Source organism: Salmo salar, unplaced genomic scaffold (genome assembly GCF_905237065.1).
Source record: "Salmo salar unplaced genomic scaffold, Ssal_v3.1, whole genome shotgun sequence".
Lineage (NCBI taxonomy): Eukaryota > Metazoa > Chordata > Actinopteri > Salmoniformes > Salmonidae > Salmo > Salmo salar.
The window spans coordinates 1-71,750 of NW_025549842.1; the positions used below are offsets into that span (position 1 = coordinate 1).

Consider the following 71,750-nt stretch of genomic DNA (forward strand, 5'->3'; position numbering starts at 1 on the left):
AAAAGTGCTGGGAGTAAACAGCACTAACCTTTTGATGATCTTCATCAGAGCCAACCCTGGACATGATGTTAGCAATGTGTGTTTTTGTTCAATCAAGTTCTATTTATATGCAAATACCAGCTTTTTACATCTACTGAGAATATTGCAAAAATGTGCTTTCACCGAAAAGCTATTTTTAAAAATCGGAAGACCTCGATTGACAAAGGAGTTCTGTAGCATCTATATTCTTAAAATAATTGTTGATTGATGTTTTTTGTGGACGTTTATCGTGAGTCATTTAGTGAAAGTCTCCGGAAGTGTTGCGGCGGGAATGCAGTTCTGAACGTCACATGCTAATGTAAAAGCTGGTTTTTTGATATAAATATGAACTTGATTGAACAAAACGATGCATGTATTGTATAACATAATGTCGGAGCGTGTCATCTGATGAAGACATCAAAGGTTAGTGCTGCATTTAGCTGTGGTTTTGTTTATGTGACATTATATGCTAGCTTGAAAAATGGGTGTCTGATTATTTCTTGGCTTGGTACTCCTGCTGACATAATCCAATGTTTTGCTTTCGTTTCTAAAGCCTTGTTGAAATCGGATAGTTCGTGGGATAAAGAGAGTCTTGTCTTTAAAATGGTGTAAAAATAGTCGTATGTTTGAAAAAAAATGGAAGTTTGGGTTTTTTGAGGAATTTGAATGTGTGTCACGCCTATCATTGATATTCAGGTAGTTCCGCTAGCGGAACGTCTGACGTAAAGAGGTTAAGGAAGAATCCGGACCCTGTTGGTACCGGTTCTTCTCCTAACTCTGTGTGTGATCAGCAGTGCTCATATGTGTCATACCTTCTTGCAGTGGATAACGTGGACCCAAGTGACTCTCTCTCAGCTTTTCTGTGTGTGGCAAAAGGCAATGGTTTAATAGGAACCTGGTATGACCTTCCCAACAGGGCTAAGCTTCCCCGTCTTTTCTCCTCCCGGGACTGGATCCTCACGCACTCTGGTTGGATTGAGTGAATCACCTTCTCCTCTGTAATTCACCTGTTGGACACAAATTCTTGGAGACATATCCCAGGGTTTGGTTGTCAATCATATTCTCATGTGTTCTGTAATAGTATTACTTCAACGTCTATGTCTACCTGTTCTGGCAGTATCCTCTAACTCTGCATTCATAGGCTCTACCTGATTAGCTAAATGTCATCCATCCTTGTAAGAGATAGATCCTAGTAAAACCAACTCTAGGGATAATATCTTGACCTAATATTCTAGCTACCATAATCATGTCCACCAAGTGAAAGTTGGGAATGCTTCTACACCATTTTGCTATACTTATCTATTCATTGTTAAACACCCCTTCTTCCCCTCAATTTGGAATAGTTCACTAAGTCCATTTCCAAATATTGGAATGGATATTCTACAAAAAATGTTTTTGCTTAAGTAATTATCCTAACATGTTCTATCGTCTGCTCTACCATACTCCCCCTATTTATACATGGCTCAAAGCCATGTATCAATATTGCTGCATATCTAAACAAATTATCCTTATGTCAGCCCTTCTCTTGTAGGATTGCCCCCTTTTATTTTCCACATGTCCAATTCTCCCTGGGGCCTTCATCCCTCGGCTATTCTGTAACAATTCTCTGTCAAGTGTTTTATCTTCTTTAAGATGTATCTGTGCTGTTTTGTATGGTTTTAAATGTCTATGTGCTGTCTGTGTAAATAGTAACTTTTCTCTCCTTTCTTATTTCACCGGTTCGAGTCAATGCTACTATTTCGGCCTACTGTGCAGAATAGTGTCTGGGCAATGGTTCAGTGTCTAACACCTGAAACCAACTAAGCTTTCATTGTCCTTTTAGTTAGGGTAACAATTACTTTCAACAAAATGATCATATCTCCTCCTAGCGAATTTACCAAACATAAACTTAAAATCAAAACTAAAATACATGCCTGCCAACGGAGCCGATAGTCTCTCCATGAATTAATATCCTAGAGCTAAGTGAACCAAATTCTCTTCCTATCTACTCCTGCTGGCCCCCCCTCCTTTCTTCCTGCTCCCCAACACTCAAGGTTTCAGCAGTGCAGGGAGGATCTCTCCGTCTGCCCTTCTATCTGTCTCCAGCTTTTTCTCATAACAGAAAGTATCAAATCTGGGTTGTTTCCAAATATTGACTAAATGTCTCATTGTCTCCTTGGTTGCACTCCTGAACTTTAGAAAAATCTACCTGTCTAGATATTGCATATCTACTTAAATGTATCACAATACCCTCAATGATCCTAGATCACCTACAGATGTCATATATCCCTGTCCTGTTGACCTAAGTCTACCATTATTAAACTTATTCACAACAAAATATAATACTATTATATCAATTCCACAGCCTTGTTTTGTTAAATCTCTTACACTGCTTTCAACCACAGCTGACTTCCTAAGGAAAAATAAACGTATCTAGATCATGTAAATAATACCCCTGCTACTGGTCAAAATATTTTCAAATAACATAATCAGATCAAAATGACTAATCTGATTTACTCCACCAAGAAACATTATTGTACCCTTATTGTTCTACGGAAATAGACTTAAGGAAGCCTACCCTTAGTCTAAGGCTTTGCCCTTTTAGTCTTCTCATTGGTTCAAATTATCAATTGTGTCTAAGAACTTTAACTCCATCATAATTATCAGTTCTACAAATTCCCTTAAAATCAATATCACCAATGACCTTTAATTCACCATCCAAATGGCTTTTCAATGTGGCTGATCAGACCACACAGGAAAAGTCACCAGAGGGGTCAAAAGTCATACCACCCTTTCAGAACCGTGTTTCTTACTACATTAAACAAATTAAAGCTAAGAACTGTATCTACATTTTGTATCCCAGGTTCCCAGAACATTCCCTATCAAAATAATTTCATGTGTTTATTAAAACTCAGAAAACCAAACTTCCAAAATGCCATGTGTATACCCCTTTAAGATATCCTGTCCCTAGGTATTTTTCCCAAAAAGCTAAGCGCTCCTTTTTCCATAAAATAACCACGAACATTTGGTCATCATTCCTTATACTACACCGATTCAGAAACCCAAACATTAGCCACAAACAAAACCTAATAATAACTCCACTGTACTTCCTCAAATCATTAATAATTTGTTTTAAACTTCCTCAACGGTTCTGGGTACTTTAATTGAACATACACTACCCTTGGATAAAATATTTTACTTCCAATCTATGAAACCCCATATTTTAATGTACTATTTGACTAATTTGACCCAAGATTGCTTAAAACCTTAAAACCCCTTCAGTTTGTCTGCAAACAGGCCCATTCTGTTTGCTAGGAATACCCTGCCATTATACACAACTGTGTTTAATGTGCATCGTCCCTGTAAAATAAAATTAACTCCATGTATCGCTCATCTCCCGTAAATTCCTGCACCTCCTTTATGCGCTTCCCCTCCTGCTTCCACTCGGAACAGGTTGTGTATGTTTTTCGTTTTAGCGTTTCCAATATTCTACCGGGCTCCCCGTCGACTGGGAGTCCATTGGGTGCATTAATACTACCTTATTTTAGCCATCCCTTATATCATTTTTTGCCTCTCCTCTTCCATTCTTTCCCATCGCGACCACCATTCCTTTTCGAGAGTCGCTTTCAAAGTTTTCAACACCTGTTCTGGTTCAATATCCCCCATTCTCACGTTACCTTTTCCACAGAGGAATTATGTCTCCCTTCCTATGATCTATTTTACCCCGCTAATTTCTAGACCTGTTTTAACAATGTATTATGCCCACCCGGTAAAACCCAATATAACCTGGAACCTAGCCTAGAACCTAGCCCATACCCTTTTTTGTATAGGACCTCGTAAAAGGACCTCGTCCAGGGAATCAAAATACACTCACACGGTAAACCCCCAAATATAACCTGGAACCTAGCCTAAAACCTAGCCTATACCTCTTTGTATAGGAGCTCGTAAAGGACCTCGTCCTGGGAATCGAACTAATCCTGAACCTTCTCTATAAGATGATCAACCCTGTAAAGCATTACTGGATAACCGATATATTAAACACTCAAACCAGATATTCAGATCGCTGTCTAATATCCAATGTACTACATTCACACGATTGGGTTGGCCTCCCAAACTTCACATAGTCCCGTTGATAGTCAGATTTATCAACCACATTCAAACCGATACCTAGTATCTAGTACCCGAACCCTAGCCTGAAATATGATCAATATCTACAGGTCCTCGTAAGGGTCCTTGTAAGAGGTTAACCACACACACACATCATATTACCTAATACATATCATTCATCACAGTTCTTAATAGGTCACGTGCATTACTGTTTAACCGGTTGTCAACAATGCATTTATCACTTAATCAAACTCCAAATGTTTAATACATACTTCAACCAATTTGTATATGTTAAAATAAAAATTGGTCACTTACATCAAACAGGTGAAATTTGGAAATAGCCAATGTGCAGAACTTCAGTTATTCACAATAGGTGTCTGCTTACCTTTTTAGTTGACCGGTCAGGATTTGTGAAACACACCGTCCGACGACAGCGATGGCCAATTGGCCGGACAAGTTCCAGCGAAGTCCCTACAGCAGATCACGTCGGGGTCATCATGTTAGGTTGCGTCAATTCGAATCTGGTGTCAGGACAAAGAGAAACTCTGGACTCTAGTACTGTTTCACAGCTGTTTATTAAGCTAAGTAAATAGTGATAAATGCAATGTTCGAATATACGGGTTTACTGTAACACCTCGCAGGGCAGACAGAGAACTGAAATGACATCATAAGTTCTTCCTTAAATACTTCTTGACAGACATAGTTCCCTCTCCCTGAGGGCCTGTCATAGTAGAGGCTTGGGTGTGGTTTAGACTTACTCCAGCCTATTGTTGGCGTGCAGGCTGGTCCCAGCCTCTAGACGCATCTTTGTTGCCAAGCATAGTTGTCTTCTAGCTTATCTTCGTGTGTGTACCCGAGAGTCAAACACCCAAGGACAGTGCCTGTTCTTGTGCCACAGCCATTCTCCCCTCTATCAGTTCCTCACATGTCCATGAGCGGCCCCACAACCAGGCATTGTGTGTGTGTGTCACAAGTCTACTCAGCCTACACTACTAGCCAGCAACCCTCCAGTTAGTCATGTCTATTATATGTCGCTCAATCTATGTTAATACAATATAAACCTCTCATGTTTAGCATTAGTATTCATAAGTTATGCACCACAACTAATTTTATTATATAGGTTATGCAAACAAATAGTTGGTTAAACCCTAACAATATTTTGCATGCACTCCCCTTCTGAGCTTCCATCCCATTTCATTTGCAGATAAAATGCAATATCAATACAATGTACTTTTTAGATACACCACTCCATTGAAACTACAATGAAATGATAGCAGCAATTCTTAAACCAGGTACAGACAGGGATCGAACCCATGAACTTCAGTTTTTGAAAATGACGCTATAAAAGTTGGCAACAATGCCACTTCTGTTCTATAATTGTACGAACAGGGATTGAAGGGATGTTCTTCAGATAACAAGACCAAATTATTTAGCACATCTCTGTTTCCTGCTTAGAATTACAACATTCTGTAAAGTAGGAGTTGGGTCAGTGCAAAATATTAAATGGAGATGCTGGGGATTGAACCAAGGACCTCATACATGTGAAGCATGCACTCTACCACTGAGCTCCATCCCTGTTCTGGGAGAGAGAAAAAAAAAATCTTATTTTATTTTATTTCACCTTTATTTAACCGGGTAAGCAAGTGGAGAACAAGTTCACATTGAGAACTGCAACCTGGCCAAGATAAAGCAAAGCAGTGCAACACAAACAACAACACAGAGTTACAAATGGAATAAACAAGGATACAGTCAATAACACAATAGAAAAAAGAAAGTCAAAATACAATGTGTGCAAATGGCATGAGGAGGTAAGGCAATAAATAGGCCATAGTAGCGAAGTAATTACAATTTAGCAAATTAACATTGGATTGATAGATGAGCAGATGATGATGTGCAAGTAGAAATACTGGTGTGCAAACGAGCAGAAAGTAAATAAAAACAATATAGGGATGAGGTAGGTAGATTGGGTGGGCTATTTACAGATGTGCTATGTACAGCTGCAGCGATCGGTTAGCTGCTCAGATAGCTGATGTGTAAAGTTAGTGAGGGAAATATAAGTGTCCAGCTTCAGCGATTTTTGCAATTCGTTCCAGTCATTGGCAGCAGAGAACTGGAAGGAAAGGCGGCCAAAATAGGTGTTGGCTTTGGGGATGATCAGTGAGATATTCCTGCTGGAGCGAAGTGCTATTGGTGGGTGTTGTTATCGTGACCAGTGAGCTGAGATAAGGCGGAGCTTTACCTAGCATAGACTTATAGATGACCTGGAGCCAGTGGGTCTGGTGACGAATAGGTAGCGAGGGCCAGCCGACGAGTCCATACAGGTCGCAGTGGTCATATCAATACAATGTACCTTTTCTTTACACTGTTCTAATGAAAGTACATTTACATAATATCAGCTATCTTCCATAAACGTCGAACAAGGATGAACCCATGTGCTTCAGTTTACAGAAACAGATGATTTAGCATATCTATTTCCTTCTTAGAATGTCAACATTCTGGAAAGTGGGAGTTGTACAAAAGCTAATTTAACAAGTAAATACAGTCAACAGAGAAGTTGGGGATTAACGTTGGACCGCATACATGTAAAGTTCTGGCTGTACCATAGAGATACATCCCCTTACTATAATAACTGTGTTGCCATATTGACACAACTTGCTTTTTCTGCAAAGTCCTCCAATAAAAGTCGGTGTCGGTTTACGAGACCGACACCTTGCCACTTGGCCACCATGCCACTCTAAGGTGTAACTTATTTATCAACATTCTGGAAAGTAGTAGTTGTGTAAATGTGAATTTGGCACACAAATAAACTCAGTGGAGAATCTTGGGATTGAACCGAGGACCTCATACATATTTTGCATGCACTCCCCTCTGAGATTCAATCCCATTTCATTTGCAGATAAAATGCAATATCAATACAATGTACTTTTTATATACACCACTCCATTGAAACTACAAGGAAATGATAGCAGCAATTCTTAAACCAGGTACAGACTGGGATCGAACCCATAAACTTCAGTTTTTGAATATGACGCCATAAAAGTTGGCAACCATGCCACTTCTGTTCTATAAATGTACGAACAGGGGATTGAACGCATGTTCTTCAGATAACAAAACCAAATTATTTAGCACATCTCTGTTTCCTGCTTAGAATTACAACATTCTGTAAAGTAGGAGTTGGGTCAATGCACTAATTTTAAATGGAGAAGCTGGGGATTGAACCCAGGACCTCATACATGCGAAGCACGCACTCTACATCTACATTTACATTTCACATTTAAGTCATTTAGCAGACGCTCTTATCCAGAGCGACTTACAAATTGGTGCATTCACCTTATGATATCCAGTGGAACAACCACTTTACAATAGTGCATCTAAATCTTTTAAGGGGGGGGGGGGGTTAGAAGGATTACTTTATCCTATCCCAGGTATTCCTTAAAGAGGTGGGGTTTCAGGTGTCTCCGGGAGGTGGTGATTGACTCCGCTGTCCTGTCGTCGTGAGGGAGCTTGTTCCACCATTGGGGTGCCAGAGCAGCGAACAGTTTGGACTGGGCTGAGCGGGAACCGTGCTTCCTCAGAGGTAGGGGGGCCAGCAGGCCAGAGGTGGATGAACGCAGTGCCCTTGTTTGGGTGTAGGGCCTGATCAGAGCCTGAAGGTATGGAGGTGCCGTTCCCCTCACAGCTCCGTAGGCAAGCACCATGGTCTTGTAGCGGATGCGAGCTTCAACTGGAAGCCAGTGGAGAGAGCGGAGGAGCGGGGTGATGTGAGAGAACTTGGGAAGGTTGAACACCAGACGGGCTGCGGCGTTCTGGATGAGTTGTAGGGGTTTAATGGCACAGGCAGGGGAGCCCAGCCAACAGCGAGTTGCAGTAATCCAGACGGGAGATGACAAGTGCCTGGATTAGGACCTGCGCCGCTTCCTGTGTGAGGCAGGGTCGTACTCTGCGAATGTTGTGGAGCATGAACCTACAGGATCGGGTCACCTCCTTGATGTTAGTGGAGAACGACAGGGTGTTGTCCAGGATCACGCCAAGGTTCTTAGCACTCTGGGAGGAGGACACAAGGGAGTTGTCAACCGTGATGGCGAGATCATGGAACGGGCAGTCCTTCCCCGGGAGGAAGAGCAGCTCCGTCTTGCCGAGGTTCAGCTTGAGGTGGTGATCCGTCATCCACACTGATATGTCTGCCAGACATGCAGAGATGCGATTCGCCGCCTGGTTATCAGAAGGGGGAAAGGAGAAGATTAATTGTGTGTCGTCTGCATAGCAATGATAGGAGAGACCATGTGAGGATATGACAGAGCCAAGTGACTTGGTGTATAGCGAGAATAGGAGAGGGCCTAGAACAGAGCCCTGGGGACACCAGTGGTGAGACGCGTGGTGCGGAGACAGATTCTCGCCACGCCACCTGGTAGGAGCGACCTGTCAGGTAGGACGCAATCCAAGCGTGGGCCGCGCCGGAGATGCCCAACTCGGAGAGGGTGGAGAGGAGGATCTGATGGTTCACAGTATCAAAGGCAGCAGATAGGTCTAGAAGGATGAGAGCAGAGGAGAGAGAGTTAGCTTTAGCAGTGCGGAGAGCCTCCGTGACACAGAGAAGAGCAGTCTCAGTTGAATGCCCAGTCTTGAAACCTGACTGATTAGGATCAAGAAGGTCATTCTGAGAGAGATAGCAGGAGAGCTGGCCAAGGACGGCACGTTCAAGAGTTTTGGAGAGAAAAGAAAGAAGGGATACTGGTCTGTAGTTGTTGACATGGGAGGGATTGAGTGTAGGTTTTTTCAGAAGGGGTGCAACTCTCGCTCTCTTGAAGACGGAAGGGACGTAGCCAGCGGTCAAGGATGAGTTGATGAGCGAGGTGAGGTAGGGGAGAAGGTCTCCGGAAATGATCTGGGGAAGAGAGGAGGGATAGGGTCAAGTGGGCAGGTTGTTGGGCGGCCGGCCGTCACAAGACGCGAGATTTCATCTGGAGAGAGGGGGAGAAAGAGGTCAAAGCACAGGGTAGGGCAGTGTGAACAAGACCAGCGGTGTCGTTTGACTTAGCAAACGAGGATCGGATATCGTCAACCTTCTTTTCAAAATGGTTGACGAAGTCATCCGCAGAGAGGGAGGAGGGGGGAGGGGGAGAAGGATTCAGGAGGGAGGAGAAGGTAGCAAAGAGCTTCCCTAGGGTTAGAGGCAGATGCTTGGAGTTTAGAGTGGTAGAAAGTGGCTTTAGCAGCAGAGACAGAAGAGGAAAATGTAGAGAGGAGGGAGTGAAAGGATGCCAGGTCCGCAGGGAGGCGAGTTTTCCTCCATTTCCGCTCGGCTGCCCGGAGCCCTGTTCTGTGAGCTCGCAGTGAGTCGGTCGAGCCACGGAGCAGGAGGGGAGGACCGAGCCGGCCTGGAGGATAGGGGACAGAGGAAATCAAAGGATGCAGAAAGGGAGGAGAGGAGGGTTGAGGAGGCAGAATCAGGAGATAGGTTGGAGAAGGTTTGAGCAGAGGGAAGAGATGATAGGATGGAGGAGGAGAGCGTAGCGGGAGAGAGAGCGAAGGTTGGGACGGCGCAATACCATCCGAGTAGGGGGAGAGTGAGAAGTGTTGGATGAGAGCGAGAGGGAAAAGGATACAAGGTAGTGGTCGGAGACTTGGAGGGGAGTTGCAATGAGATTAGTGGAAGAACAGCATCTAGTAAAGATGAGGTCAAGCGTATTGCCTGCCTTGTGAGTAGGGGGGAAGGTGAGAGGGTGAGGTCGAAAGAGGAGAGGAGTGGAAAGAAGGAGGCAGAGAGGAATGAGTCGAAGGTAGACGTGGGGAGGTTAAAGTCACCCAGAACTGTGAGAGGTGAGCCATCCTCAGGAAAGGAACTTATCAAGGCGTCAAGCTCATTGATGAACTCTCCAAGGGAACCTGGAGGGCGATAAATGATAAGGATGTTAAGCTTGAAAGGGCTGGTAACTGTGAGAGCATGGAATTCAAATGAGGAGATAGACAGATGGGTCAGGGGAGAAAGAGAGAATGTCCACTTGGGAGAGATGAGGATTCCAGTGCCACCACCCCGCTGGCTCGATGCTCTAGGGGTATGCGAGAACACGTAGTCAGACGAGGAGAGAGCAGTAGGAGTAGCAGTGTTATCTGTGGTGATCCATGTTTCCGTCAGCGCCAGGAAGTCTAGGGACTGGAGGGTAGCATAGGCTGAGATGAACTCAGCCTTGTTGGCCGCGAGACCGGCAGTTCCAGAGGCTGCCGGAGACCAGGAACTCCACGTGGGTCGTGCGCGCTGGGACCACTCTACCACTGAGCTACATCCCCGTTCTGGAAAAGATAAAAATGTTTATTATTTCATTTTATTTCACCTTTATTTAACCAGGTAAGCTAGTGGAGAACAAGTTCTCATTGAGAACTGCAACCTGGCCAAGATAAAGCAAAGCAGTGCGACACAAACAACAACATAGAGTTACAAATGGAATAAACAAGAGTACAGTCAATAACACAATAGAAAAAAGAAAGTCTATATTCAGTGTGTGCAAATGGCATGAGGAGGTAAGGTAATAAATAGGCCATGGTAGTGAGGTAATTACAATTTAGCAAATTAACACTGGAGTGATAGATGAGCAGATGATGATGTGCAAGTACAAATACTGGTGTGCAAAAGACCAGAAAGTAAATAAAAACAATATGGGGATGAGGTAGGTAGATTGGGTGGGCTATTTACAGATGGCCTATGTACAGCTGCAGCGATCGGTTAGCTGCTCAGATAGCTGATGTTTAAAGTTAGTGAGGGAAATATAAGTGTCCAGGCCAAGCAACAATGAAATGATAGCAGCAATTCTTAAACCAGGTACAGACTGGGATCGTACCCATAAACTTCAGTTTTTGAAAATGACGCCATAAAAGATGGCAATCATGCCACTTCTATTCTATAATTGTAGGAACAGGGATTGAAGGAATGTTCTTCAGATTACAAAACAAAATTATTTAGCACATCTCTGTTTCCTGCTTAGAATTACAACATTCTGTAAAGTAGGAGTTGGGTCAATGCAATAATTGTAAAAGGAAAGCTGGGGATTGAACCCAGGACCTCATACATGCGAAGCATGCGCTCTACCACTGAGCTACATCCCCGTTCTGGGAGAAATAAAAATGTATCTTATTTCATTTTATTTCACCTTTATTTAACCAGGTAAGCTGGTGGAGAACAAGTTCTCATTGAGAACTGCAACCTGGCCAAGATAAAGCAAAGCAGTGCGACACAAACAACAACATAGAGTTACAAATGGAATAAACAAGAGTACAGTCAATAACACAATAGAAAAAAGAAAGTCTATATTCAGTGTGTGCAAATGGCATGAGGAGGTAAGGTAATAAATAGGCCATGGTAGTGAGGTAATTACAATTTAGCAAATTAACACTGGAGTGATAGATGAGCAGATGATGATGTGCAAGTACAAATACTGGTGTGCAAAAGACCAGAAAGTAAATAAAAACAATATGGGGATGAGGTAGGTAGATTGGGTGGGCTATTTACAGATGGCCTATGTACAGCTGCAGCGATCGGTTAGCTGCTCAGATAGCTGATGTTTAAAGTTAGTGAGGGAAATATAAGTGTCCAGGCCAAGCAACAATGAAATGATAGCAGCAATTCTTAAACCAGGTACAGACTGGGATCGTACCCATAAACTTCAGTTTTTGAAAATGACGCCATAAAAGATGGCAATCATGCCACTTCTATTCTATAATTGTAGGAACAGGGATTGAAGGAATGTTCTTCAGATTACAAAACAAAATTATTTAGCACATCTCTGTTTCCTGCTTAGAATTACAACATTCTGTAAAGTAGGAGTTGGGTCAATGCAATAATTGTAAAAGGAAAGCTGGGGATTGAACCCAGGACCTCATACATGCGAAGCATGCGCTCTACCACTGAGCTACATCCCCGTTCTGGGAGAAATAAAAATGTATCTTATTTCATTTTATTTCACCTTTATTTAACCAGGTAAGCTGGTGGAGAACAAGTTCTCATTGAGAACTGCAACCTGGCCAAGATAAAGCAAAGCAGTGCGACACAAACAACAACATAGAGTTACAAATGGAATAAACAAGCGTACAGTCAATAACACAATAGAAAAAAGAAAGTCTATATTCAGTGTGTGCAAATGGCATGAGGAGGTAAGGTAATAAATAGGCCATGGTAGTGAGGTAATTACAATTTAGCAAATTAACACTGGAGTGATAAATGAGCAGATGATGATGTGCAAGTACAAATACTGGTGTGCAAAAGAGCAGAAAGTAAATAAAAACAATATGGGGATGAGGTAGGTAGATTGGGTGGGCTATTTACAGATGGCCTATGTACAGCTGCAGCGATCGGTTAGCTGCTCAGATAGCTGATGTTTAAAGTTAGTGAGGGAAATATAACTGTCCAGGTTCAGCGATTTTTGCAATTCGTTCCAGTCATTGGCAGCAGAGAACTGGAAGGAAAGGCAGCCAAAGGGGTGTTGGCTTTTGGGGATGACCAGTGAGATATATCTGCTGGAGCGAAGTGCTACGGGTGGGTGTTTTTATCGTGACCAGTGAGTTGAGATAAGGCGGAGCTTTACCTAGCATAGACTTATAGATGACCTGGAGCCAGTGGGTCTGGTGACGAATAGGTAGCGAGGGCCAGCCGACTAGAGCATACAGGTCGCAGCGGTCATATCAATACAATTTACCTTTTCTTTACACTGTTCTAATGAAAGTACATTTCCATAATATCAGCTATCTTCCATAAACGTCAAACAAGGATTGAACCCATGTGCTTCAGTTTACAGAAACAGATGATTTAGCATATCTATTTCCTTCTTAGAATGTCAACATTCTGGAAAGTGGGAGTTGTGCAAAAGCTAATTTAACAACTAATTACACTCAACAGAGAAGTTGGGGATTAAGGTTGGACCGCATTCATGTAAAGTACTGGCTCTACCATAGAGATTCATCCACTTACTATAATAGCTGTGTTGCAATATTGATACAACTTGATTTTCTGCAAAGTCCTCCAATTAATGCACAGGTCCATGATATCAGATGTCTTTCATAAAGGGACAGAAGGGATTTGAACCCATGATCTTCGGTTTACAAGACCAACGCCTTACCACTTGGCCACCATGCCACTCTACGTTCTGCATTATATATCAACATTCAGGAAAGTAGTAGTTGTGTAAATGTGAATTTTGCACACAAATAAACTCAGTGGAGAATCTTGGGATTGAACCGAGGACCTCATACATATTTTGCATGCACTCCCCCTCTGAGCTTCCATCCCATTTCATTTGCAGATAAAATGCAATATCAATACAATGTACTTTTTATATACACCACTCCATTGAAACTACAAGGAAATGATAGCAGCAATTCTTAAACCAGGTACAGACTGGGATCGAACCCATAAACTTCAGTTTTTGAAAATGACGCCATAAAAGTTGGCAATCATGCCACTTCTGTTCTATAATTGTACGAACAGGGATTGAAGGAATGTTCTTCAGATTACAAACCCAAATTATTTCGCACATCTCTGTTTCCTGCTTAGAATTACAACATTCTGTAAAGTAGGAGTTGGGTCAATGCAATAATTTTAAATGGAGAAGCTGGGGATTGAACCCAGGACCTCATACATGCGAAGCATGCGCTCTACCACTGAGCTACATCCCCGTTCTGGGAGAGATTAGAAAATGTATCTTTTTTATTTTATTTCACCTTTATTTAACCAGGTAAGCTGGTGGAGAACAAGTTCTCATTGAGAACTGCAACCTGGCCAAGATAAAGCAAAGCAGTGCGACACAAACAACAACATAGAGTTACAAATGGAATAAACAAGCGTACAGTCAATAACACAATAGAAAAAAAGAAAGTCTATATTCAGTGTGTGCAAATGGCATGAGGAGGTAAGGTAATAAATAGGCCATGGTAGTGAGGTAATTACAATTTAGCAAATTAACACTGGAGTGATAGATGAGCAGATGATGATGTGCAAGTACAAATACTGGTGTGCAAAAGAGCAGAAAGTAAATAAAAACAATATGGGGATGAGGTAGGTAGATTGGGTGGGCTATTTACAGATGGCCTATGTACAGCTGCAGCGATCGGTTAGCTGCTCAGATAGCTGATGTTTAAAGTTAGTGAGGGAAATATAAGTGTCCAGGTTCAGCGATTTTTGCAATTCGTTCCAGTCATTGGCAGCAGAGAACTGGAAGGAAAGGCAGCCAAAGGAGGTGTTGGCTTTGGGGATGACCAGTGAGATATATCTGCTGGAGCGAGTGCTACGGGTGGGTGTTTTTATCGTGACCAGTGAGTTGAGATAAGGCGGAGCTTTACCTAGCATAGACTTATAGATGACCTGGAGCCAGTGGGTCTGGTGACGAATAGGTAGCGAGGGCCAGCCGACTAGAGCATACAGGTCGCAGCGGTCATATCAATACAATTTACCTTTTCTTTACACTGTTCTAATGAAAGTACATTTCCATAATATCAGCTATCTTCCATAAACGTCAAACAAGGATGAACCCATGTGCTTCAGTTTACAGAAACAGATGATTTAGCATATCTATTTCCTTCTTAGAATGTCAACATTCTGGAAAGTGGGAGTTGTGCAAAAGCTAATTTAACAACTAATTACACTCAACAGAGAAGTTGGGGATTAACGTTGGACCGCATTCATGTAAAGTACTGGCTCTACCATAGAGATTCATCCACTTACTATAATAGCTGTGTTGCAATATTGATACAACTTGATTTTCTGCAAAGTCCTCCAATTAATGCACAGGTCCATGATATCAGATGTCTTTCATAAAGGCACAGAAGGGATTTGAACCCATGATCTTCGGTTTACAAGACCAACGCCTTACCACTTGGCCACCATGCCACTCTACGTTCTGAATTATATATCAACATTCAGGAAAGTAGTAGTTGTGTAAATGTGAATTTGGCACGCAAATAAACTCAGTGGAGAATCTTGGGATTGAACCGAGGACCTCATCCATATTTTGCATGCACTCCCCCTCTGAGCTTCCATCCCATTTCATTTGCAGATAAAATGCAATATCAATACAATGTACTTTTTATATACACCACTCCATTGAAACTACAAGGAAATGATAGCAGCAATTCTTAAACCAGGTACAGACTGGGATCGAACCCATAAACTTCAGTTTTTGAAAATGACGCCATAAAAGATGGCAATCATGCCACTTCTGTTCTATAATTGTACGACGAGGGATTGAAGGAATGTTCTTCAGATTACAAAACCAAATTATTTAGCACGTCTCTGTTTCCTGCTTAGAATTACAACATTCTGTAAAGTAGGAGTTGGGTCAATGCAATAATTTTATATGGAGAAGCTGGGGATTGAACCCAGGACCTCATACATGCAAAGCATGCGCTCTACCACTGAGCTACATCGCCGTTCTGGGAGAGATAAAAAATGTTTCTTATTTTATTTTATTTCACCTTTATTTAACCAGGTAAGCAAGTGGAGAACAAGTTCTCATTGAGAACTGCGACCTGGCCAAGATAAAGCAAAGCAGTGCGACACAAACAACAACATAGAGTTACAAATGGAATAAACAAGAATACAGTCAATGACACAATAGAAAAAAGAAAGTCTATATACAATGTGTGCAAATGGCGTGAGGAGGTAAGGTAATAAATAGGCCATAGTAGCGAAGTAATTACAATTTAGCAAATTAACACTGGAGTGATAGATGAGCAGATGATGATGTGCAAGTAGAAATACTGGTGTGCAAAAGAGCAGAAAGTAAATAAAAACAATATGGGGATGAGGTAGGTAGATTGGGTGGGCTATTTACAGATGGTCTATATACAGCTGCAGCGATCGGTTAGCTGCTCAGATAGCTGATGTTTAAAGTTAGTAAGGGAAATATAAGTGTCCAGCTTCAGCGATTTTTGCAATTCGTTCCAGTCATTGGCGGCAGAGAACTGGAAGGAAAGGTGGCCAAAGGAGGTGTTGGCTTTGAGGATGACCAGTGAGATATACCTGCTGGAGCGCGTGCTACGGGTGGGTGTTGTTATCGTGACCAGTGAGCTGAGATAAGACGAAGCTTTACCTAGCATAGACTTATAGATGACCTGGAGCCAGTGGGTCTGGTGACGAATAGGTAGCGAGGGCCTGCCGACTAGACCATACAGGTCGCAGTAGTCATATCAATACAATTTACCTTTTCTTTACACTGTTCTAATGAAAGTACATTTACATAATATCAGCTATCTTCCATAAATGTCGAACAAGGATTGAACCCATGCGCTTCAGGTTACAGAAACAGATGATTTAGCATATCTATTTCCTTCTTAGAATGTCAACATTCTGGAAAGTGGGAGTTGTGCAAAAGCTAATTTAACAAGTAATTACACTCAACAGAGAAGTTGGGGATTAACGTTGGACCGCATTCATGTAAAGTACTGGCTCTACCATAGAGATTCATCCACTTACTATAATAGCTGTGTTGCAATATTGATACAACTTGATTTGCTGCAAAGTCCACCAATTAATGCACAGGTCCATGATATCAGATGTCTTTCATAAAGGCACAGAAGGGATTTGAACCCATGATCTTCGGTTTACAAGACCAACGCCTTACCACTCGGCCACCATGCCACTCTACATTCTGTATTATATATCAACATTCAGGAAAGTAGTAGTTGTGTAAATGTGAATTTGGCACGCAAATAAACTCAGTGGAGAATCTTGGGATTGAACCGAGGACCTCATCCATATTTTGCATGCACTCCCCCACTGAGCTTCCATCCCATTTCATTTGCAGATACAATGCAATATCAATACAATGTACTTTTTATATACACCACTCCATTGAAACTACAAGGAAATGATAGCAGCAATTCTTAAACCAGGTACAGACTGGGATCGAACCCATAAACTTCAGTTTTTGAAAATGACGCCATAAAAGATGGCAATCATGCCACTTCTGTTCTATAATTGTACGAACAGGGATTGAAGGAATGTTCTTCAGATTACAAAACCAAATTATTTAGCACATCTCTGTTTCCTGCTTAGAATTACAACATTCTGTAAAGTAGGAGTTGGGTCAATGCAATAATTTTAAATGGAGATGCTGGGGATTGAACCCAGGACCTCATACATGCGAAGCATGCGCTCTACCACTGAGCTACATCCCCGTTCTGGGAGAGATAAAAAATGTTTCTTATTTTATTTTATTTCACCTTTATTTAACCAGGTAAGCAAGTGGAGAACAAGTTCTCATTGAGAACTGCGACCTGGCCAAGATAAAGCAAAGCAGTGCGACACAAACAACAACATAGAGTTACAAATGGAATAAACAAGCATACAGTCAATAACACAATAGAAAAAAAGAAAGTCTATATTCAGTGTGTGCAAATGGCATGAGGAGGTAAGGTAATAAATAGGCCATGGTAGTGAGGTAATTACAATTTAGCAAATTAACACTGGAGTGATAGATGAGCAGATGATGATGTGCAAGTACAAATACTGGTGTGCAAAAGAGCAGAAAGTAAATAAAAACAATATGGGGATGAGGTAGGTAGATTGGGTGGGCTATTTACAGATGGCCTATGTACAGCTGCAGCGATCGGTTAGCTGCTCAGATAGCTGATGTTTAAAGTTAGTGAGGGAAATATAAGTGTCCAGGTTCAGCGATTTTTGCAATTCGTTCCAGTCATTGGCAGCAGAGAACTGGAAGGAAAGGCAGCCAAAGGAGGTGTTGGCTTTGGGGATGACCAGTGAGATATATCTGCTGGAGCGAGTGCTACGGGTGGGTGTTTTTATCGTGACCAGTGAGTTGAGATAAGGCGGAGCTTTACCTAGCATAGACTTATAGATGACCTGGAGCCAGTGGGTCTGGTGACGAATAGGTAGCGAGGGCCAGCCGACTAGAGCATACAGGTCGCAGCGGTCATATCAATACAATTGACCTTTTCTTTACACTGTTCTAATGAAAGTACATTTCCATAATATCAGCTTTCTTCCATAAACGTCAAACAAGGATGAACCCATGTGCTTCAGTTTACAGAAACAGATGATTTAGCATATCTATTTCCTTCTTAGAATGTCAACATTCTGGAAAGTGGGAGTTGTACAAAAGCTAATTTAACAACTAATTACACTCAACAGAGAAGTTGGGGATGAACGTTGGACCGCATTCATGTAAAGTACTGGCTCTACCATAGAGATACATCCACTTACTATAATAGCTGTGTTGCAATATTGATACAACTTGATTTTCTGCAAAGACCTCCAAGTAAAGCACAGGTCTATGATATCAGATGTCTTTCATAAAGGCACAGAAGGGATTTGAACCCATGATCTTCGGTTTACAAGACAAACGCCTTACCACTTGGCCACCATGGCACTCTACGTTCTGAATTATATATCAACATTCAGGAAAGTAGTAGTTGTGTAAATGTGAATTTGGCACACAAATAAACTCAGTGGAGAATCTTGGGATTGAACCGAGGACCTCATCCATATTTTGCATGCACTCCCCCTCTGAGCTTCCATCCCATTTCATTTGCAGATAAAATGCAATATCAATACAATGTACTTTTTATATACACCACTCCATTGAAACTACAAGGAAATGATAGCAGCAATTCTTAAACCAGGTACAGACTGGGATCGAACCCATAAACTTCAGTTTTTGAAAATGACGCCATAAAAGATGGCAATCATGCCACTTCTGTTCTATAATTGTACGAACAGGGATTGAAGGAATGTTCTTCAGATTACAAAACCAAATTATTTAGCACATCTCTGTTTCCTGCTTAGAATTACAACATTCTGTAAAGTAGGAGTTGGGTCAATGCAATAATTTTAAATGGAGAAGCTGGGGATTGAACCCAGGACCTCATACATGCAAAGCATGCGCTCTACCACTGAGCTACATCCCCGTTCTGGGAGAGAGGAAAAATGTTTTCTATTTTATTTTATTTCACCTTTATTTAACCAGGTAAGATGGTGGAAAAAAGTTCTCATTGAGAACTGCAACCTGGCCAAGATAAAGCAAAGCAGTGCGACACAAACAACAACATAGAGTTACAAATGGAATAAACAAGCGTACAGTCAATAACACAATAGAAAAAAGAAAGTCTATATTCAGTGTGTGCAAATGGCATGAGGAGGTAAGGTAATAAATAGGCCATGGTAGTGAGGTAATTACAATTTAGCAAATTAACACTGGAGTGATAGATGAGCAGATGATGATGTGCAAGTACAAATACTGGTGTGCAAAAGAGCAGAAAGTAAATAAAAACAATATGGGGATGAGGTAGGTAGATTGGGTGGGCTATTTACAGATGGCCTATGTACAGCTGCAGCGATCGGTTAGCTGCTCAGATAGCTGATGTTTAAAGTTAGTGAGGGAAATATAAGTGTCCAGGTTCAGCGATTTTTGCAATTCGTTCCAGTCATTGGCAGCAGAGAACTGGAAGGAAAGGCAGCCAAAGGAGGTGTTGGCTTTGGGGATGACCAGTGAGATATATCTGCTGGAGCGAGTGCTACGGGTGGGTGTTTTTATCGTGACCAGTGAGTTGAGATAAGGCGGAGCTTTACCTAGCATAGACTTATAGATGACCTGGAGCCAGTGGGTCTGGTGACGAATAGGTAGCGAGGGCCAGCCGACTAGAGCATACAGGTCGCAGTGGTCATATCAATACAATTTACCTTTTCTTTACACTGTTCTAATGAAAGTACATTTCCATAATATCAGCTATCTTCCATAAACGTCAAACAAGGATTGAACCCATGTGCTTCAGTTTACAGAAAAAGATGATTTAGCATATCTATTTCCTTCTTAGAATGTCAACATTCTGGAAAGTGGGAGTTGTGCAAAAGCTAATTTAACAACTAATTACACTCAACAGAGAAGTTGGGGATTAACGTTGGACCGCATTCATGTAAAGTACTGGCTCTACCATAGAGATTCATCCCCTTACTATAATAGCTGAGTTGCCGTAATGATACAACTTGATTTTCTGCAAAGTCCTCCAATTTATGCACAGGTCCATGATATCAGATGTCTTTCATAAAGGCACAGAAGGGATTTGAACCCATGATCTCCGGTTAACAAGACCAACACCTTACCACTTGGCCACCATGCCACTCTACGTTCTGTATTATATCTCAACATTCAGGAAAGTAGTAGTTGTGTAAATGTGAATTTGGCACACAATTAAACTCAGTGGAGAATCTTGGGATTGAACCGAGGACCTCATCCATATTTTGCATGCACTCCCCCTCTGAGCTTCCATCCCATTTCATTTGCAGATAAAATGCAATATCAATACAATGTACTTTTTATATACACCACTCCATTGAAACTACAAGGAAATGATAGCAGCAATTCTTAAACCAGGTACAGACTGGGATCGAACCCATAAACTTCAGTTTTTGAAAATGACGCCATAAAAGTTGGCAATCATGCCACTTCTGTTCTATAATTGTACGAACAGGGATTGAAGGAATGTTCTTCAGATTACAAACCCAAATTATTTCGCACATCTCTGTTTCCTGCTTAGAATTACAACATTCTGTAAAGTAGGAGTTGGGTCAATGCAATAATTTTAAATGGAGAAGCTGGGGATTGAACCCAGGACCTCATACATGCGAAGCATGCGCTCTACCACTGAGCTACATCCCCGTTCTGGGAGAGATTAGAAAATGTATCTTTTTTATTTTATTTCACCTTTATTTAACCAGGTAAGCTGGTGGAGAACAAGTTCTCATTGAGAACTGCAACCTGGCCAAGATAAAGCAAAGCAGTGCGACACAAACAACAACATAGAGTTACAAATGGAATAAACAAGCGTACAGTCAATAACACAATAGAAAAAAAGAAAGTCTATATTCAGTGTGTGCAAATGGCATGAGGAGGTAAGGTAATAAATAGGCCATGGTAGTGAGGTAATTACAATTTAGCAAATTAACACTGGAGTGATAGATGAGCAGATGATGATGTGCAAGTACAAATACTGGTGTGCAAAAGAGCAGAAAGTAAATAAAAACAATATGGGGATGAGGTAGGTAGATTGGGTGGGCTATTTACAGATGGCCTATGTACAGCTGCAGCGATCGGTTAGCTGCTCAGATAGCTGATGTTTAAAGTTAGTGAGGGAAATATAAGTGTCCAGGTTCAGCGATTTTTGCAATTCGTTCCAGTCATTGGCAGCAGAGAACTGGAAGGAAAGGCAGCCAAAGGAGGTGTTGGCTTTGGGGATGACCAGTGAGATATATCTGCTGGAGCGAGTGCTACGGGTGGGTGTTTTTATCGTGACCAGTGAGTTGAGATAAGGCGGAGCTTTACCTAGCATAGACTTATAGATGACCTGGAGCCAGTGGGTCTGGTGACGAATAGGTAGCGAGGGCCAGCCGACTAGAGCATACAGGTCGCAGCGGTCATATCAATACAATTTACCTTTTCTTTACACTGTTCTAATGAAAGTACATTTCCATAATATCAGCTATCTTCCATAAACGTCAAACAAGGATGAACCCATGTGCTTCAGTTTACAGAAACAGATGATTTAGCATATCTATTTCCTTCTTAGAATGTCAACATTCTGGAAAGTGGGAGTTGTGCAAAAGCTAATTTAACAACTAATTACACTCAACAGAGAAGTTGGGGATTAACGTTGGACCGCATTCATGTAAAGTACTGGCTCTACCATAGAGATTCATCCACTTACTATAATAGCTGTGTTGCAATATTGATACAACTTGATTTTCTGCAAAGTCCTCCAATTAATGCACAGGTCCATGATATCAGATGTCTTTCATAAAGGCACAGAAGGGATTTGAACCCATGATCTTCGGTTTACAAGACCAACGCCTTACCACTTGGCCACCATGCCACTCTACGTTCTGAATTATATATCAACATTCAGGAAAGTAGTAGTTGTGTAAATGTGAATTTGGCACGCAAATAAACTCAGTGGAGAATCTTGGGATTGAACCGAGGACCTCATCCATATTTTGCATGCACTCCCCTCTGAGCTTCCATCCCATTTCATTTGCAGATAAAATGCAATATCAATACAATGTACTTTTTATATACACCACTCCATTGAAACTACAAGGAAATGATAGCAGCAATTCTTAAACCAGGTACAGACTGGGATCGAACCCATAAACTTCAGTTTTTGAAAATGACGCCATAAAAGATGGCAATCATGCCACTTCTGTTCTATAATTGTACGACGAGGGATTGAAGGAATGTTCTTCAGATTACAAAACCAAATTATTTAGCACGTCTCTGTTTCCTGCTTAGAATTACAACATTCTGTAAAGTAGGAGTTGGGTCAATGCAATAATTTTATATGGAGAAGCTGGGGATTGAACCCAGGACCTCATACATGCAAAGCATGCGCTCTACCACTGAGCTACATCGCCGTTCTGGGAGAGATAAAAAATGTTTCTTATTTTATTTTATTTCACCTTTATTTAACCAGGTAAGCAAGTGGAGAACAAGTTCTCATTGAGAACTGTGACCTGGCCAAGATAAAGCAAAGCAGTGCGACACAAACAACAACATAGAGTTACAAATGGAATAAACAAGAATACAGTCAATGACACAATAGAAAAAAGAAAGTCTATATACAATGTGTGCAAATGGCGTGAGGAGGTAAGGTAATAAATAGGCCATAGTAGCGAAGTAATTACAATTTAGCAAATTAACACTGGAGTGATAGATGAGCAGATGATGATGTGCAAGTAGAAATACTGGTGTGCAAAAGAGCAGAAAGTAAATAAAAACAATATGGGGATGAGGTAGGTAGATTGGGTGGGCTATTTACAGATGGTCTATATACAGCTGCAGCGATCGGTTAGCTGCTCAGATAGCTGATGTTTAAAGTTAGTAAGGGAAATATAAGTGTCCAGCTTCAGCGATTTTTGCAATTCGTTCCAGTCATTGGCGGCAGAGAACTGGAAGGAAAGGTGGCCAAAGGAGGTGTTGGCTTTGAGGATGACCAGTGAGATATACCTGCTGGAGCGCGTGCTACGGGTGGGTGTTGTTATCGTGACCAGTGAGCTGAGATAAGACGAAGCTTTACCTAGCATAGACTTATAGATGACCTGGAGCCAGTGGGTCTGGTGACGAATAGGTAGCGAGGGCCTGCCGACTAGACCATACAGGTCGCAGTAGTCATATCAATACAATTTACCTTTTCTTTACACTGTTCTAATGAAAGTACATTTACATAATATCAGCTATCTTCCATAAATGTCGAACAAGGATTGAACCCATGCGCTTCAGGTTACAGAAACAGATGATTTAGCATATCTATTTCCTTCTTAGAATGTCAACATTCTGGAAAGTGGGAGTTGTGCAAAAGCTAATTTAACAAGTAATTACACTCAACAGAGAAGTTGGGGATTAACGTTGGACCGCATTCATGTAAAGTACTGGCTCTACCATAGAGATTCATCCACTTACTATAATAGCTGTGTTGCAATATTGATACAACTTGATTTGCTGCAAAGTCCACCAATTAATGCACAGGTCCATGATATCAGATGTCTTTCATAAAGGCACAGAAGGGATTTGAACCCATGATCTTCGGTTTACAAGACCAACGCCTTACCACTCGGCCACCATGCCACTCTACATTCTGAATTATATATCAACATTCAGGAAAGTAGTAGTTGTGTAAATGTGAATTTGGCACGCAAATAAACTCAGTGGAGAATCTTGGGATTGAACCGAGGACCTCATCCATATTTTGCATGCACTCCCCCACTGAGCTTCCATCCCATTTCATTTGCAGATACAATGCAATATCAATACAATGTACTTTTTATATACACCACTCCATTGAAACTACAAGGAAATGATAGCAGCAATTCTTAAACCAGGTACAGACTGGGATCGAACCCATAAACTTCAGTTTTTGAAAATGACGCCATAAAAGATGGCAATCATGCCACTTCTGTTCTATAATTGTACGAACAGGGATTGAAGGAATGTTCTTCAGATTACAAAACCAAATTATTTAGCACATCTCTGTTTCCTGCTTAGAATTACAACATTCTGTAAAGTAGGAGTTGGGTCAATGCAATAATTTTAAATGGAGATGCTGGGGATTGAACCCAGGACCTCATACATGCGAAGCATGCGCTCTACCACTGAGCTACATCCCCGTTCTGGGAGAGATAAAAAATGTTTCTTATTTTATTTTATTTCACCTTTATTTAACCAGGTAAGCAAGTGGAGAACAAGTTCTCATTGAGAACTGCGACCTGGCCAAGATAAAGCAAAGCAGTGCGACACAAACAACAACATAGAGTTACAAATGGAATAAACAAGCATACAGTCAATAACACAATAGAAAAAAAGAAAGTCTATATTCAGTGTGTGCAAATGGCATGAGGAGGTAAGGTAATAAATAGGCCATGGTAGTGAGGTAATTACAATTTAGCAAATTAACACTGGAGTGATAGATGAGCAGATGATGATGTGCAAGTACAAATACTGGTGTGCAAAAGAGCAGAAAGTAAATAAAAACAATATGGGGATGAGGTAGGTAGATTGGGTGGGCTATTTACAGATGGCCTATGTACAGCTGCAGCGATCGGTTAGCTGCTCAGATAGCTGATGTTTAAAGTTAGTGAGGGAAATATAAGTGTCCAGGTTCAGCGATTTTTGCAATTCGTTCCAGTCATTGGCAGCAGAGAACTGGAAGGAAAGGCAGCCAAAGGAGGTGTTGGCTTTGGGGATGACCAGTGAGATATATCTGCTGGAGCGAGTGCTACGGGTGGGTGTTTTTATCGTGACCAGTGAGTTGAGATAAGGCGGAGCTTTACCTAGCATAGACTTATAGATGACCTGGAGCCAGTGGGTCTGGTGACGAATAGGTAGCGAGGGCCAGCCGACTAGAGCATACAGGTCGCAGCGGTCATATCAATACAATTGACCTTTTCTTTACACTGTTCTAATGAAAGTACATTTCCATAATATCAGCTTTCTTCCATAAACGTCAAACAAGGATGAACCCATGTGCTTCAGTTTACAGAAACAGATGATTTAGCATATCTATTTCCTTCTTAGAATGTCAACATTCTGGAAAGTGGGAGTTGTACAAAAGCTAATTTAACAACTAATTACACTCAACAGAGAAGTTGGGGATGAACGTTGGACCGCATTCATGTAAAGTACTGGCTCTACCATAGAGATACATCCACTTACTATAATAGCTGTGTTGCAATATTGATACAACTTGATTTTCTGCAAAGACCTCCAAGTAAAGCACAGGTCTATGATATCAGATGTCTTTCATAAAGGCACAGAAGGGATTTGAACCCATGATCTTCGGTTTACAAGACAAACGCCTTACCACTTGGCCACCATGGCACTCTACGTTCTGAATTATATATCAACATTCAGGAAAGTAGTAGTTGTGTAAATGTGAATTTGGCACACAAATAAACTCAGTGGAGAATCTTGGGATTGAACCGAGGACCTCATCCATATTTTGCATGCACTCCCCCCTCTGAGCTTCCATCCCATTTCATTTGCAGATAAAATGCAATATCAATACAATGTACTTTTTATATACACCACTCCATTGAAACTACAAGGAAATGATAGCAGCAATTCTTAAACCAGGTACAGACTGGGATCGAACCCATAAACTTCAGTTTTTGAAAATGACGCCATAAAAGATGGCAATCATGCCACTTCTGTTCTATAATTGTACGAACAGGGATTGAAGGAATGTTCTTCAGATTACAAAACCAAATTATTTAGCACATCTCTGTTTCCTGCTTAGAATTACAACATTCTGTAAAGTAGGAGTTGGGTCAATGCAATAATTTTAAATGGAGAAGCTGGGGATTGAACCCAGGACCTCATACATGCAAAGCATGCGCTCTACCACTGAGCTACATCCCCGTTCTGGGAGAGAGGAAAAATGTTTTCTATTTTATTTTATTTCACCTTTATTTAACCAGGTAAGATGGTGGAAAAAAAGTTCTCATTGAGAACTGCAACCTGGCCAAGATAAAGCAAAGCAGTGCGACACAAACAACAACATAGAGTTACAAATGGAATAAACAAGCGTACAGTCAATAACACAATAGAAAAAAAGAAAGTCTATATTCAGTGTGTGCAAATGGCATGAGGAGGTAAGGTAATAAATAGGCCATGGTAGTGAGGTAATTACAATTTAGCAAATTAACACTGGAGTGATAGATGAGCAGATGATGATGTGCAAGTACAAATACTGGTGTGCAAAAGAGCAGAAAGTAAATAAAAACAATATGGGGATGAGGTAGGTAGATTGGGTGGGCTATTTACAGATGGCCTATGTACAGCTGCAGCGATCGGTTAGCTGCTCAGATAGCTGATGTTTAAAGTTAGTGAGGGAAATATAAGTGTCCAGGTTCAGCGATTTTTGCAATTCGTTCCAGTCATTGGCAGCAGAGAACTGGAAGGAAAGGCAGCCAAAGGAGGTGTTGGCTTTGGGGATGACCAGTGAGATATATCTGCTGGAGCGAAGTGCTACGGGTGGGTGTTTTTATCGTGACCAGTGAGTTGAGATAAGGCGGAGCTTTACCTAGCATAGACTTATAGATGACCTGGAGCCAGTGGGTCTGGTGACGAATAGGTAGCGAGGGCCAGCCGACTAGAGCATACAGGTCGCAGTGGTCATATCAATACAATTTACCTTTTCTTTACACTGTTCTAATGAAAGTACATTTCCATAATATCAGCTATCTTCCATAAACGTCAAACAAGGATTGAACCCATGTGCTTCAGTTTACAGAAAAAGATGATTTAGCATATCTATTTCCTTCTTAGAATGTCAACATTCTGGAAAGTGGGAGTTGTGCAAAAGCTAATTTAACAACTAATTACACTCAACAGAGAAGTTGGGGATTAACGTTGGACCGCATTCATGTAAAGTACTGGCTCTACCATAGAGATTCATCCCCTTACTATAATAGCTGAGTTGCCGTAATGATACAACTTGATTTTCTGCAAAGTCCTCCAATTTATGCACAGGTCCATGATATCAGATGTCTTTCATAAAGGCACAGAAGGGATTTGAACCCATGATCTCCGGTTAACAAGACCAACACCTTACCACTTGGCCACCATGCCACTCTACGTTCTGTATTATATCTCAACATTCAGGAAAGTAGTAGTTGTGTAAATGTGAATTTGGCACACAATTAAACTCAGTGGAGAATCTTGGGATTGAACCGAGGACCTCATCCATATTTTGCATGCACTCCCCCTCTGAGCTTCCATCCCATTTCATTTGCAGATAAAATGCAATATCAATACAATGTACTTTTTATATACACCACTCCATTGAAACTACAAGGAAATGATAGCAGCAATTCTTAAACCAGGTACAGACTGGGATCGAACCCATAAACTTCAGTTTTTGAAAATGACGCCATAAAAGATGGCAATCATGCCACTTCTGTTCTATAATTGTACGAACAGGGATTGAAGGAATGTTCTTCAGATTACAAAACCAAATTATTTAGCACGTCTCTGTTTCCTGCTTATAATTACAACATTCTGTAAAGTAGGAGTTGGTTGGGTCAATGCAGTAATTTTAAATGGAGATGCTGGGTATTGAACACAGGACCTCATACATGCGAAGCATGCGCTCTACCACTGAGCTACATCCCCGTTCTGGGAGAGAGAAAAAATGTTTCTTATTTTATTTTATTTCACCTTTATTTAACCAGGTAAGCTGGTGGAGAACAAGTTCTCATTGAGAACTGCAACCTGGCCAAGATAAAGCAAAGCAGTGCGACACAAACAACAACATAGAGTTACAAATGGAATAAACAAGCGTACAGTCAATAACACAATAGAAAAAAAGAAAGTCTATATTCAGTGTGTGCAAATGGCATGAGGAGGTAAGGTAATAAATAGGCCATGGTAGTGAGGTAATTACAATTTAGCAAATTAACACTGGAGTGACAGATGAGCAGATGATGATGTGCAAGTACAAATACTGGTGTGCAAAAGAGCAGAAAGTAAATAAAAACAATATGGGGATGAGGTAGGTAGATTCGGTGGGCTATTTACAGATGGCCTACGTACAGCTGCAGCGATCGGTTAGCTGCTCAGATAGCTGATGTTTAAAGTTAGTGAGGGAAATATAAATATAAGATATTCATGGCACGTATTCGAATTTCCAAAATAATGCATTTATGACAATAACTATTCTCTGTTTAAAGTACAGTACCTACTGCATGTGTCAAAGAGCACTGTTTCCTCCCGGTTTCAAACCGAAGACCTTTCGTGTGTAAAGCGAATGTGATTTTTTTTTTTTTTTTTTTTTTTTTTTTTATTATCAAAAATGTTTGTTTACAATATTTACAGTACAATCTACTGTTTACAGTACAATCCACAGAGAACAATACAGAAGACACTAGACTAACAGAGGCAGGTGAACAATTCACCCCCTATCAAATTATCAACAAAGAAAATATCAAAACAGTGCTTTCAAAAATTATAAGTGATACCTCCACTCTCCTCTCGTGAAATTAACCCACTCCCTTCAACAAAAGACTCATCAAAATGTTCCATCCCATAATTAAACAACATATCTATGTGTTTACTGAACAGTGCTATAAAGATACTCCACACCTGAACCCTCTTTCTGTCAAAAGAAACATAATTCCTCCTACAAAAATAGCATACCTCACAAAACTCAAAACCATATTCAACAAACACACATTAGCACCCTCACATTTACCAGACACTCCAAATAACAAAAGTTCCTCCCACGCATACTTTTTCACGAAATCTCCCCCCAGTTTCTACATAACATTTCCTTAACTTTACAAAAAAATATTTTAAATCCTCACATTCTATAAACAAATGCATAAGAGTTTCCGGGAAACGTCCACATACGTCGCATTCCCTTTCTATCTCACAATTAATTTTCTTTAGCACCACCTTTGTAAATATTCTATTATGTCTTAGTTTGAAATCATTATTTTCACACTCCTTACTATTATATTTTACATTTAAATTTCCCCATATCTTTTTTTCATCCAATTCCGGAAAAACTACTTTCCAAAATTTCTCAGCAGCCGGCCTTCTACACACTTTTCCTACCATTATTCTATACAATCTTTTCACTGGTATACTAGATAAATGTACTTTCTTCTTACTGCTACCAATGAACAAATTAGGAAATACAAATAAATCTTCTCTTTCAACTTCACTATTTATTAAATCAACCCATGCTCTTGGTATACTATTCTTTATCTTGTCATACATATTATTCACTGTTCCCCTTCCCACCTCTTCATCCCATTCATTGATTATGTCAAAAATAGCTTCCCCAGGTAAAAACCCTGGAATTACCTCATATGTATAATCTTTTATTTGCCGTAGACCTGCACTCATAAATACTTTATTATACAAAACTTTTTCTTTGTTCTTGATTTTCTCATTCAGAAATATAGGTTGATTCATAATCAGGTCAATATGTCCACATTCATAATATACATTAGGCAACAACTCTGCCCATGCATTTAGCACCTCTTTATAAAAATCTGGTACCTTTTCAAACATTGCCCTTTTAAGCCCCATCAATAAACCATTATCCTCACAACCACCACTCTCCTCTAAGTAGACTCTAAAGAAGTGTTTCCAGCCATAATCTTCACTGTCATACAAATATTTCTTTACTGTTTTTATCCTAATAGCTTTTCTTTTGACACCTAAATCTACAAGTTTTAAACCTCCATCCACATAGTCAGCAATCAATGTTTTCTGAGATATTCTCACTCCTTTACCATCCCATATAAAATTTGACACCACATTATTCAATTCATTTAGGACCCACTCCGGCATGTCCAGGACTCCCAAAACATACACAAATTTGGATAATACCAAAGCATTTGCAACAATTACTTTCCCTTGTAACTTTAGTTTTCTATTTTTCCAGAAATTCAACGTTAGCTTGACTTTATTAAGGATCCCAGTCCAAGTTATATCTTTTGCCTCTTTCTCCTTTACACCAATGTTTACTCCCAGCACTTTAATAAAATCCGTTGCGCTCTTGAATGGAATCTCACACCCGTTTACATTGATATCCCCAACAAACATTATTTCAGTCTTCTCTATATTAACTTTAGCACCCGATGCCTTGCCATATATATCTATGATCCCCATAATGCTTCCAATACTTTCTATATCCTTCACAGTACAAGTAGTGTCATCAGCGTACTGATGTACAACACTGACACCACCACCTGGGATTCCAACACCCCTTACTTCTTTATTACTATTTATCAATGTAGCTAACGGTTCTGTAGAAACACTGTACAGCAGAGCTGACAAAGGACAGCCCTGCCTTACTGACCTCTCCACAGGGAAAGTATCTGTTAACACTCCGTTACATTTAACACAACTTTTAGCCCCACTATACAACAGGTTGATCCAAGATACAAACTTTGGCCCAAACCCAAACCTCTCCAAAGTCTGTAATAAAAAGCTGTGCTCCACTCTATCGAAAGCTTTGTTAAAGTCCAAACTTAAAACTATACCACCTTCATTTTTCATTTGATTAACAACATCCCTAATTGTACAAATTACATCTGAAATATCTCTTCCAGGTATGCCGTAGGCTTGTGTTGATTCAATAATACTCCCAATCACCTTTTTCATCCTATTCGCTAACACTTTAGTCAGTATCTTATAATCCGAATTTAGAAGGCTAATAGGCCTATAATTTTCTAACTTTAATCTACTGCCCCTATTTTTGAATAAGATCGTTAACATTCCAGTTGACATAGACTCAGGGATTTCCTTATTCTCTTCCATATAATGAAACACCCTCACTAAAATGGGTGCCAAAATATCTACAAAGACTTTATAGAACTCATTTGTTAAACCATCCAAACCCGGACTTTTATTACCTTGCGTGCTAACAATTGCTTCCTTGATTTCCATAATCGAAATCTCTTCATCACACATCATTCTATCTGCCTGCGATACTTTGGCACTAATTGTATCCAACACTTTTACAACACACACTTTATCTACATCATTCTTTTTGTAAAGATTTCTGTAAAAGGTTTCAACTGTCTCTAAGATCCCAACAAAATCGTTTACCTTTACACCTCTTTCATCTTCCAACTCTACAATGTAACTCTTAGTTTGTTTTCTTTTTCCAGACCCCAAAAAAAGGATGTACATTTCTCTCCCTCCAAAGCGTACTGTGCCCTGCTCCTAACAATAGCACCCAAACATTTATTTTTTTCATAACGACCCAGCTCTGCATGGATTTTCAAATAATTCACAACATCATAGTCTGGATCCGTATCAGCCTTTTCAAGTTCATGCAACATCCTATTCCTAAGCATTATTTCTTTCTGCTTATCTAAACGGTTATGATTTTTTGCGTACCTAATACTCCTATTTTTTACTTTTACTTTCACTTCCTCCCACCATAAACACACATTCTCTTTTAACAGTACATTAGACATTTCATCATTAATACATTCAACAATTTCATTTCTATATCCTTCCTCCTTTAACAGACTGGCATTTAAACACCAGACACCTCCCCCTCTCCTCTCTACACCAAAACCCATTTGAAATGACATTACTGCATGATCACTATATGCTGTAAAGGTATATGACACCTTCTTAACATTCTGCACCAATTCTTGTTTTGCTAGACATAAATCAATTCTGCTTTGTTTTAATTCCTTTAGAACCACCTGCCTTCTAGAGAATACTCTTCTGTTTGGATTTTCAGCCCTCCATATATCTACTAGATTCTCCTCATTCATAAGTTTCCATAATGCATTTCTAGAAGAGTCATATCTGAATTTAGCACAACTAGAGGCATCCATTCTACTACACCTCACATTAAAATCTCCTATCAGTATACAGTTTTCTGAGCACAGTGTTTTTAATTTGTGAAACATTTCTCTCCTTTCAGATTCAATGTTTGAAGCATAAACATTAATTAAACGAAAAACTACATTTTGAACTTCAAATTCAATTACAATAAGTCTGCCATCATTGTCAGCATATATTTCTTTTACATTTTGCACCACATCATTTTTTATCAAAATAGCCACACCACATGTTTTATCCCCTCCATGACTACAAAAAATTAAATCTGACCATTTACTCTTAATCTCCTGCATTTTGGAGTCTGTCCAATTGGTCTCTTGAAAACACAACATGTCTGCCTTAACAGACACTAATACCTGCTCAAATTTGCTCATGTTTCTCAAACTGTTACCATTTAGGGATGCGACTGTAATCATTATGAATGTGTGCAGAAGTATAATCAGAGCCAAACAAGTCCTTAAAAATCCTACTTTTTCTTCTTCCAAAACCCATCATCTCCCTGGTTTTCGACAATGACCTCTTATTTTTTACAAACAACTGAAGATCCTCACTATCTATTTCATCATCCGTCTCTTTATTTGGATTTTTGGGGGGATCGGCGGGGAAGCCTTTTGAAAAGTGCGCTTTAACAGTGCCCGTGACTTCAGTGGACCCAGCCCACTCTTTGGTGTAATTTTTACACAGGCTTAAAGCTGGCTCAGGCACCTGAGAAGCACCTTGCACCATCTCTACCTGTGTATGTCTTTCACCCATCATGTGCTGCTGTTCCACCTTGTCAGCAGCAGAGACTAAAACGGCGTCTCGTGCTTTGCCAGGAGACATTACAGGCTCTTCAAGCTTATCTGCCACTGTCTCTGGAGTCACACTCTCCATGTCACTCTCATCCTCCCTCTCCATAGGCACACTCCCCTCTTCCTCAGACGTGAGGTCCATTGTTTGCAAAAGTAAGTGATTTTCTCCCTTATTACAGCTACATCTAACTTTAGGTCTGTCACACATTTTGCACACATTTCCTATGTTCCGACATTCTCTGGCATAATGCCCTTGTTCACTACATTTGTGGCATGTGAATTCGGACATTCCTTAAGTATGTGCCCCGGCTGAATACATAATCTACATACCTTCACTTGATTGTCGTGGATTACACGAAAATATTCAAATCCCTCGACAGTGTTAAATTTTGTAGAATATGGCAAGGATTGCACATTGTCTGTAAACTTTACCTTGCAAAATCTTGTCCCATCTACAATGTCCGTTCCTGGCCACATCCTCCTCTTGATTGGCGTGGTCGCCTTCACCTTCCAGCCTTTTAGTTTCTCTTCTATCTCCTCATCCGTAATGTATGCGGGCAAGTTCAAAAAGGACACCACCAGCTCATCGTTCCCTAGTTCTTTAGCCATGATTTGACAGTTCTTTATCTTTAGCCCGTCTATTAGTCTTTCTTTTCCATTTACATGAGACATTGTTACTTCATACTTATTCCCGTCTTTCATTCGACATCCCAGTATTGTTCCGCAAACTTCCTTTATTCCTCTCAGCAATTCCATCGTTGTTATTTTCCCTTCTCCACTTATTTCCACGTTCACCGTCAGTTCCTTCTCATATGTTCTTTTTTTCAGTTCTTCGTTTAACATTCTGATTTCACTGTTGTCCTTTCTCGTCGTCGTTTGTATTCTTGATGTCGAAGCCATGATGTCCGTCCGGTTATTTTAAGCAATATCCCCCAAACAGCTCACGCTGATGGGGGACAATAGCAAAAACGTTTCACAGAAACTTCACTACAGTCACTCACAAACTTTCAAACTTATAAGTCAACTAGACCTCCAAAAAAAACGATATTCTCTCTCAAGCACTCAGACGCCTGCTTCTCTTCCACTTCCTGAAACTCCAAAAAGGGGCGTGTGAAGCAAACGTGATAACCACTAGACCACAGAAACTACTGCTACAATTAGCTGCGAGGAGTAAATCGAATTTTACAGATATTCATGGCACGTATTCGAATTTCCAAAATACAGAATTCATGAAAATAACAATTCTTTGTTGAAAGTACAGTACCTACTGCACGTGTCAAAGAGCTCTGTTTCCGCCCGGTTTCAAACCGAGGACCTTTCGCGTGTTAAGCAAACGTGATAACCGCTACACTACAGAAACTGCTTCAACAATTATCTGCAAGGAGTAAACCGAATTTTACAGATATTCATGGCACGTGTTCAAATTTCCAAAATTAGGCATTTATGAAAATAACTATTCTCTGTTAATAGTACAGTACCTACTGCACATGTCAAAGAGCACTGTTTCCTCCCGGTTTCAAACTGAGGACCTTTCACGTGTAAAGCGAACGTGATAACCACTACACTACAGACACTGCTGCTACATTCAGCTGCAAGGAGTAAACCGAATTTTACAGATATTCATGGCACGTGTTGAAATTTCCAAATTTAGGCATTTATGAAAATAACTATTCTCTTTTAAAAGTACTGTACCTACTGCAGGTGTCAAAGAGCACTGTTTCCGCCCGGTTTCGAACCGAGGACCTTTCGCGTGTAAAGCGAACGTGATAACCACTACACTACAGAAACTTCTGCTTGATTTTCCTGCAAGAAGTAAACCGAATTTTACAGATATTCAGGGCACGTATTCGAATTTCCAAAATAAAGAATTCATGAAATTTTCTGTTACCACTACGGTAAATCACAATGTGTCAATGAGTGTTGTTTCCGCCCGGTTTCGAACCAGGGACCTTTCGCGTGTGAAGCAAACGTGATAACCACTACACTACAGAAACTGCTGCTACATTTAGCTGCGAGGAGTAAACCGAATTTTACAGATATTCATGGCACGTATTCGAATTTCCAAAATACAGAATTCATGAAAATAACAATTCTTTGTTGAAAGTACAGTACCTACTGCACGTGTCAAAGAGCTCTGTTTCCGCCCGGTTTCGAACCGAGGACCTTTCGCGTGTTAAGCGAACGTGATAACCACTACACTACAGAAACTTCTGCAACAATTATCTGCAAGGAGTAAACCGAATTTTACAGATATTCATGGCACGTATTCGAATTTCCAAAATAAAGAATTCATGAAATTTTCTGTTACCACTATGGTACTTCAGAATGTGTCAATGAGCATTGTTTCCAACCGGTTTCGAACCAGGGACCTTTCGCGTGTGAAGCGAACGTGATTTATTTTTATTTATTTTTTTATTTTATTTTTATTATCAAAAATGTTTGTTTACAATATTTACAGTACAATCTACTGTTTACAGTACAATCCACAGAGAACAATACAGAAGACACTAGACTAACAGAGGCAGGTGAACAATTCACCCCCTATCAAATTATCAACAAAGAAAATATCAAAACAGTGCTTTCAAAAATTATAAGTGATACCTCCACTCTCCTCTCGTGAAATTAACCCACTCCCTTCAACAAAAGACTCATCAAAATGTTCCATCCCATAATTAAACAACATATCTATGTGTTTACTGAACAGTGCTATAAAGATACTCCACACCTGAACCCTCTTTCTGTCAAAAGAAACATAATTCCTCCTACAAAAAATAGCATACCTCACAAAACTCAAAACCATATTCAACAAACACACATTAGCACCCTCACATTTACCAGACACTCCAAATAACAAAAGTTCCTCCCACGCATACTTTTTCACGAAATCTCCCCCCCAGTTTCTACATAACATTTCCTTAACTTTACAAAAAAATATTTTAAATCCTCACATTCTATAAACAAATGCATAAGAGTTTCCGGGAAACGTCCACATACGTCGCATTCCCTTTCTATCTCACAATTAATTTTCTTTAGCACCACCTTTGTAAATATTCTATTATGTCTTAGTTTGAAATCATTATTTTCACACTCCTTACTATTATATTTTACATTTAAATTTCCCCATATCTTTTTTTCATCCAATTCCGGAAAAACTACTTTCCAAAATTTCTCAGCAGCCGGCCTTCTACACACTTTTCCTACCATTATTCTATACAATCTTTTCACTGGTATACTAGATAAATGTACTTTCTTCTTACTGCTACCAATGAACAAATTAGGAAATACAAATAAATCTTCTCTTTCAACTTCACTATTTATTAAATCAACCCATGCTCTTGGTATACTATTCTTTATCTTGTCATACATATTATTCACTGTTCCCCTTCCCACCTCTTCATCCCATTCATTGATTATGTCAAAATAGCTTCCCCAGGTAAAAACCCTGGAATTACCTCATATGTATAATCTTTTATTTGCCGTAGACCTGCACTCATAAATACTTTATTATACAAAACTTTTTCTTTGTTCTTGATTTTCTCATTCAGAAATATAGGTTGATTCATAATCAGGTCAATATGTCCACATTCATAATATACATTAGGCAACAACTCTGCCCATGCATTTAGCACCTCTTTATAAAAATCTGGTACCTTTTCAAACATTGCCCTTTTAAGCCCCATCAATAAACCATTATCCTCACAACCACCACTCTCCTCTAAGTAGACTCTAAAGAAGTGTTTCCAGCCATAATCTTCACTGTCATACAAATATTTCTTTACTGTTTTTATCCTAATAGCTTTTCTTTTGACACCTAAATCTACAAGTTTTAAACCTCCATCCACATAGTCAGCAATCAATGTTTTCTGAGATATTCTCACTCCTTTACCATCCCATATAAAATTTGACACCACATTATTCAATTCATTTAGGACCCACTCCGGCATGTCCAGGACTCCCAAAACATACACAAATTTGGATAATACCAAAGCATTTGCAACAATTACTTTCCCTTGTAACTTTAGTTTTCTATTTTTCCAGAAATTCAACGTTAGCTTGACTTTATTAAGGATCCCAGTCCAAGTTATATCTTTTGCCTCTTTCTCCTTTACACCAATGTTTACTCCCAGCACTTTAATAAAATCCTTTGCGCTCTTGAATGGAATCTCACACCCGTTTACATTGATATCCCCAACAAACATTATTTCAGTCTTCTCTATATTAACTTTAGCACCCGATGCCTTGCCATATATATCTATGATCCCCATAATGCTTCCAATACTTTCTATATCCTTCACAGTACAAGTAGTGTCATCAGCGTACTGATGTACAACACTGACACCACCACCTGGGATTCCAACACCCCTTACTTCTTTATTACTATTTATCAATGTAGCTAACGGTTCTGTAGAAACACTGTACAGCAGAGCTGACAAAGGACAGCCCTGCCTTACTGACCTCTCCACAGGGAAAGTATCTGTTAACACTCCGTTACATTTAACACAACTTTTAGCCCCACTATACAACAGGTTGATCCAAGATACAAACTTTGGCCCAAACCCAAACCTCTCCAAAGTCTGTAATAAAAAGCTGTGCTCCACTCTATCGAAAGCTTTGTTAAAGTCCAAACTTAAAACTATACCACCTTCATTTTTCATTTGATTAACAACATCCCTAATTGTACAAATGACATCTGCAATATCTCTTCCAGGTATGCCGTAGGCTTGTGTTGATTCAATAATACTCCCAATCACCTTTTTCATCCTATTCGCTAACACTTTAGTCAGTATCTTATAATCCGAATTTAGAAGGCTAATAGGCCTATAATTTTCTAACTTTAATCTACTGCCCCTATTTTTGAATAAGATCGTTAACATTCCAGTTGACATAGACTCAGGGATTTCCTTATTCTCTTCCATATAATGAAACACCCTCACTAAAATGGGTGCCAAAATATCTACAAAGACTTTATAGAACTCATTTGTTAAACCATCCAAACCCGGACTTTTATTACCTTGCGTGCTAACAATTGCTTCCTTGATTTCCATAATCGAAATCTCTTCATCACACATCATTCTATCTGCCTGCGATACTTTGGCACTAATTGTATCCAACACTTTTACAACACACACTTTATCTACATCATTCTTTTTGTAAAGATTTCTGTAAAAGGTTTCAACTGTCTCTAAGATCCCAACAAAATCGTTTACCTTTACACCTCTTTCATCTTCCAACTCTACAATGTAACTCTTAGTTTGTTTTCTTTTTCCAGACCCCAAAAAAAGGATGTACATTTCTCTCCCTCCAAAGCGTACTGTGCCCTGCTCCTAACAATAGCACCCAAACATTTATTTTTTTCATAACGACCCAGCTCTGCATGGATTTTCAAATAATTCACAACATCATAGTCTGGATCCGTATCAGCCTTTTCAAGTTCATGCAACATCCTATTCCTAAGCATTATTTCTTTCTGCTTATCTAAACGGTTATGATTTTTTGCGTACCTAATACTCCTATTTTTTACTTTTACTTTCACTTCCTCCCACCATAAACACACATTCTCTTTTAACAGTACATTAGACATTTCATCATTAATACATTCAACAATTTCATTTCTATATCCTTCCTCCTTTAACAGACTGGCATTTAAACACCAGACACCTCCCCCTCTCCTCTCCACACCAAAACCCATTTGAAATGACATTACTGCATGATCACTATATGCTGTAAAGGTATATGACACCTTCTTAACATTCTGCACCAATTCTTGTTTTGCTAGACATAAATCAATTCTGCTTTGTTTTAATTCCTTTAGAACCACCTGCCTTCTAGAGAATACTCTTCTGTTTGGATTTTCAGCCCTCCATATATCTACTAGATTCTCCTCATTCATAAGTTTCCATAATGCATTTCTAGAAGAGTCATATCTGAATTTAGCACAACTAGAGGCATCCATTCTACTACACCTCACATTAAAATCTCCTATCAGTATACAGTTTTCTGAGCACAGTGTTTTTAATTTGTGAAACATTTCTCTCCTTTCAGATTCAATGTTTGAAGCATAAACATTAATTAAACGAAAAACTACATTTTGAACTTCAAATTCAATTACAATAAGTCTGCCATCATTGTCAGCATATATTTCTTTTACATTTTGCACCACATCATTTTTTATCAAAATAGCCACACCACATGTTTTATCCCCTCCATGACTACAAAAAATTTAATCTGACCATTTACTCTTAATCTCCTGCATTTTGGAGTCTGTCCAATTGGTCTCTTGAAAACACAACATGTCTGCCTTAACAGACACTAATACCTGCTCAAATTTGCTCATGTTTCTCAAACTGTTACCATTTAGGGATGCGACTGTAATCATTATGAATGTGTGCAGAAGTATAATCAGAGCCAAACAAGTCCTTAAAAATCCTACTTTTTCTTTTTTCCAAAACCCATCATCTCCCTGGTTTTCGACAATGACCTCTTATTTTTTACAAACAACTGAAGATCCTCACTATCTATTTCATCATCCGTCTCTTTATTTGGATTTTTGGGGGAGCGGCGGGGAAGCCTTTTGAAAAGTGCGCTTTAACAGTGCCCGTGACTTCAGTGGACCCAGCCCACTCTTTGGTGTAATTTTTACACAGGCTTAAAGCTGGCTCAGGCACCTGAGAAGCACCTTGCACCATCTCTACCTGTGTATGTCTTTCACCCATCATGTGCTGCTGTTCCACCTTGTCAGCAGCAGAGACTAAAACGGCGTCTCGTGCTTTGCCAGGAGACATTACAGGCTCTTCAAGCTTATCTGCCACTGTCTCTGGAGTCACACTCTCCATGTCACTCTCATCCTCCCTCTCCATAGGCACACTCCCCTCTTCCTCAGACGTGAGGTCCATTGTTTGCAAAAGTAAGTGATTTTCTCCCTTATTACAGCTACATCTAACTTTAGGTCTGTCACACATTTTGCACACATTTCCTATGTTCCGACATTCTCTGGCATAATGCCCTTGTTCACTACATTTGTGGCATGTGAATTCCGGACATTCCTTAAGTATGTGCCCCGGCTGAATACATAATCTACATACCTTCACTTGATTGTCGTGGATTACACGAAAATATTCAAATCCCTCGACAGTGTTAAATTTAGTAGAATATGGCAAGGATTGCACATTGTCTGTAAACTTTACCTTGCAAAATCTTGTCCCATCTACAATGTCCGTTCCTGGCCACATCCTCCTCTTGATTGGCGTGGTCGCCTTCACCTTCCAGCCTTTTAGTTTCTCTTCTATCTCCTCATCCGTAATGTATGCGGGCAAGTTCAAAAAGGACACCACCAGCTCATCGTTCCCTAGTTCTTTAGCCATGATTTGACAGTTCTTTATCTTTAGCCCGTCTATTAGTCTTTCTTTTCCATTTACATGAGACATTGTTACTTCATACTTATTCCCGTCTTTCATTCGACATCCCAGTATTGTTCCGCAAACTTCCTTTATTCCTCTCAGCAATTCCATCGTTGTTATTTTCCCTTCTCCACTTATTTCCACGTTCACCGTCAGTTCCTTCTCATATGTTCTTTTTTCAGTTCTTCGTTTAACATTCTGATTTCACTGTTGTCCTTTCTCGTCGTTGTTTGTATTCTTGATGTCGAAGCCATGTTGTCCGTCCGGTTATTTTAAGCAATATCCCCCAAACAGCTCACGCTGATGGGGGACAATAGCAAAAACGTTTCACAGAAACTTCACTACAGTCACTCACAAACTTTCAAACTTATAAGTCAACTAGACCTCCAAAAAAAAAGATATTCTCTCTCAAGCACTCAGACACCTGCTTCTCTTCCACTTCCTGAAACTCCAAAAAGGGGCGTGTGAAGCGAACGTGAAAACCGCTACACTACAGAAACTGCTTCAACAATTATCTGCAAGGAGTAAACCGAATTTTACAGATATTCATGGCACGTATTCGAATTTCCAAAATAAAGAATTCATGAAATTTTCTGTTACCACTATGGTACTTCAGAATGTGTCAATGAGCATTGTTTCCAACCGGTTTCGAACCAGGGACCTTTCGCGTGTGAAGCGAACGTGATTTATTTTTATTTATTTTTTTATTTTATTTTTATTATCAAAAATGTTTGTTTACAATATTTACAGTACAATCTACTGTTTACAGTACAATCCACAGAGAACAATACAGAAGACACTAGACTAACAGAGGCAGGTGAACAATTCACCCCCTATCAAATTATCAACAAAGAAAATATCAAAACAGTGCTTTCAAAAATTATAAGTGATACCTCCACTCTCCTCTCGTGAAATTAACCCACTCCCTTCAACAAAAGACTCATCAAAATGTTCCATCCCATAATTAAACAACATATCTATGTGTTTACTGAACAGTGCTATAAAGATACTCCACACCTGAACCCTCTTTCTGTCAAAAGAAACATAATTCCTCCTACAAAAATAGCATACCTCACAAAACTCAAAACCATATTCAACAAACACACATTAGCACCCTCACATTTACCAGACACTCCAAATAACAAAAGTTCCTCCCACGCATACTTTTTCACGAAATCTCCCCCCAGTTTCTACATAACATTTCCTTAACTTTACAAAAAAATATTTTAAATCCTCACATTCTATAAACAAATGCATAAGAGTTTCCGGGAAACGTCCACATACGTCGCATTCCCTTTCTATCTCACAATTAATTTTCTTTAGCACCACCTTTGTAAATATTCTATTATGTCTTAGTTTGAAATCATTATTTTCACACTCCTTACTATTATATTTTACATTTAAATTTCCCCATATCTTTTTTCATCCAATTCCGGAAAAACTACTTTCCAAAATTTCTCAGCAGCGCCTTCTACACACTTTTCCTACCATTATTCTATACAATCTTTTCACTGGTATACTAGATAAATGTACTTTCTTCTTACTGCTACCAATGAACAAATTAGGAAATACAAATAAATCTTCTCTTTCAACTTCACTATTTATTAAATCAACCCATGCTCTTGGTATACTATTCTTTATCTTGTCATACATATTATTCACTGTTCCCCTTCCCACCTCTTCATCCCATTCATTGATTATGTCAAAAATAGCTTCCCCAGGTAAAAATCCTGGAATTACCTCATATGTATAATCTTTTATTTGCCGTAGACCTGCACTCATAAATACTTTATTATACAAAACTTTTTCTTTGTTCTTGATTTTCTCATTCAGAAATATAGGTTGATTCATAATCAGGTCAATATGTCCACATTCATAATATACATTAGGCAACAACTCTGCCCATGCATTTAGCACCTCTTTATAAAAATCTGGTACCTTTTCAAACATTGCCCTTTTAAGCCCCATCAATAAACCATTATCCTCACAACCACCACTCTCCTCTAAGTAGACTCTAAAGAAGTGTTTCCAGCCATAATCTTCACTGTCATACAAATATTTCTTTACTGTTTTTATCCTAATAGCTTTTCTTTTGACACCTAAATCTACAAGTTTTAAACCTCCATCCACATAGTCAGCAATCAATGTTTTCTGAGATATTCTCACTCCTTTACCATCCCATATAAAATTTGACACCACATTATTCAATTCATTTAGGACCCACTCCGGCATGTCCAGGACTCCCAAAACATACACAAATTTGGATAATACCAAAGCATTTGCAACAATTACTTTCCCTTGTAACTTTAGTTTTCCAGAAATTCAACGTTAGCTTGACTTTATTAAGGATCCCAGTCCAAGTTATATCTTTTGCCTCTTTCTCCTTTACACCAATGTTTACTCCCAGCACTTTAATAAAATCCGTTGCGCTCTTGAATGGAATCTCACACCCGTTTACATTGATATCCCCAACAAACATTATTTCAGTCTTCTCTATATTAACTTTAGCACCCGATGCCTTGCCATATATATCTATGATCCCCATAATGCTTCCAATACTTTCTATATCCTTCACAGTACAAGTAGTGTCATCAGCGTACTGATGTACAACACTGACACCACCACCTGGGATTCCAACACCCCTTACTTCTTTATTACTATTTATCAATGTAGCTAACGGTTCTGTAGAAACACTGTACAGCAGAGCTGACAAAGGACAGCCCTGCCTTACTGACCTCTCCACAGGGAAAGTATCTGTTAACACTCCGTTACATTTAACACAACTTTTAGCCCCACTATACAACAGGTTGATCCAAGATACAAACTTTGGCCCAAACCCAAACCTCTCCAAAGTCTGTAATAAAAAGCTGTGCTCCACTCTATCGAAAGCTTTGTTAAAGTCCAAACTTAAAACTATACCACCTTCATTTTTCATTTGATTAACAACATCCCTAATTGTACAAATGACATCTGCAATATCTCTTCCAGGTATGCCGTAGGCTTGTGTTGATTCAATAATACTCCCAATCACCTTTTTCATCCTATTCGCTAACACTTTAGTCAGTATCTTATAATCCGAATTTAGAAGGCTAATAGGCCTATAATTTTCTAACTTTAATCTACTGCCCCTATTTTTGAATAAGATCGTTAACATTCCAGTTGACATAGACTCAGGGATTTCCTTATTCTCTTCCATATAATGAAACACCCTCACTAAAATGGGTGCCAAAATATCTACAAAGACTTTATAGAACTCATTTGTTAAACCATCCAAACCCGGACTTTTATTACCTTGCGTGCTAACAATTGCTTCCTTGATTTCCATAATCGAAATCTCTTCATCACACATCATTCTATCTGCCTGCGATACTTTGGCACTAATTGTATCCAACACTTTTACAACACACACTTTATCTACATCATTCTTTTTGTAAAGATTTCTGTAAAAGGTTTCAACTGTCTCTAAGATCCCAACAAAATCGTTTACCTTTACACCTCTTTCATCTTCCAACTCTACAATGTAACTCTTAGTTTGTTTTCTTTTTCCAGACCCCAAAAAAAGGATGTACATTTCTCTCCCTCCAAAGCGTACTGTGCCCTGCTCCTAACAATAGCACCCAAACATTTATTTTTTTCATAACGACCCAGCTCTGCATGGATTTTCAAATAATTCACAACATCATAGTCTGGATCCGTATCAGCCTTTTCAAGTTCATGCAACATCCTATTCCTAAGCATTATTTCTTTCTGCTTATCTAAACGGTTATGATTTTTTGCGTACCTAATACTCCTATTTTTTACTTTTACTTTCACTTCCTCCCACCATAAACACACATTCTCTTTTAACAGTACATTAGACATTTCATCATTAATACATTCAACAATTTCATTTCTATATCCTTCCTCCTTTAACAGACTGGCATTTAAACACCAGACACCTCCCCCTCTCCTCTCCACACCAAAACCCATTTGAAATGACATTACTGCATGATCACTATATGCTGTAAAGGTATATGACACCTTCTTAACATTCTGCACCAATTCTTGTTTTGCTAGACATAAATCAATTCTGCTTTGTTTTAATTCCTTTAGAACCACCTGCCTTCTAGAGAATACTCTTCTGTTTGGATTTTCAGCCCTCCATATATCTACTAGATTCTCCTCATTCATAAGTTTCCATAATGCATTTCTAGAAGAGTCATATCTGAATTTAGCACAACTAGAGGCATCCATTCTACTACACCTCACATTAAAATCTCCTATCAGTATACAGTTTTCTGAGCACAGTGTTTTTAATTTGTGAAACATTTCTCTCCTTTCAGATTCAATGTTTGAAGCATAAACATTAATTAAACGAAAAACTACATTTTGAACTTCAAATTCAATTACAATAAGTCTGCCATCATTGTCAGCATATATTTCTTTTACATTTTGCACCACATCATTTTTTATCAAAATAGCCACACCACATGTTTTATCCCCTCCATGACTACAAAAAATTAAATCTGACCATTTACTCTTAATCTCCTGCATTTTGGAGTCTGTCCAATTGGTCTCTTGAAAACACAACATGTCTGCCTTAACAGACACTAATACATCCCAGTATTGTTCCGCAAACTTCCTTTATTCCTCTCAGCAATTCCATCGTTGTTATTTTCCCTTCTCCACTTATTTCCACGTTCACCGTCAGTTCCTTCTCATATGTTCTTTTTTTCAGTTCTTCGTTTAACATTCTGATTTCACTGTTGTCCTTTCTCGTCGTCGTTTGTATTCTTGATGTCGAAGCCATGTTGTCCGTCCGGTTATTTTAAGCAATATCCCCCAAACAGCTCACGCTGATGGGGGACAATAGCAAAAACGTTTCACAGAAACTTCACTACAGTCACTCACAAACTTTCAAACTTATAAGTCAACTAGACCTCCAAAAAAAACGATATTCTCTCTCAAGCACTCAGACACCTGCTTCTCTTCCACTTCCTGAAACTCCAAAAAGGGGCGTGTGAAGCGAACGTGATAACCACTACACTACAGAAACAGCTGCTTGATTTTTCTGCAAGGAGTAAACCAAATTTTACAGATATTCATGGCACGTATTCGAATTTCCAAAATACAGAATTTATGAAAATAACTGTTCTTTGTTGAAAGTACAGTACCTACTGCATGTGTCAAAGAGCACTGGTTCCGCCCCGTTTCGAAGACCTTTCGCATGTAAAGCGAACGTGATAACCACTACACTACAGAAACTGCTGCTACATTTAGCTGCAAGGAGTAAACCGAATTTTACTGATATCCAAAATTAGGCATTTATGAAAATAACTATTCCCTTTTAAAAGTACTGTACCTACTGCACATGTCAAAGAGCACTGTTTCCTCCCGGTTTCAAAGTGAGGACCTTTCACGTGTAAAGCCAACGTGATAACCACTACACTACAGAAACTGCTGCTTGATTTTTCTGCAAAGAGTAAACCGAATTTTACCGATATTCATGGCACGTATTCGAATTTCCAAAATGAACAATTAATGAAATTTTCTGTTACAAATATGTAACTTCTTGAATGTGTCAATGAGCGTTGTTTCCGCCTGGTTTCAAACCAGGGACCTTTTGCGTGTGAAGCGAACGTGATAACCACTACACTACAGAAACTGCTGCTACATTTAGCTGCAAGGAGTAAACCGAATTTTACCGATATTCATGGCACGTGTTCGAATTTCCAAAATAAAGAATTAATGAAATGCCCTGGTTCGGATGGTGGTGGGTGCCCTGGTTCGGATGGTGGTGGGTGCCCTGGTTCGGATGGTGTAAGAGCTTGTGGTGGGGGATATCCCCCACTGGAGGTCATGCCCATAGAGAGGGGTGTTCCCGGAGAGTGGGTGAAGGCTATCACTACCTGGTAACCCAAAATAATACCAGGCCCACAGCTGGACATAGTGCAATTTCTGAGAATTTTTGGACTTAGTCATTTTTCAAGAAAGCTCTGTCACTAACTTACAGTGATGTTTAAAATGTCCAGTGGCGCCCTCTTGTGGAACATCCCGGGTGGGGGGGTGTGTGAGAGGGGGGTATGGGTTAGGGTTAGGGTTGAAAAAAAACTGACGAATCTGATATGCACTGGCACAGGCAAAACTTTAAACAAATGGTAAAAACCTAGTATAAAATACCTCAATTAAGAACAGGGGAGGGAAAAAAGAAAAAAAGAGGGGGGGAAAGAAGGAAAAATAAAAATATATTTACAAACAGATTACCCGGAAGATAAACCTAGGTTTGCAACCCAAGATGCAATCCCTAAGGGATAGAAGCCAAAACCCAAGGTCAAGACCACCAGCCTGAAATTAGGATGGTCATAGACATACAGGGGTTGAAGTTCGGCACACCAGCTCCAAGAGTTAGGGCCAAACGGGGTGATATAAGGGTCAAGAGGGTATAAGGGTTAGAATTAGATGAGGGGGTATGAAAGTTAGATAAGGGGGGTATAAGGGTTAGGGTTAGATAAGAAGGTATAAAGGTTAAGGTTAGATAAAAGGGTATAAGGGTTAAGGTTAGAACTAAGGGGATGTAAAGGTTTAATAAAGAAATATAAAGGGTAAACTGAGGGTTAGATAAGGGGATGTAAAGGTTTGGGTAGGTAAGGGGGTATCAAGGTTAGGGTTAGATAAGCAGGTATAAGGGTTAGGGTTAGATAAGGGGTATAAGGTTAAGGTTAGAGCTAAGGGGATATAAAGGTTACATAAAGGGATACAAAAGGTTAAGGTTAGGATTATAAGGGAGTATAAGAGTTAGGGTTAGATAACGGGGTATCAAGGTTAGGATTAGGTAAGCAGGTGTAAAGGTTAGGGTTAGATAAGGGGATATAAAGGTTAAGATCAGAACTAGAGGGGTATGAGGATTAGATAAAGGGATATGAGGGTTCGGGTAGGGGTTAGGTAAGAAAGGTGCAGAGATTGAGGTGAAAATGGAAAAATAAGGGTTGGGACCCTAATAACCAGGGGTTGGGGTTAAAGTTAGGATCAATCCAAGAATCAGGTTTAGATCTAGGGTCTAGGGGTTAAGGTTAGGCATGAGGATCTATAAATTAGGGTAGATAATTAGGATTTTAGAATTAGGGTTGAATATAAGGGTCTAGGATAGGGGATCAGGATTTCGAGGAGTAGAATTTCAGGAGTGGGGAACCGCCCGACAAACACACAAATAAAAAGTACCGATACAGGGCAATAATAAGTGCTACTACACAAAGGCAAGACCACAATAGACGGATCAACGTCCCACACTGAGTGTAAAAATAAGTGCTATTGAATTAAGATAAGTGCTCAAAAAAATATATGCCAAAGAAAGTCAAATAAAACCACACCACACTAAAAGATGCAGAAAATTAATGTACATAAAATAAATATCATCATAAATGTTAAAAAAACATATAAAAATAAACGTAAATCATAAATAAACAATTAAAAAAAGACGTACATATAAAAATAAGTGCTTTGATAAATAAATAAATAAATAAATAAGATAAACAAACATACCCCACTAAATATGCAAGTGCTTTAAACTCAAAATAAGTGCTATGGGGGTATATATAGAAAGATAAAACCACACCACACTAAATAAATAATAATAACATAAATATAATCCTATGAATAAAATAAGTGCCATAATATTGATCATAAGTGCTAGAAAATATATGTAAAAATAAATAAATTATAAAATTATTTGATAAACGAACATTTATCTTGGGCGGTTCTCCCACAGCCCCCCACCATCCTATCCCTAAGCGAAACCCCACTCATCCAATCCCACTGGAGATGGCACCTCTCATCAGGTAAGTAAGCCAGAATAAATTTAATATTTTTCATTCAGGCCCTTGGGATCTATTGTTTGGAGGCGCCCAATCCAAATTCTTTCCATCCCCTGTCGTTGTTTCCTAGACCAGCCCCCGTTTGTCTCCAGACCAAAGATTTTCAAATTATCACTGGCATGAAGGCTAAAATGTAAATACAACCCCGTGCTCTTATTACCTTTTGCCATATTGTATAGGTGTTGTTTTAGTCTAGCCTGTAGTGCATTCTTGGTTTCTCCTATATACATTTTTTGGCACAATTTGCACTTGATTACATAAATCAAGTTTGTCGTTGACAATTCGATTCTCTGTCTTATAGGAAACCCCAAACCCGAGAAGGCATTAGTAATATATTTTGGTCTCTCCAGGTATTTTTCCAATTTATTAGGGTACCTCTTTCTGCCGGAAGGCAGAGTGGACTAATTTATCCCCAAGGTTTTTATTTTTCCTATATGCTGAGATTATTCTACAATTCAACAGCCCCTCCACCGCTTGTTGCGCTTCCCGGAAGTTAGACCTCAACGTCCTGCTAAGTCCACCCAGACTCCCAGAGTATGTAGCAACAAATGGTATCAGATTATGTGTTTCTGCTGTTTTGTTGTAACCCTCTTCCCTTCCAAATAATTCTCCTACCTCTGCTTTTATCTCCCTAAGGAAACGTTTTGAATATCCCCGTGGCCCCAAAGCTCCAAAGAGAATGGTTGTTGCCTCCTCCACATGCTCACCCAATGTACAAATTCTGTTGAACCGGATCAACTGGGATTTAATTATCCCTCTAAAGGTATGTTTTGGATGATAACTTGCCTTATGTAGCAAAGCATGCCTATCTGTCTCCTTAAAGAAGACTTTAGTAGCCAATGATTTAGTCTGCCCCTCCGAAGGTACAAAGAAAACCTGAGTGTCTAAAAACTCTAGTTTTTCTCTTTGTATATTGTGGGATATTGTAATTGCAGGATGATGTGTATTTAGGGATTCCAAGAAACACTCAAACTCCCTCATAGAATTCACCCAAATCCCAAAGATGTCATCCAAATACCTAAGATACAAAGAGGGAAGGGTCTGACACTTCACAAACACTGTCTCTTCCCAAAAACACATATATAGGTTGGCAAAGGCTGGAGCAAACTTCTTCCCCATGGCCGTTCCATGGATCTGAAGGTAAAACTTATCATTAAAATTAAAATCATTCCTCAATAAACTCAACTCCAGCAACTCTAAGATTTCTTTATCCGGGCGCTGAGGGTCAGGAAACCTATCAAAGGCCCGTTTAACTGCCCGCAGTCCCAAAGGGGTATCAATATTTGTATATAGTGAGTTGATGTCTATTGAAAATAAGAACGCCCCCAATGGTAGTTCAAGACCTTTAAGTTTACCAACAAAATCATATGTGTCTTTTACATAGGAAGCATGCTTCTGTGATAGTGGATTGATGAAATAATCAATATATTCAGCAATTCGGTATGATTCCGATCCACAGTCACTAACAATTGGGCGTCCACTGGGATCTGAAATGGCACCGACCACTCTTCCAAAGGTTTATGGATTTTTGGGAGGAGATAGAATTGTCGCGGTCTTGGTACATCTGGGCCCAGAAGATAGGTATATTGCTTTGGAATGATAAACTTTTTTCAAGCAATTCCAACAATATCATCTTAATCATGTTTTTGGTCTCAGATTGAATAGAGTGATCTAATGCGACATAATTTTTGGGGTTATTCAGTTGTCTATTAGCCTCCAATAAGTACTGTACTCTATCCATGATTACAATCTGTGATCCTTTATCTGCCGGCTTAATAACTATATTCCGGTTTGACCCCAACAATTTGATGGTTTCTGACTCCAATACCGTCATATTCCCCCAGTTACCTGCCCAGGTCGGAAGCACCTAAATGCCTCGAGATCCTTCCTAATCAATGTTTGGATGGATTGAGATATTGATTGTATTCTGGGTTCCCAAACTGAGGGATCTGTAAACGGTACAAAAGGAATGTCAGTATCATAATTAAAATGATCCAACAATTTCAGCCTTCTATGATATGTGTGTAGGTCCCTACGAAGCTCCATCCGGTCTAAAATTCCGGGAGTGGGGATAAAAGACAATCCCGTTCCAATACATTTCTTTCTATCTCAGAAAGCATATATGAGTGTGAGAGATTAGTAATATTTGAATATGGAGCTGTATCAAAGCACTGTTCTCCCCTTACATGTTTAAATTATCCAACCAAAAGTTTAAGATGGTATTTCCTGTTTCCGGTGTCCAATGTACTGGGTCCCGTGGCAATGTGTGAAACCTAAGTTTACTGATCTCAGGTAAGTAATTACATTGCTCTAAAATCTTTCGATTAAGTTGATCCAAGAGTGACTGTTGCTGTTTTTCCAATCTATCTGAGTAGTTAATAATAGGCACATAGAGTGTAGCATTAGGAAATTTACTTTCTGCCACTTTCAGCAGTTGTTGTAGTTGCTTCCAGGAGGTCAACGCCAGCTGTTTCGACAGGCAGTTGTTTAGCCCTCCTGATAACACCACCTTCTCCACTGTTGGATGTTGTTCTAGTTTTTCTACTACTCCTTTTAGATGGTGGAACGTAGCGCCAGGGAAGCTATCTGCTTGCACTCTAGAATCGGTAAACCCAGGTATCCGTGAAATATTGGAGTCTCCAATTATAACAATTGGTTTTCTAATTGTAAGTTCCCATTCCAAAATTTTCCTGGTAGAATTTGGGTGTCTAACTGGCTCAAGGCTAATTGATCCCGGCCTCCTAACAGGTAAATTAATCACTGGGATGGAGGAGGAAGAGGAAGAAACCCCTGGGTAGGCTGCGGCCGATATGAGTGCCACTATTTTACTCTTACCTCGGCCAAGAGGAGAAGTCCCCGAGGAGAGTGGCAGCGGGGAAACCGGAGCGGGCGGTAAACTGGGACCGCCCTGGGGGGCTCAGACAAGGACGTATTCAGGAAAAAATTCTGTTTTGTCGTCACTTATCATCATCTGTTCCTCCCCTCTCGGTTCCCAATCGCAACCTCACACGGGTCCCGCCTCCCTCCAACTCCAGGTCCCTCCTGGCCAGAGTCAGACAAAGAGGCAATAGTATTACTACATTTTACCACAACATTGCTATATAATACCCTCTCAGGGCCATTAACAAGAGCCTGCCTCACCTGTGTGTGTTTCCCAATCTCCACCCCCCTGGAGCCAGCCCTATTGTCAATTGATCTCCGCCAATACTTGGGGTTTAGGGGAATATGTTTCAGCCATAACCGAGATGGTTTTCCCCCCGGGGACCTAAATCCAGCTCAAGGGCTGGTATACTTGGGGGCATCCTAGAGTTTCTCCTCTTTAGTCTATTTTTTACCCCACCCTTAACTAAGCCACTTGCTCCACTACCATTTCCCACTCCTACCACATTACTGGGGGCTGGAGACAGGACACCCGACAAGGGCGGAAAGGCCTCCATAGTCAATTTGCCTGGGCCTACTACCTCGCTAGCATTTGCCTTTGGGAGCATAGCCTGTAATGTTGCCACTGAGGACTCGGTAAACTTACGTCTATATCTTACCCTTGCCCAAGCAACAGCTCGATCAAAGCAGTTAATATCAAATCTCCCTACCTCCTGTAGCCCTGCTGCCAGAACTGAATCATAGTGGTCCACTAAGATGCACATATTAGTGTCCATCCAGTGGTCCGTATTCTCTCTTACCAGCTCCAAAACGGTGGGATTGGGTGAGGAAGGTTTGATAAAAGCCGTAAGTCTCACCACCTGCTTCATCATGCCAGGCGGGAAAGACCTTTAATCTGTAATTCTGCTAGAATCTCTGCATGGTGAATGGCCTGCAACAATTTGAAATACTGTTTCGTTAGTTTAAGATCCAGGGAGGTTTTGGGGCCATCTGAGCCTAAAGTAGGTATATTCCCCCCAGGGCCATCGGCTTTACCAAGGGCTCAGACCGATTTCTCCTGGGAAACATCGTTTTCTCCTACCAAGAAAGGAAGGGGAGGGGGAAAAACTATAATACACTATATTCCCCCAAATAAGTCTCTACCATACCACAATCGTTTTTAAAGGTTAAAAACAAAGCAAAAGCAAAAAAAAAGGGGGGGAAGAAAAGGGGGAAAAAATGCAAATCACAACATTTTAAAAGACAAAACATAAAAACATTTTAAAATCATGAAGGTCCCTCAATATTTTCCTACCAAAGAATTCTTTGGTAATGGTTCACTGACCGGAACGATTCTCTCCATTTAAAGCAGCCATATTTAGAGGTAAGAAAAAACTCTTTCACCTTAGTCTCTTTCCAAGCCTCCTGTTCTCGTTGGAGCTTCCTCTTGAGTGAGTTTAGTCCAAGATGCTTTCGTATGCTAAAATCAATGGAGTTAAAATTGCATTCAAACAGTCAGTCAACCAAAAAAAGGGGGGTTAAAAAGGGTTCCAAAACAATTCTAAAAGAATCCTTCAGTCCAAAAAGGAATTAAAACGGCTTTAAGAACCCAATAAGGGAACCCTCAAAAAGTTAAAAACAAGAAACAAACAAAGACCTGACGTTTCAGCTAGATCGCTTTCATCAGAGGTAATGAGTAAACGCTTACATCTGTGTTGATATAGGGAGCTGAGAGGGCGGATCCATACCTCCCAAGACATGTGTTTTGCCCAGTCCTGCGGTCAATCTTCCCATTCTCCTCCAATCCACAGTCCTAATCAGGGTTAATGTTCCATCATTGTGCCCTGCTCAACAAACCAGTTAATGAGCAGTCACTGACACCTGTGTTAGTCTGGGAAGCTTTAAGGGGCGGGACCATCCTTCCCAAAACATGTCAATTACTTGGTCCTCCATCAATCTGCTCATTCTCCTCCAATCAACAGTCCCAATTGGGGTAAGTGTTCAGTCGTTGTGGGCTACTCCAAACGAATTAAGACAACAAACACACTGAAATAATCAGGTCTAAGAAGTTTTTAAATACCAAAATAATGTATAAAAATGCCAGGCGCGGGCTAGGTTAGGTTTGAAAAAAAACAGACGAATCTGATATGCACTGGCACAGGCAAAACTTTAAATAAATGGTAAAAACCTAGTATAAAATACCTTAATTAAGAACAGGGGAGGGAAAAAAGAAAAAAGAGGGGGGGAAGAAGGAAAGAAGGAAAATAAAAAAATATATTTACAAACAGATTACCCGGAAGATAAACCTAGGTTTGCAACCCAAGATGCAATCCCTAAGGGATAGAAGCCAAAACCCAAGGTCAAGACCACCAGCCTGAAATTAGGATGGTCATAGACATACAGGGGTTGAAGTTCGGCACACCAGCTCCAAGAGTTAGGGCCAAACGGGGTGATATAAGGGTCAAGAGGGTATAAGGGTTAGAATTAGATGAGGGGGTATGAAAGTTAGATAAGGGGGTATAAGGGTTAGGGTTAGATAAGAAGGTATAAAGGTTAAGGTTAGATAAAAGGGTATAAGGGTTAAGGTTAGAACTAAGGGGATGTAAAGGTTTAATAAAGAAATATAAAGGGTAAACTGAGGGTTAGATAAGGGGATGTAAAGGTTTGGGTAGGTAAGGGGTATCAAGGTTAGGGTTAGGGTAGGGTTAGGTAGAGGGTTAGGTTAGGTTAGGTTAGGGTTAGGGTTAGGGTTAGGTTAGGCTAGGAAGGTTAGGGTTAGGTTAGGCTAGGTTAGGGTTAGGGCTAGGCTAGGGCTGGGGGGGTTAGGCAGGTTAGGCAGGTTAGTGCTGGGGCCAGGGTTAGGTAGGTGGGCTAGGTTAGGCAGGGTCAGGTTAGGTTAGGCCAGGCAGGTAGGGTCAGGGCTCAGAGCTAGGGCTAGGGGCAGGCAGGGTTAGGTAGAGGTTAGGGTTAGTGCGGAGAGTTAGGGTTAGGGCCAGGGTCGGGCTGGGGTTGAGGTTAGGAGGTTAGGTTCAGGTTAGGCTAGGGCTAGGGTTAGGTTAGGTGAGGCAGAGGAGGGCAGGTTAGGTTAGGGTTAGGTTAGGTTAGGGTTAGGTTGGGCTGGGGTTAGGTAGGTTAGGTTAGGTTAGGGTTAGGCTAGGCAGGTTAGGTTAGGGGTTAGGGTTAGGGTTAAAGGTTAGGGGTTAGGCTAGGCTAGGTTAGGTTAGGTGAGGTTAGGTAGAGGTTTAGGCGAGGTTAGGCTAGGAGGTTAGGTTAGGCAGGTTAGGCCAGAGGTCGGGGCAGGCCAGAGGGCAGGCAGGCAGAGGAGGAGGCCAGGCCAGGCCAGGCAGGCCAGGCCAGGCAGGCCAGGCCAGGCCAGGCAGGCCAGAGGCCAGGCAGGCCAGGCCAGGCAGGCCAGGCCAGGCAGGAGCAGAGGAGGCCAGGCAGGCAGGCCAGGCCAGGCAGGCCAGGCCAGGCAGGAGGCCAGGAGGAGGAGGAGGCCAGCAGGCCAGGCCAGGCAGGAAGGCCAGGCCAGGCAGGCCAGAGGCCAGAGGAGGCAGGCAGGCAGAGGCCAGGCAGGCCAGGTTAGGTTAGAGGTTAGGTTAGGTTAGGGTTAGGGGTAGGGTTAGGGTAGGGTTGGGGTTAGGTAGGGTTAGGTTAGGTTAGGGTTAGGTTAGGTTAGGTTAGGGTTGGTAGGTGGTAGGGTTAGGTTAGGTTAGGTTAGGGTTAGGTTGTTGTTTGGTGGAGCAAACAAAGAGACATACACGCACGCAGGAGAGAGAAGCTATGAACAGTAGACTAAAACGTGATTGTGGGCTTTGTTCCAAGCGGAATATCGTGCGGATAGACCGACATTTCAAGTCTGTCCATGCACTTAAGCCTGCTACTACAGAATGGAAGCGTGCTATGCAATCTAGCCGGCGTTCAACTGAGAGACAGCAGCCCGAATCATGGCAGTGTATGCAGCCTAACAACGGTGTTGCACCGCAGCTGGAGCCCTGGGAGAACCCTGGGTATTTCCAGTGTGTTGAAAGTGAGTTGTCCGTGGAGCAGCAGCTGGTAGACAAGGGTGAGCAGTCCGCGGTGGTGGATCAGCAGCTGTGGGACGAGAGTGAGCAGGCGGCGGCGACTGCGCCGGTGCAGTCAACCAGTCAGATCGGTGGTGAAAAATTAAATCTGACCATTTACTCTTAATCTCCTGCATTTTGGAGTCTGTCCAATTGGTCTCTTGAAAACACAACATGTCTGCCTTAACAGACACTAATACCTGCTCAAATTTGCTCATGTTTCTCAAACTGTTACCATTTAGGGATGCGACTGTAATCATTATGAATGTGTGCAGAAGTATAATCAGAGCCAAACAAGTCCTTAAAAATCCTACTTTTCTTTTTCCAAAACCCATCATCTCCCTGGTTTTCGACAATGACCTCTTATTTTTTACAAACAACTGAAGATCCTCACTATCTATTTCATCATCCGTCTCTTTATTTGGATTTTTGGGGGGAGCGGAGGGGAAGCCTTTTGAAAAGTGCGCTAACAGTGCCCGTGATTTCAGTGGACCCAGCCCACTCTTTGGTGTAATTTTTACACAGGCTTAAAGCTGGCTCAGGCACCTGAGAAGCACCTTGCACCATCTCTACCTGTGTATGTCTTTCACCCATCATGTGCTGCTGTTCCACCTTGTCAGCAGCAGAGACTAAAACGGCGTCTCGTGCTTTGCTGCAGGAGACATTACAGGCTCTTCAAGCTTATCTGCCACTGTCTCTGGAGTCACACTCTCCATGTCACTCTCATCCTCCCCTCTCCATAGGCACACTCCCCTCTTCCTCAGACGTGAGGTCCATTGTTTGCAAAAGTAAGTGATTTTCTCCTTATTACAGCTACATCTAACTTTAGGTCTGTCACACATTTTGCACACATTTCCTATGTTCCGACATTCTCTGGCATAATGCCCTTGTTCACTACATTTGTGGCATGTGAATTCCGGACATTCCTTAAGTATGTGCCCCGGCTGAATACATAATCTACATACCTTCACTTGATTGTCGTGGATTACACGAAAATATTCAAATCCCTCGACAGTGTTAAATTTAGTAGAATATGGCAAGGATTGCACATTGTCTGTAAACTTTACCTTGCAAAATCTTGTCCCATCTACAATGTCCGTTCCTGGCACACATCCTCCTCTTGATTGGCGTGGTCGCCTTCACCTTCCAGCCTTTTAGTTTCTCTTCTATCTCCTCATCCGTAATGTATGCGGGCAAGTTCAAAAAGGACACCACCAGCTCATCGTTCCCTAGTTCTTTAGCCATGATTTGACAGTTCTTTATCTTTAGCCCGTCTATTAGTCTTTCTTTTCCATTTACATGAGACATTGTTACTTCATACTTATTCCCGTCTTTCATTCGACATCCCAGTATTGTTCCGCAAACTTCCTTTATTCCTCTCAGCAATTCCATCGTTGTTATTTTCCCTTCTCCACTTATTTCCACGTTCACCGTCAGTTCCTTCTCATATGTTCTTTTTTCAGTTCTTCGTTTAACATTCTGATTTCACTGTTGTCCTTTCTCGTCGTCGTTTGTATTCTTGATGTCGAAGCCATGTTGTCCGTCCGGTTATTTTAAGCAATATCCCCAAACAGCTCACGCTGATGGGGGACAATAGCAAAAACGTTTCACAGAAACTTCACTACAGTCACTCACAAACTTTCAAACTTATAAGTCAACTAGACCTCCAAAAAAACCGATATTCTCTCTCAAGCACTCAGACACCTGCTTCTCTTCCACTTCCTGAAACTCCAAAAAGGGGCGTGTGAAGCGAACGTGATAACCACTACACTACAGAAACTGCTGCTTGAGTTTTCTGCGAGGAGTAAACCGAATTTTAAAAATATTCATGGAACGTATTCGAATTTCCAAAATATAGAATTCATGAAATTTCCGGTTACCACTATGGTACTTCAGAATGTGCCAATGAGCGTTGTTTCCGCCTGGTTTCGAACCAGGGACCTTTTGCGGTGAAGCAAACGTGATAACCACTACACTACAGAAACTGCTGTAAACACTTATCTGCAAGGAGAAACCGAACTTTACTGATATTCATCGGACGTGTTCAAATTTCCAAAATTAGGCATTTATGAAAATAACTATTCTCTGTTAAAAAGTACTGTACCTACTGCACGTGTCAAAGACCACTGTTTCCGCCTGGTTTCGAACCAGGGACCTTTGCGTGATAAAGCGAACGTGATAACCACTACAGTACAGAAACTGCTGTAACACTTATCTGCAAGGAGTAAACCGAATTTTACAGATATTCATGGCACGTGTTCAAATTTCCAAAATTAGGCATTTATGAAAATAACTATTCTCTGTTAATAGTACAGTACCCACTGCACATGTCAAAGAGCACTGTTTCCTCCCGGTTTCAAACTGAGGACCTTTCGCGTGTAAAGCGAACGTGATAACCACTACACCACAGAAACTACTGCTAAAATTTGCTGCAAGGAGAAAACAACATTTTAAAAATATTCATGGCACGTATTCGAATTTCCAAAAAAAGGGATTAGTGAAATTCTTTGTTAACACTATGGTACTTCTTGAATGTGTCAATGAGCATTGTTTCTCTCTGGTTTCGAACCAAGGGCCTTTTCACGTGTGATGCAAATGTGATAACCACTACACTACAGAAACTGCTGTAATACTTATCTGCAAGGAGTAAACCGAATTTTACTCAGACACCTGCTTCTCTTCCACTTCCTGAAACTCCAAAAAAGGGGCGTGTGAAGCGAACGTGATAACCACTACACTACAGAAACTGCTGCTTGATTTTCCTGCAAGAAGTAAACCGAATTTTACAGATATTCAGGGAACGTATTCGAATTTCCAAAATACAGAATTTATGAAAATAACAATTCTTTGTTGAAAGTACAGTACCTACTGCACGTGTCAAAGAGCACTGTTTCCGCCCGGTTTTGAACCGAGGACCTTTCGCGTAAAGCGAACATGATAACCACTACACTCCAGAAACTGCTGCTTGTTTTTTCTGCAAGGAGTAAACCGAATTTTAAAAATATTCATGGAACGTATTCGAATTTCCAAAATAAACAATTCAAGAAATGTTCTGTTACCACTATGGTACTCCAGAATGTGTCAATGAGCGTTGTTTCCGCCCGGTTTCGAAACAGGGACCTTTCGCGTGTGAAGCGAAGGTGATAACCACTACACCACAGAAACTACTGCTACAATTGGCTGCAAGGAGTAAACCAAATTTAAAAATATTCATGGCACGTATCCGAATTTCCAAAATAAGGGATTAATGAAATTCTTTGTTAACACTATGGTACTTCTTGAATGTGTCAATGAGCGTTGTTTCCTGTGTTAAATGAGGCCTCACCCCTGGTTACACTAGTGACCATACCCCCGTGCATCCGGCAAAGGCGGAGGTGTTGCTAACATTTACGATAGCAAATTTCAATTTACAAAAAAAATAAACAATGACTTTTTCGTCTTTTGAGCTTCTAGTCATGAAATCTATGCAGCCTACTCACTCACTTTTTATAGCTACTGTTTACAGGCCTCCTGGGCCATATGCAGTGTTCCTCACTGAGTTCCCTGAATTCCTATCGGATCTTGTAGTCATAGCAGATAATATTCTAATTTTTGGTGACTTTAACATTTACATGGAAAAGTCCACAGACCCACTCCAAAAGGCTTTCGGAGCCATCATTGACTCAGTGGGTTTTGTCCAACATGTCTCTGGACCTACTCACTGCCACAGTCATACTCTGGACCTAGTTTTGTCCCATGGAATAAATGTTGTGGATCTTAATGTTTTTCCTCATAATCCTGGACTATCGGACCACCATTTTATTATGTTTGCAATTGCAACAAATAATCTGCTCAGACCCCAACCAAGGAGCATTAAAAGTCGTGCTATAAATTCTCAGACAACCCAAAGATTCCTTGATGCCCTTCCAGACTGCCTCTGCCTACCCAAGGACGTCAGAGGACAAAAATCAGTTAACCACCTAACCGAGGAACTCAATTTAACCTTGCGCAATACCCTAGATGCAGTTGCACCCCTAAAAATTAAAAACATCTGTCATAAGAAACTAGCTCCCTGGTATACAGAAAATACACGAGCTCTGAAGCAAGCTTCCAGAAAATTGGAACGGAAATGGCGCCACACCAAACTGGAAGTCTTCCGACTAGCTTGGAAAGACAGTACCGTGCAGTATCGAAGAGCCCTCACTGCTGCTCGATCATCCTATTTTTCCAACTTAATTGAGGAAAATAAGAACAATCCGAAATTTCTTTTGATACTGTCGCAAAGCTAACTAAAAAGCAGCCTTCGCAAATGGAGGATGGCTTTCACTTCAGCAGTAATAAATTTATGAACTTCTTTGAGGAAAAGATCATGATCATTAGAAAGCAAATTACAGACTCCTCTTTAAATCTGGGTATTCCTCCAAAGCTCCATTGTCCTGAGTCTGCACAACTCTGCCAGGACCTAGGATCAAGGGAGATACTAAAGTGTTTTAGTACTATATCTCTTGACACAATGATGAAAATAATCATGGCCTCCAAACCCTCAAGCTGCATACTGGACCCCTATTCCAACTAAACTACTGAAAGAGCTGCTTCCTGTGCTTGGCCCTCCTATGTTGAACATAATAAATGGCTCTCTATCCACCGGATGTGTACCAAGCTCACTAAAAGTGGCAGTAATAAAGCCTCTCTTGAAAAAGCCGAATCTTGATCCAGAAATTATAAAAACTATCGGCCTATATCGAATCTTCCATTCCTCTCAAAAATTTTAGAAAAAGCTGTTGCACAGCAACTCACTTTCTTCCTGAAGACAAACAATGTATGACGAAACGCTTCAGTCTGGTTTTAGACCCCATCATAGCACTGAGACTGCACTTGTGAAGGTGGTAAATGACCTTTAATGACGTCAGACCGAGGCCCTGCATCTGTCCTCGTGCTCCTAGATCTTAGTGCCGCTTTGATACCATCGATCACCACATTCTTTTGGAGAGATTGGAAACCCAAATTGGTCTACATGGACAAGTTCTGGCCTGGTTTAGATCTTATCTGTCGGAAAGATATCAGTTTGTCTCTGTGAATGGTTTGTCCTCTGACAAATCAATTGTAAATTTCAGTGTTCCTCAAGGTTCCGTTTTAGGACCACTATTGTCTTCACTATATATTTTACCTCTTGGGGATAGGGTTAGGGTTAGGTTAGGTTTAGGGTTGGGGTTGGGGTTAGGGGTTAGGGTTAGGGTTAGGGTAGGGGTTAGGGTTAGGGGTAGGGTTAGGGGGTAGGGTTAGGGTTAGGGGTTAAGGGTTAGGGTTAGGTTAGGGTTTAGGGTTAGGTTAGGGTTAGGTTAGGGGTTAGGGTTAGAGGGTTAGGGTTAGAGGGTTAGGGTTAGGGTTAGAGGGTTAGGGTTAGGGTTTAGGGGTTAGGGTTGAGGTTAGGGTTAGGGTTGGGGTTGGGGTTGGGGTTAGGGTTAGGGTTAGAGGTTAGGTTAGGGTTAGGTTGTTGTTTGGTGGAGCAAACAAAGAGACATACACGCACGCAGGAAGGCAGGAGGGAGAAGCTATGAACAGCAGACTAAAACGTGATTGTGGGCTTTGTTCCAAGCGGAATATTGTGCGGATAGACCGACATTTCAAGTCTGTCCATGCACTTAAGCCTGCTACTACAGAATGGAAGCGTGCTATGCAATCTAGCCGGCGTTCAACTGAGAGACAGCAGCCCGAATCATGGCAGTGTATGCAGCCTAACAACGGTGTTGCACCGCAGCTGGAGCCCTGGGAGAACCCTGGGTATTTCCAGTGTGTTGAAAGTGAGTTGTCCGTGGAGCAGCAGCTGGTAGACAAGGGTGAGCAGTCCGCGGTGGTGGATCAGCAGCTGTGGGACGAGAGTGAGCAGGCGGCGGCGACTGCTCCGGTGCAGTCAACCAGTCAGATCGGTGGTGAACCATGCTCGGAACCGAGGGAGCAAGTCTGCGTCATGGTGACTTCCACGGGAGAGCGAGAGTGATGAAGGGCGGTGTGTCCTCCAGAATTGAAGGTTGGAGGAATGGAATTTTGACTGAATATGAACACTTTGCTATGGGTAAAAACCCTTCAGTTAAACAAATTGACAATAGTCGCACCAGTCTATCCAGAGTACGACAATTCCTCCGCTATATGTCAGAGGGCAAGGCCGATGAAGGACTGTGTTCTCTGGATAACTACAGACGTGTGTCTGAGTGGTATGGTGAATGTGAAGACCGTTGTTTGGCACCATCCACATTAAAAATGTACCGAGCTGATGTTCGAAGTTTCCTGAATTATCTTATTCAGTTCCGACCAAAAGGTCTGCAGGCTAAAGCCAGTGGAATTCGAAAGGTGTTACTCTGCTTGGCAAAGATGGACAGGGATTCGCGGCAGAGCCAGGCAACACACAGGGCAAAATTCGCAAACGGTGCAGGGACGAGGTGCTCAGCGCTGCGGAGTTAAGCCGGTTTGTTGAGCTAAGTAATCAAGCTATTCCTTCGGTTCTCAGTAGGCTGGAGGTCCGAGCCACCTGCGCTGATAGACGTAGGTTTGCGGCTCTCATGTCCAGCCGGTTGGCCATCTTTAATGGCACTCGACGATCCCCAGTCACCACCTTCAGTGAGAGGGAATTTACTGAAGTAACCCCGGAAAGTGGGGGTTATCAGATGTGCATTTCAAGCCACAAAACGAACTATAGCTTCGGTGAGTGCAGAGTTGTTCTATCTGAGCAGGAATACACTTGGCTTAAACGATTCCATCAGATCAGGCCTAATCTGAGTGGAATCACCTCAGACACAACACTCTTCTTTTTCACGTCCTGCGGTCAACCGTACGGCAATCTCTGTGAGTATGTGGGCCAGATATTTGCAGAGTTTGGCATTGGAAGTAAAGTCACCTTCGGTACAATTCGACGAAGCGTTGCTACATTGAACTTTAATCAAGGCTCGGTTACAGACCGGGGAACTGTGGCTGACCATGTGTCATTTTCTGGAAACGCAGGCACGGTACTACCGGTACCATGATTTGCCTCGTAACGCCAGCCGAGCGCGGTCACTAATTGAGGGACAAATCAACCCATGATTCACTGATAAATAAAGAACATTTATTTGAAATTCACCCATGTCTTTGTGTGTCATTTGGTCACGGTTGAGAATGTATGGAGGCCTGAGGGTCTGAAATACCAGGGTGTTATGGGGTACCAGGTGCACTGAGCTGAAGAGACAGGCCGAGATAGAGGGCATGCAGGTGGGCAGGCAGGGTAGAGAGAGTAAGCCCAGAGGAATGGAGATATGGAGCTCCCTTGGTAACCAGTTCAATCACCAGGTACACATGCTGGACTTAGTGCAATGAGAGAGAAGTATGACTCTGTCATTGAATTATATTGGGTTACCAGGTGACCTTGGTGGGGGGTGTGGGGCCCCCCTATGGGGTCTCCCTAACCCCCCTATGGTGGTCTCAGAGTGGGCATGTAGGTCTGTATACCCTTTAAAAATGTCACACCTGGTAACTTTTTTGAAAAGCTATATAATTCCCTCTTGCTGTATCCCATTGAGTTGGGCCCTTAGGATGGTGCTCTAAGGGTGGGTATGTAGGTCCCTATACCCTTTAAAAGTATTTCAGACCCTTTTAAAAATGTCACCCCTAGTAACCCAAAAATAAAACATAGTGCAATTTCTGAGAAGAAAAACATAGCCGATTTTCTGACCAGTTTGAACATAGTCGTTTCTCTGAGTCGTTTTTGAAAGCTCCATAAGTTGTCCTATGGCGCCCTCAAGTGACTTTTTCCTGTACTGGTGCCATCCTATACCGGGCGTGGACATCTGTATACACACTATATGTCTTTAAAACCGTTTTAAAAAATGAGTCCTGGTAACCCAAAATAATACCAGGCCCACAGTTGGACTTTGTCTCTGTAGCGAAATGAAAAGTGGGCACTGTCATTTTTTTGACCAATTTGTCAAAATTTCAAATAATGATTAAAAATACTTCCCCGGGGGGCTAGAGGTCCCAAATTTTGGCTCATACCCTCTCTCGTGATGGGCAACAATTAGCCCATTATCTAACCTTCGGTAAACGGAACTTTTTTTCGCAAACTTAAAACTCGATTTTCTATTATAAATTGTTATGGAAAAACGGTTTAAATTAGATGGAAATGTTCGTCTGTGTGTGCCCTTTCGTGCAAAAAACCCCCCCATCCTGATTGGAGTTGTACTTTTCGATTTATTCAAGTTTAAAGTGTCCTACCGTGACATCGGAAAAGCCTTGAAACGGTGTGAGTGACAGTAGTACCGGCGCGATTTCAGAAACCTGGTTTTTGACAACTGGAGAACCACATTCCGTCGGTGACCGATAGGTGGTTGCTACTCAGGCCGAATAGGGAGTGCTTTATGGACATTTTTGAGGGTTGCTTGCCCCTCAGAACCATGGTTCCTTTGGTCCATATCCCTTCGGCGCCTGATTGGTCGTTACTACTCAGGCCGAATAGGGAGTGCTTTATGGACACTTTTGAGGGTTGCTTGCCCCTCAGAACCATGGTTCCTTTGGTCCATATCCCTTCGGCGCCCGATTGGTGGTTACTTAACCAAATGCCTTCAAGGGCAGTACACTAATCTCTGAATCCGTATCAGAGTGCCTCTTTTCAGGCATATTGACAAGTGTGTATAGCCCTGGAAGCCTATGAAAGTACCAGGGCATGGCTGTCTGGCTTTGGGCCGTCAAAGGGCATTAGGGCCTATGGGTTTGGGCCTTCAAGGGCAGTACACTAATCTCTGAATCCGTATCAGAGTGCCTCTTTTCAGGCATATTGACAAGTGTGTATAGCCCTGGAAGCCTATGTAAGGGAAAACCCCCCTGATTTGGACAAAATAACATGGGAACATATTGTCATAGCACGAATCATACACACGATTGTAAATACCACCGAAAGCGGCCCATTTCCGGGCCAATCATATGGCAATTTTGCGATGGCAATTGCCAATTGTAACACCCCAAATTTCCTTTAGATGGCGAGCGCGCTCCACCGTGGATTGTCATACAGCAAATGATACCCAAGTCTACACCCAAGGGTCAGATTTTGATAAAATGATTTTTTTTTTGAAAACTTATCACCTCTTAAAAAAGTGGTTTCTGGACCGTTTTTCGATTTTTTCCGATTGTTATGTCAATTACACATGTATAAGAGCTGTATGAACATGCTTATGACGTTTTTTATTGACATCGTTTTTGGGTTGCTTTTGCTTGTGCACAAGGCATATGTTTTGTGCATTTTGAAAATGATTTCATAGGAAAAAAGTGACATTGTCCAATGCATTGTCCAATGCTTTTTTTGTCAATTGTGAAAGTATTGCATGTGCCAAATCACAGCAAATATCCAATAGATAGCTAGAGCTCTCCGCAGTGAATTTTCATATTGCAAATGTAACACAATTCAAGACCCAAGAGTCAAATTTTGAAAAAATGACATATTTTTGGAAAACTTTTCAACCCCTTAAAAAAGTGGTTTCTGGACCGTTTTTTATGTCAATTACACATGTATAAGAGCTGTATGGACATACTTTTGACATATTTTATTGACATAATTGTTTGGGTTGTTTTTGCTTGTGCATAAGGCATATGTTTTGTGCATTTGGAATATGATTTCATAGGAAGTTAAAAGTGACATATTTGCTTGTGCATAAGGCATATGTTTTGTGCATTTGGAATATGATTTCATAGGAAGTCAAAAGTGACATATTTGCTTGTGCATAAGGCATATGATTTGTGCATTTGGAATATGATTTCATAGGAAGTCAAAAGTGACATTTTTTTCTTTTTTTGCCAAATGCCATTAGAAATGTGCAAATGAAATGTCCAATTCTTTTTTTGTCAATTATACATGTATGAAAGTATTGGATGTGCCAAATCAGGATGTTTGTCCGTTTGCCATGTACGATCATAGGAAGTCAGTTTCCAAACCCAAAAGTCAGTGAACCATGGTCCAAATGGCATTTATACTGCTCAAATGATATATAGCCCTATGTTAAGCCATTAATCAACGCAGACGGTCTACTTGTCATGTATGATGAGGGAGAAGTGGGACTCTGTTGCTTTTAACATTTTTAACGAATTTGACATGCTCAGAATGCATAATTGACTGGCCCGATGATCTCAGGATGGCCGTGCAGTGACTGTGGTTCCTCTCCATCGCTCGTTGTGTTGATTTCATCATGTCAACTTTGGTGATATTTTTTGCTGTTGAATCATATTGCAAATGCGCGTTACATTTGCAATATTGCACGTTACGTTTGCAATATGATTCAATGGGCATTTAGCATCACGAATTTAGGCATGCTCAAAAATACTGCAGAAATGCATAATTGACTGGCCCGATGAACTCGGGATGGCCGGGCAGTGACTGTGGTTCCTCTCCATTGCTCGTCACCCAGCAGTCAGCGTCCATCAGTCAATTAGATGTCATTTTGACACCAAACTGATACCATCTGACACCAAATCCACTTTTACCAACTCGTATAGAAGCCAACTATCACATATGTCAGAGAAGGCCCATAATTCACAGTGCTTTCAATTTTAACCATAAAAAAACATAAAACACATAGTTACGTTATAGCTGCGGGTCCAGCTCTGACAATATGTGTAGGCCTATGTGAGGCGACCCCGAATCCCAAGTTTCGGCTCGATAGGTCATTCGGTGCCCGAGCAATGGCCTTAATTGGTGCTGAAAATCCACTTTTTCAGGGCGTTACTACGGGGTCCCTGAATGAGCTATCGGACAGAGACATTGGGGTCCGTCTCTATGGGCCGAGGCGGTTTCAATGCACCTAGTCTTGCGACTCTGGGACATTTCTACATGTCGCCATGTCCGTGATATTCAAAATGAATTGAACATATTGCAAATGCACGAGGCGGTTTCTCAGTCTGAGAACCTTCTAGAGCCACATAAATCACCGTGCACTATCGACTTGAGCTCTAGAACAGGTTTCTAAAATTTCGGAGCTCTAGGTCTGACGGTTCTTGAATCGTTTGAACGAAAGTAACTATTGAAGGCGGTATAAGCCTCTAAGCCCCACACTATGTCCCTATGGCCAAGCTGTGTGTGTGTGTTTTAGTTTTTTTGCAAAAGAATAGACACACGTTGTCTTTGGGGTAAGGATAAACAGAATCCTGAATATGAAGTCTCTACCTTAAGAATTGACTGAATGACACAGGGTTGAGTTGCATGATTTTCACTATGTGCAGGTTATATGACAATAGCTCTAGGGTGTTTTTAACCACTTCCGGTTGTCACAGGAAGTTCATACTCAACACACGTTGTCTTTGGGGTAGGCATAAACAGAATCCTGAATATGAAGTCTCTACCTTAAGAATTGACTGAATGACAGATGGTTGAGTTGCGTGATTTTCACTATGTGCAGGTTATATGACAATAGCTCTAGGCTGTTTTTAACCACTTCCGGTTGTCACAGGAAGCTCTTGCTCCACACACGTTGTCTTTGGGGTACACATAAACAGAATCCTGAATATGAAGTCTCTACCTTAAGAATTGACTGAATGACAGATGGTTGAGTTGCGTGATTTTCACTATGTGCAGGTTATATGACAATAGCTCTAGGCTGTTTTTAACCACTTCCGGTTGTCACAGGAAGCTCTTGCTCCACACACGTTGTCTTTGGGGTACACATAAACAGAATCCTGAATATGAAGTCTCTACCTTAAGAATTGACTGAATGACAGATGGTTGAGTTGCGTGATTTTCACTATGTGCAGGTTATATGACAATAGCTCTAGGGTGATTTTAACAACTTCCGGTTGCTCCAGGAACCTTAGAATCGACACAGGTAGACCTCACATTAGCCTGATGGATTGTTATAGAAGACAGGTTCATAAGGCATTCATAACCCACATAGACTTCAGGTTGAATTTAGCAGAATAGTCAATGTATTCCTATGGGGAGAGAAGTCATTGCACACGTTTTGATCTAAACACCTTCTTTTCACTGTGAAGGGTTAATGCCACAGGGTCAAGGTTATGCTTGCACAGATCGGGAGGACCTCAGGAACGCTCCTGAGGTTGAATTGTGCTTCTAACCCTAACGGTTCTCTCACTGTCACCCAAAAGCACTTGACATATTGGTGCAGGCATCATTTTGGGCCTAGTTTTCTCACGGTCGCTGCGCTCAGACCGAGCGAGCTACGGTCAAGCGGGGCATCTCGTTGAACTCGTCTCAGCCTAGAGATAATGGTAATGCCATTGCAGGCTCTTTGTGTCTTTAAGCACCGCACTGTGTCACTCCGTCCTTGCTGTGTGTGTGAGAGAGCTTTTCTTTGACATCTGATAGGTTAAATGACTGATTTACAGTTCATGAGGGTTGCCTAGTCACACATATGAAGTTGTGGAAAGATCTGACCTTTTTAACCCTTCAAAACAGCCCCTATGACACCATTTTAAGGCACTTCTGGTTGACACAGGAATCTGAACGTTAGGCTCTTATAGAATATTGAGTTTTAAGTCTTTCTGTTAAGAACTGACTTATTTACAGAGGGTTGAACAAGTGTGTGTTGTTTCAGAAAATCACAGAAAATCACAGGAATCTCGCAGAGCTCCGAAACCTGCCTTAACGCACTCATCTGAACACGCTGCAACTGGATATGTAACTTTTTGGGAAAGAAAACCTCCTGTTGTTGAATATCACCAATGTGTCATTGTACAATTTCTCTGAAATGAACATTGGTAAATGCATGGTTCCTTTTCTCCTGACACCGTAGGCTCATGTATTTTGATGTGAAGCGGTCAAATCAGCACTCTATTTTCCTGTTTGACTTTCAATCCCAGAAAAATAGCCTTAACTCGAAAAGCGTTGAGGCCTCGACTCCATCCTGTTCGGGGCCAACTGCCCATTATGCCAAACCCACGCAGACCGAGTTTCGTCTTCAAATTATTTTCCATTTAGGAGAAAAAGCCGTGTCGTGATTGGTGATATATGTTACATTTGCAATATGATTCCATTCGCCCTCTTGTGGAATAATCCTGAACTGCAGAGAAATGACCAAAATTTGAACATTTTATTAACCTGTTGGGGCTAGGGGGCAGTATTGAGAATTTTGAAAAAAAGATGTGCCCATTTTTAACTGCCTCCTACACCAACTCAGAAGCTAGAATATGCATATTATCAGGTTTGGATAGAAAACACTCTGAATTTTCTAAAACTGTTTGAATGGTGTATGTAAGTATAACAGAACTCATATGGCAGTCAAAACCCTGAGACAAATTCTGACAGGAAGTGGATACCTGATGTGTTGAATTACCTTTAAGCCTATGCCGTTGAAACATGCAGGGGCTTATTAATCGTTGAGCACTTCCTATGGCTTCCACTAGATGTCACCAGTCTTTACAAAGTGGTTTGAATCTGCTACTGTGAGATCTGACCGAACAAGAGCCTTGGAACGGTGGTGGCCGATAAGACTCTGGCGCGCGAGTTCATGTTGGGTACTCTCGTTCCAATACGTTTTAAAAGAGAATGCAATCGTCCGCCTTGAATATTATTCATGTTCTGGTTGAAAAAGGCACTAATGATTTATGCTATACAACGTTTGACATGTTTGAACGAACGTAAATATTTTTTTCCCGTCTTTCATGAAGACAAGTCCGGCGGGCTTAGTTCTTGTGCTAACGACACGGAGCTTTTGGACATAAATAATGAGCTTTTTCGAACAAAACTACATCTGTTATAGACCTGGGATTCCTGGAAGTGACATCTGATGAAGAGAATCAAAGGTAATGGATTATTTACATAGTATTTTCGATTTTAGATCTCTCCAACATGGCGGTTAGTCTGTATCGCAAAGCGTATTTTTCTGGGCGCAGTGCTCAGATTATTGCAAAGTGTGATTTCCCAGTAAGGTTATTTTTAAATCTGGCAATCCGGTTGCGTTCAAGAGATGTAAATCTATAATTCTTTGAATGACAATATAATATTTTACCAATGTTTTCGAATAGTAATTATTTAATTTGTTGTGCTGATTGACTGGCGGTTATTGGAGGGAAAAGATTTCCTCAACATCAACGCCATAGTAAAACGCTGTTTTTGGATATAAATATGAACTTGATAGAACAAAAAATGCATGTATTGTCTAACATAATGTCCTAGGAGTGTCATCTGATGGAGATTGTCAAAGGTTAGTGCATAATTTTAGCTGGTTTTCTGCTTTTGGTGACGCGTGTCTTTGCATTGACAAAACATTACACACAGCTATTTTCAATGTACTGTCCTAACATAATCTAACTTTATGCTTTCGCCGTAAAGCCTTTTTGAAATCGGACAACGTGGTTAGATTAAGGTGATGTTTATCTTTCAAAGGGTGTAAGATAGTTGTATGTTTGAGAAATTTGAATTATGACATTTAATTGTTTTCAAATTTGGCGCTCTTGATATTTCACCTGTTGTTGATAGGGTGTACCAGGGTGGGACGCTTGCGTCCCACATAGCCCATAGAGGTTAAACGGAAATGGAAGGTCCGAGAGACTCCGTTCGATGACTTCCTGGAAGATCCGGCCCGACGCCGTCCGCGGATTTATCGGACGTAGTCGGACGTCTAGTAAGGGAGCGTACATTTGCAATATGGACTTTCTCACTAACCATACGGCTTGCGCACGTGAGGTCCCTTCATGTATGTCAGGGAGCTGAGGGCCTAGCAGGGCAGAGGACTTGGAACACACTACTAAATCTGAGGACTGCAAGCCAGGTATAGTGGGAGGCCGCAAATCTAGCCAAGCTGGGAACGTATATAGCCTAGTGCTAGTATAGGTGACTGGGTGCAGGCTGAGGGCTGTGAACTGTCTAACTGCACACCTAGAGGAGCAGATAACTCTGGGTCTAGCGGGGACGGGAGACCCAGGGCCTAGAACTAGAGCAGGTGGTTTGGCATGTAACACAGAGGTAGCTGACTGCTTGCTGACTGAGGCTGTGTGCTGCCGACCAACTGAGGGCAGATGCTGCAAACCTAGTGGGGCAGATAACCTAAAGCCTGGCAGAGCAGCGGACTGAGGGCCGACTAGAGCTGGAGACAGTGAGAACAACTCTGAATCTGACAGGGAAAAATGCTATGAACTTGACAGGGAGAACGACGCTAGACCTGCCAGGGAGAACCGACTCTGAAACTGACAGGGAGTATGAATCTGAAACTGACAGGGAGAACGACTCTGAACCTGACAAGGAGAACGACTCTGAACCTGACAGGGAGAACAACTCTGAACCTGACAGTGAGAACAACTCTGAACCTGACAGTGAGAATGACTCTGAAACTGACAGGGAGAATGACTCTGGACCTGACAGAGAGAACGACTCTGGACCTACCAGGGATACTGTCGCTGGACTTGGAGAATAGTAGAGCGCTGGCCCTACTAGAGCAACTGGTATCTTTGAACCTAGCTGGGCAAGAGCCTGATGACCCACATGGGCTAGAACCCTCGGAGGCCGGAACTATCACAGTCCTAGAAGGTTGGGCCAGCAGGACTCCAGGCCTGGGACTGGCCGGTCCCATCAGGCTGTGACTGGAGAGACCCCTGTGCTTGACCTCTGCTGTAGCTGCAGGCTGTAGCTCCAACAAAGGAGCAGGTAATGACTTCAGTGCGGGCTTGGACTCTGGGCCAGGAGCAGTGAGGGGCTCCTGAGGGAGAGCAGGTGGAGTCTTTGTGGCTGAAGTTTCCAGGGTAGCAGACAGTCGAACCTCGGGCACCCGACTGTCAGCCACACAGGGAGGAAAAGACAACTGCGACGGCAACCAGAACAGGCCCTTGACAGAGGCTAGCTGTGGTTCCACGACTGGAGCGGGAGTCTCCTTGACTCTGGCTAGTCAAGACGCTGGCTGAGGAGGGTGCAGACCATGGTGTTGTGGAATGTGCACTCTTGATTTCATATACTTGGGAGTTAGGATGCTCTGGGGAACAGAAGTGATCCCGACGCTCCTGTGCCTCTGGCCGGGGGCCTAGAGGGACGTCAGTCAGGAGAGAGGCTGGATCACCTCCCATAGTCTGTTCAGGACTTGGGGGCTGTGAAGAGACCTCTTGTGGCATGTCTTGTGGGTTATGTATGGGTGTTAGAGCTGTGCACCAGTAGTTCAAACAGACAGCTCGGGTGCATTCAACATGTCAATACCTCTCATAAATACAAGTACTGTAGTGATGACGTCAATCTCTCCTCCACTTGGAGCCAGAAGAGACTGACATGAATATTGTTAATATTAGCTCTCGGTGTACATTCAAGAGCCAGCCGTGCTGCCATGTTCTGAACCAATTGCAACATTTCCTAAGTCCTTTTTTGTGGCACCTGACCACACGACTGAAAAGTAGTCCAGGTGAGACAAAACTAGGTTTGCTGTTAAGAAGGTAGAGCAGTGCTTTATTATAAACGTACAGTTGAAATCAGAAGTTTACATACACCTTAGTCAAATACATTTAAACTCAGTTTTTCACAATTCCTGACATTTAATCCGAGTAAAAATCCCTTTCTTAGGTCAGTTTGGATTACCACTTTATTTTAAGAACGTGAAATATCAGAATAATAGTAGAGAATGATTTATTTCAGCTTTAATTTCTTCCATCACATTCCCAGTGGGTCAGAAGTTTACATACACTCAATAAGTATTTGGTAGCGTTGCCTTTAAATTGTTTAACTTGGGTTAAATGTTTCGGGTAGCCTTCCAAAAGCTTCCCACAATAAGTTGGGTGCATTTTGGCCCATTCCTCCTGACAGAGCTGGTGTAACTAAGACAGGTTTGTAGGCCTCCTTGTTCACACACAATTTTTCAGTTCTGCCACAAATTTTCGATAGGATTGAGGGCAGGGCTTTGTG

General features: G+C 41.1%; 21 non-coding genes across 21 annotated transcripts; all 21 read right to left on the reverse strand.

The window, feature by feature from the left end:
* Positions 1–11,133: 11,133 nt before the first annotated feature.
* trnaa-cgc (transfer RNA alanine (anticodon CGC)) lies at positions 11,134–11,205 on the reverse strand. Its single transcript has one exon. It is a non-coding gene; the product is annotated as a tRNA-Ala (tRNA).
* Positions 11,206–11,946: 741 nt separating this feature from the next.
* trnaa-cgc (transfer RNA alanine (anticodon CGC)) lies at positions 11,947–12,018 on the reverse strand. The gene has a single exon. It is a non-coding gene; the product is annotated as a tRNA-Ala (tRNA).
* A 1,677-nt stretch (positions 12,019–13,695) lies between these two features.
* On the reverse strand, positions 13,696–13,767 carry trnaa-cgc (transfer RNA alanine (anticodon CGC)). Its single transcript has one exon. It is a non-coding gene; the product is annotated as a tRNA-Ala (tRNA).
* A 1,138-nt stretch (positions 13,768–14,905) lies between these two features.
* Positions 14,906–14,977, reverse strand: trnat-ugu (transfer RNA threonine (anticodon UGU)). Its single transcript has one exon. It is a non-coding gene; the product is annotated as a tRNA-Thr (tRNA).
* Positions 14,978–15,444: 467 nt separating this feature from the next.
* On the reverse strand, positions 15,445–15,516 carry trnaa-ugc (transfer RNA alanine (anticodon UGC)). Its single transcript has one exon. It is a non-coding gene; the product is annotated as a tRNA-Ala (tRNA).
* Positions 15,517–16,654: 1,138 nt separating this feature from the next.
* trnat-ugu (transfer RNA threonine (anticodon UGU)) lies at positions 16,655–16,726 on the reverse strand. The gene has a single exon. It is a non-coding gene; the product is annotated as a tRNA-Thr (tRNA).
* A 467-nt stretch (positions 16,727–17,193) lies between these two features.
* On the reverse strand, positions 17,194–17,265 carry trnaa-cgc (transfer RNA alanine (anticodon CGC)). Its single transcript has one exon. It is a non-coding gene; the product is annotated as a tRNA-Ala (tRNA).
* Positions 17,266–18,942: 1,677 nt separating this feature from the next.
* trnaa-ugc (transfer RNA alanine (anticodon UGC)) lies at positions 18,943–19,014 on the reverse strand. Its single transcript has one exon. It is a non-coding gene; the product is annotated as a tRNA-Ala (tRNA).
* Positions 19,015–20,690: 1,676 nt separating this feature from the next.
* trnaa-cgc (transfer RNA alanine (anticodon CGC)) lies at positions 20,691–20,762 on the reverse strand. The gene has a single exon. It is a non-coding gene; the product is annotated as a tRNA-Ala (tRNA).
* Positions 20,763–21,900: 1,138 nt separating this feature from the next.
* trnat-ugu (transfer RNA threonine (anticodon UGU)) lies at positions 21,901–21,972 on the reverse strand. The gene has a single exon. It is a non-coding gene; the product is annotated as a tRNA-Thr (tRNA).
* A 466-nt stretch (positions 21,973–22,438) lies between these two features.
* Positions 22,439–22,510, reverse strand: trnaa-ugc (transfer RNA alanine (anticodon UGC)). The gene has a single exon. It is a non-coding gene; the product is annotated as a tRNA-Ala (tRNA).
* A 1,138-nt stretch (positions 22,511–23,648) lies between these two features.
* trnat-ugu (transfer RNA threonine (anticodon UGU)) lies at positions 23,649–23,720 on the reverse strand. Its single transcript has one exon. It is a non-coding gene; the product is annotated as a tRNA-Thr (tRNA).
* Positions 23,721–24,187: 467 nt separating this feature from the next.
* trnaa-cgc (transfer RNA alanine (anticodon CGC)) lies at positions 24,188–24,259 on the reverse strand. Its single transcript has one exon. It is a non-coding gene; the product is annotated as a tRNA-Ala (tRNA).
* A 1,678-nt stretch (positions 24,260–25,937) lies between these two features.
* trnaa-ugc (transfer RNA alanine (anticodon UGC)) lies at positions 25,938–26,009 on the reverse strand. Its single transcript has one exon. It is a non-coding gene; the product is annotated as a tRNA-Ala (tRNA).
* A 1,683-nt stretch (positions 26,010–27,692) lies between these two features.
* trnaa-cgc (transfer RNA alanine (anticodon CGC)) lies at positions 27,693–27,764 on the reverse strand. The gene has a single exon. It is a non-coding gene; the product is annotated as a tRNA-Ala (tRNA).
* A 6,281-nt stretch (positions 27,765–34,045) lies between these two features.
* trnav-aac (transfer RNA valine (anticodon AAC)) lies at positions 34,046–34,118 on the reverse strand. The gene has a single exon. It is a non-coding gene; the product is annotated as a tRNA-Val (tRNA).
* A 355-nt stretch (positions 34,119–34,473) lies between these two features.
* Positions 34,474–34,546, reverse strand: trnav-uac (transfer RNA valine (anticodon UAC)). The gene has a single exon. It is a non-coding gene; the product is annotated as a tRNA-Val (tRNA).
* A 133-nt stretch (positions 34,547–34,679) lies between these two features.
* Positions 34,680–34,752, reverse strand: trnav-cac (transfer RNA valine (anticodon CAC)). The gene has a single exon. It is a non-coding gene; the product is annotated as a tRNA-Val (tRNA).
* Positions 34,753–34,893: 141 nt separating this feature from the next.
* Positions 34,894–34,966, reverse strand: trnav-aac (transfer RNA valine (anticodon AAC)). The gene has a single exon. It is a non-coding gene; the product is annotated as a tRNA-Val (tRNA).
* Positions 34,967–45,726: 10,760 nt separating this feature from the next.
* Positions 45,727–45,799, reverse strand: trnav-cac (transfer RNA valine (anticodon CAC)). Its single transcript has one exon. It is a non-coding gene; the product is annotated as a tRNA-Val (tRNA).
* Positions 45,800–58,020: 12,221 nt separating this feature from the next.
* On the reverse strand, positions 58,021–58,093 carry trnav-cac (transfer RNA valine (anticodon CAC)). Its single transcript has one exon. It is a non-coding gene; the product is annotated as a tRNA-Val (tRNA).
* Between the last annotated feature and the right edge of the window lie 13,657 nt (positions 58,094–71,750).